A 64668-nucleotide genomic window follows, 5' to 3' on the forward strand; every position below is an offset into this window, starting at 1 on the left:
ACCCAGCGCAGATCTGAACGCACCAGGTAAACAACGGGAAAGGCCACAATTGAAGTTCACACCAACCAGTTTGCAATTCACCTGGCCCTCTCTCGACGGCGAGTTCTGGATCTCACCCAAAAATGACGAGAATATCATTAACCCTCATTTTCATTCATTTCAATCTCATTACCAAGATTGAAGTCGAATGCAGGGGACTCCCGGGAATTCCCCGACTCCGCAGTGAGAAATCAAAAACGTGAAGTTAGCCCAATGACAGCTGAGGGGAAGTGAGTAGCCATTTCCATCTTCCGGCATGCAGCTCAAGGGCACCGGTGCTGCTGCCCCAGTGCTCAGGGAAAGGGTAGTGGGGGAGTGCTAGAATGGCACTTAGAAATGTTTCAGTTGAACAAAGACCCTTGATACTGATGTTTAATATAGGCAACCATCAAGGTCCCAGGTTCGATCCCGGCTCTGGGTCACGGACCGTGTGGAGTTTGCACAATCTCCCCGTGTTTGCATGTGTTTCCCAAAGATGTGCAGGCTAGGTAGATTGGCCACACTAAATTGCCCCTTAATTGGAAAAAATGAATCGGGTACTCTAAATTTATAAAAAAAGAAAACAAATATCAAGTCCTAATATCTTATCTTAACTCAACAAAAGAAGTGATTCCCTTGCAAGACTAACATGAATAGTGTCCTTGGGTTCAAATGTTTATTGACTTGCAATGCAGTATTTAACCTCTCTTCAGTTCAGTTGCAAAGACATCGAAGGACAAACCTTTTGAAGCAGCTGAACAAGGAGGTATGTGAATTGAAATCTGAAAAATAAGTTTTAAATAGTTTCAACATTTGGTAACAGCTTTCATTTTAAATTGTGAACAGTTTAAATACTTTGCAAAGTCTAAACTTGGTATATTCTTGGCCCTTGCAGGCAGAACTCTGAGGGCTGGTAAAGTAGTGGAAAGCCCTGTCAGGACAGTTCCCAATGCTCTCCCACCTCCAGGGAAGTTTCAGGGTTGGACTGCCATGTAGACAAGTAGTGAAGCAAAGCAATTAAGTGTAATTTTCCCATATCAATGGAACTTTCCCAGCGTCTGAGGGACACCCACTTAGTCCAGAGCCTGGCAACAATTTAGAGATGGCCTGAAGGCAGGAGATTATTATTTTATTAAATATACTTTATTCGGACTTCCGGTGGCACCGATGGTGTGAGTTGTCGTGCATTTGGTGGCTCAAGGTGCGTTTTTTAGTCTTTTCCCACCTGAAGGGTGAAGTATTTGAGAGCAAAAGGTGCTGGGATGCCCGGAGAAGGTAACACTCCTCTGGTGTGGTTGGTGAATGGATCGGTGGATGAGGAGTACCACGAGAAAAAAAGAGCAGTTGGAGCAGGAGCGTTTTTGTGGTGCGCCACAAGGAGAAACATGGCGGAAGGCAAGGGGCATTGCCCGCCGAGTGGTTGACCAAGCAGCTGGTGCAGTTCTTGAATAACAGGTTTCAGCGGCAGAGGAAAGTCGTGAGTTAGGTGATCTCCATGATATACTTTGGAGTTCTCTAAACCCTGGCCCATTACAGGGAAAAGAAAATATCCTACGATGGGTGAGGTAGAAGAAGAAGCGTACCTGGAAAGGGAGTGCGCTGCAGGTCTACTAAGTCCAGGGTGCAGAGTTGGCAATGAGGAGGGCTGGGTTCGACCGGATAAAGGCTGCCCTCTTTGAGAAGGTGGTGAAGTTTGGAGTATTATACCCAGCCTGCCTGTGGGTGACTTTCCAGAAACAGGAGCTTTATTTCGACACACCAGAGGAGGTGACGGACTTTATGAGGGACAATGGATGTGGAGGAGTGGGAGGTCATTAAAATTTGAGGTGTTTTGTGTGCTTTTTACAGTGTTTGGGGGTGGGTATTCTGTGCAGGTCTTGGCGGGGAACAGTGATGGTGAGTGTGCCTTTTGTTACTCTTTGTATGTTGGCGATTGGGAAGATCAGGGTGGTTACTGGAGGGAAGAGGAGAAGTTGGAGGCCTTGAACGGGGCCCACCATACTAGCTGGGCAGGCTAGTGGCAGGTGGAGGGGGAGAATTGCTTTTTTGTTTGAGGAAAGGTGGGAGAGGTGCTTGCATCGCGGATTGAGGGCTATGTGCTGGGAAAGTAGGCAAGGATCAGACAGGATTTGTGAAGGGAAGACAGTTGTTGGCCAATGTGCGGAGGCTACTCAATGTAATCATGATGCCTTTGGAGGGGCAGGAGGTGGAGGTAGTGGTGGCATTGGACATGGAGAAGGCTTTAGATTAGGTGGAATGGGCGTATTTTCTGGAGGTGCTGGGGCAGTTTGCTTTCGGACAGTAGCAGATTTGGCCCTGCAGCTATATAAGCCGGCGGTTGTGAGCGAGCGTACGAACCAAGTGAGTTTGGGGTACTTTAGGCTACACCGGGGGACGAGGCAGGAGTGCCCAATTTCCCCATTGCAATTTGCCTTGGCGATAGAGCCATTGGCAATGGTGTTGAGAGGTTGGAGAAGGATTGACCAGGTGTGGGTGCGGAGCATAGGGTCTCACTGTACGCGGTCGACCTATTATTGTATATTTCGGACCCAGTGGGCAGCATTGGAGGTATTATGGAGATTTTTGGGGAATTCAGGGATATAAATTGAACACTGGAAAGAGTGAGATGTTCCCGATTAATGTCAGAGGGCAGGAAAGGAGGCTGGGGGAGTTGCTGTTTAGGGTGGTGGAGGCTAGTTTCAGGTATTTGCGGATCCAGGTGGCACGGCGCTTGGCGCAGCCACATAAACGGAACTGGCTCGACTAGTGGAGCAGATGAAGGTGGATTTTAAGAGGTGTGATGTGCTGTCCCTGACAGGGCAGGTGCAGACAGTGAAAATGACGGTTTGACCCCGTCCAGCCATGTTCTGCCCCCTCGGAAGTAATCGCATTATGTGCCACCTGCTGTTGCAATGGCGTTAGCGTGTCATCAACAGGCCCTCCTGCGATGCTCCGCTGCCGATGGGTTGAGTTCCCAACCATGCAGGTGACTTGTGGCTTGAGCAGTCGGGAACCCAACGTGGCTGCTGCGGACTATGTCTAGCGGTGCCACACTCAGCCGGGATCCTTGCCACTAGCACTAGAGCTGGGGGAACTGGTGAGGGGCTGCAGGGGATGACCTGTGGGGTTACGGATGGCGGGTTGGGGCCGTGTATGGCTGACGCTCTGTTGTACGGTGCAACCGCTGCAGGTCGTCGCTGTGCGCATGCACAGCCAGAGACCCGGCCATTCTCAGGCTGTTTTCAGCGGGGGAGCCGGGGGTTTCACCCAGCTCTACTGCTAGCCCCTCACCGATTCTGGAATAGGTGAGAGTTCGGCACCAATTTTGACGTCATAAAACGCCCACAAATTCTCCATTTGTGCCGGCAGTTAGCGCTGAAATGGAGAATCCAGCTCCATGTTGCGCTCTGAGGATGTTCCATACAATTGTGAAACATGAATTGGTGAGTTTCTCCGTCCCACCAGGCCCATTTTCTGGCATGGCGCGTCCCCGCCGGCAGCTGGATCCTCTGTCCTAGCCACCGACCAATGGAGTTTCCCCATTCCATCCCCATGCCATTGGGAAGTTCGCGGGCGTGAGTGCGCTGCCGGCGAAGCAGAGGGTCCTGCCAACAGAGAATCCTGTCCATAATATTCACTGTATACATTCAATGTGAGTCATGCAGCCAAGGAGGTTCTATACAGTTCCACTCCCATCATTTCAATATGGCTGAAAGGTCTTGGACAGCAACCTTCCCCCATTGTGCCTCTGCGGCAGCTGCCCAAAGTTTTGGTGCATCCCTCAGCTTGTAGTCCTGACCTTTGGAATGAGCCAGTCTGCAGCACCCGGTCAGGGACAACTCCTTGTGCTGGGAAACCAACAGGTTTTGGCAGAACAAGAAGTGTCTTTGAATTGATGACCCTCCAACAACAGCTGATGTTTGTCCCAATGTGCATCCTTGGGAACAGCCCGTAGACCATAGAGTCCTTTTCGCGAGTTGCTCAGAATGAACTACGACAAAAACCACCTCATCTCTCCAGACCGTCTTTGCAAAGGCACATTCCACAAGGAGGTGGACAACTGTTGTATCTTTGGACTAACTGTGCAAAATAAATAGATTGCTGATGCATGTGGGTGAAAAGCAACATCAACAGAGGTTTATTGGATAGGTCTTCGCTGTACAAGAGTTGGTACAATAATAATAATCTTTATTGGTGTCACAAGTAGGCTTCCATTAACACTGCAATGAAGTTACTGTGAAAATCCCCTAGTCGCCACATTCCGGCGTCTGTTCGGGTACAACTAAGGGAGAATTCAGAAGGTCCAATTCACCTAACAAGCACATTTTTGGGGACTTGTGGGAGGAAACCAGAGCGCCATGGAAACCTACGCAGTCACGGGGAGAACGTACAGACTCCGCACAGATAGTGACCCAAGCTGGGAATCGAACGCTGTGAAGCAACAGTGCTAACCGATGTGCTACCACGCAAATGCCCTCAAAGTAGCCAATGACGTCACACATGTCGTGTGACTCTCTTCTTAAAGAGAAATTTCACACAACTACAAAAACCCACATATATAACAGACAATGCTCCCTTCACCACCACACTTAGCTCGAGGGCAATGTGCGAATGGGGTAAGACTGCAAGTACTTGGGAAGGATCTGACAGGAAGGGCAGGAGATCAGATCCTGCTTTCCATGCCCCTGAAACACAAGGCTGAAATGGCTATTTTTATGCAAAGGTTCCCCCTTCAGACCATGGTGCCCTACAGTTCTGGACTTTCTTTGTTCTGGAGCCTTCTGCAACCTTTGCATTTTGAGGTGCCCCTATCCTCAGCTCTGTCTCTGTAGCACCCACCTCTTCCAGTGGGGCTGTTGAACAGCATCCCCCTCATTGAGCCTCCAGTGTCCCTATTCCCCCCACCTTCCTTAATGGGTGACAAAAGCAGACGTGGTCCATTAGGAGGCTACCTCACATAACGTTGCATTGGTGGACGCGCTGCTAGGATGCACATGTTTGGGATCCTCCTGAATTCCTTCTACCTACTGGAAAATGCAGACCTATATTTAGTGAACCTGCTTTTCATTCCTAATTGTAATTTTGTAGCTCCATATGTTGCTTTTCTTTTTCTTTCTCCCGCTCTCTTCTCTTTTTCTGTCCCAATCTTTGTTCCCTACTTTCTTTATGTTTTTAGACCTTTTGCGTTTTGTTATAACCTGCACGGGACTCATCCAGCTGGAGGTGATCATTCCCTAGTGATGATTGGACTATTAGTTAACCTAATATATTTTTTTGTTCTTTCTCAGGGGATATAGGGAAGTGGAAGGGGAGAGGGAAAAAATGAGAAGGAGAGGGGTGAGGGGGAAATAAGACTAGCATGAGGAAGATGATAGGGACATAAGTGAACAAAGTGGTAGCAGAATGGGAGAGGATTGGGAAAGGGAGGGAGGGGAAGGGGAGAAGCAGGGGCTTTTCTGCATTTCTCCTTCAATCATTTTGTTCTACCTTTTATCTGCTAAAAGCTCTTAAGAAGCCAGAATCCTCGAAATAGGATGAGCATTGACGTGGTTGACTTTGGCACATTTGGCCTGGGAAAAGCTGAGCCCTCAGCCATTGAAATGGAACGTTTAAGCACAGAGGTCATAAGAGCCTTCAGTGACATTGGGTTTGTGTACCTCAAAAACACTGGGATCAAAGATCAAAAGGTGTGTAATTATCTTAAAGTTTCAATATGTTTACTAACAGTGCTCGTTAACTATATGAATGCACATTTAATGAACTTGTGTATGTGCTTTCTTTCTTTTGTGTCATAATGGCAATGTAAAGGGTGACATTACAACTACTCAATAATAAACCATATCAATGTTATAAGATCATTGATGCCTTAGAGGTTTGATAACATCATCAACTGAAGGAACAATTTGAGAGCAGCTATAAGCGATATCTGAATCTTGTGAGCACTTTTCCAATATTTGGGATTATCTGTTCGCCCGGTGCCCGGAGAACCCAGCCAGAGATCAATAGATGTTTCCATTGTTGGTGTCTCGCCCATGGCGTTCTTGTGGTGGGCAGAAGAATCCAGACCATAATCTCTGTTTTTTCCATTAAAATTCTTTATATGGAGATAAACCTGTTGGATATTGTAAATTATTCAGTCTGTAACCTTAGATTTCACAAGACATTGTGCTAACCCTTCTGTTGACCCTCACAATTATTAATTCAATGTCTCGATTTTACTCAAATCCTCCCATAGACAATCCCAGCATCTCTTTGTCATCATTTCCTTTCAAGGGCCAATTCCAACATCTTCTGAGGGAAATCCATAAGTTCCCATCCCATCAAAATATCTTCAGATAAAATATTACTGTAAACAGCTTGCACAGTGGCGGCGGGGCTGGTTTGCACAGTAGCGGCGGGGCTGATTTAGCTCACAAGGCTAAATCGCTGGCTTTTAAAGCAGACCAAGCAGGCCAGCAGCACGGTTCGATTCCCGTACCAGCCTCCCCGGACAGGCGCCGGAATGTGGCGACTAGGGGCTTTTCACAGTAACTTCATTGAAGCCTACTCGTGACAATAAGCGATTTTCATTTCATTTTCATTTCATTTCATTTCATTTCACATTATCATTGTCCCGGTGCTCTTTGCTGCTTCTAATTGGTACCCAATATTCTCACCGTACAATATGTTTGAAACCTTTCTGTTTCTCTGTTTTCCAAAGGATCCTACTTGAAGCATCATAAAGAATCAACTGCACATGCCGAAAAACATTCTCCTTTTCATTTTCCATCTTTCCTACTCCAGAAAAAGGGTTAGGGACAGCAATGCAGAAAAAGTAGAAAAGAAAGAAACTGATGATAAAAATCGAGTGAGATGCTAATGTTACCAGATAAAAGATGCAAAACATATTTCATCGTGTTAAAAATATAATTGCTTCTTAGGTAACTGAAGTGATGGATATCTGCAAAAAATTCTTCGCACTTCCAAGTGACATTAAAGACCAGTATGCTCGTGCCCGTTCAGAGGTTCTGAATCATGGCTGGGTTGCAGCAGAGATAGAAAGGTATAAAAACTTAAGAATAACTCCAGCAGAATTATTTTACGTCACGGTGAGTAGGTGAAGACAAATTTAGATCCGTTACAGTCAGAAATTGGGAAATTTATCATGGGGGACAAATAAATGGCTGAGCAACTAAACACATACCTTGGTTCTGTCTTCACAAATAAGGACACAAAAAAATCAGACAGCAGAAATGTTGCGGAATGCAGTGTTTAGTGAGAGGGAGAAGCTGAAAGAGATCAATATTAGTAGAGAAATTTTGTTGGGCAAATTGATGAGATTGAAGACTGATAAATCCCCAGCACCTGATAATCTATAATGTGGTGTACTTGGTGGTCATCTTCCAAGATTCTATCTTGAACAGTTTCTACAGATTTGAGGGTAGCTATTGTAACCCCACTATTTAAAAAGGGAGTTAGAGAGCAGACAGGGAATTATAGACCAGTCAGCCTGATGTCGGTAGTTGGAAAAATTCTAGAATCCATTATCAAAGATTTTATAGCAGAGCATTTTGAAAATAGTGGCAGGATCGGACCGAGTCAGCATGGAAATCGTGCGTGACAAATCTACTGGAATTCTTCGAGAATGTAACTAGTAGAGTTGATGAGGGGGAGCCAGTGGATGTGGTTTATTTGGACTTTCAGAAGGCTTTCGATAAAGTCCCACATAAGAGATTGGCGTGTAAGATTGAAGCACATGGGATTCGGGGTACTGTATTGAGATGGATCGAAAACTGATTGGCAGACAGGAAACAAAGTGTAGGACTAAATGGGTCTTTTTCCAAATGACAGGCAGTGAGTAGCAGGCATCAATGCTGGGTCCCCAGCTATTCACAGCATATATCAATGATTTGGAAGAGGGAACGAAATGTAATATTTCCAAATTTGCAAATGACACAACGTTGGGTGGTGGGGGGGGGGGGGGGGTGGGGGGGGGGGGGGGCGGGGGGGGGGGGGTGAGTTGTGTGAAGGAGGCGGTGATCCTTTAGTATGATTTGGACAAGTTGAGTGAGTGGGCAAACGAATGGCAAATGCAGAATAATTTGGATAAATGCAAGGTTATCCAGTTTGGTAGCAAAAACGGGAAGGCAGACTATTATCTGAATGATTATAAAGTAGGAGGGGGGGATGTGCAATGAGATGTCGTGCACTAGTCACTGAAGGTAAGCATGCAGGTACAGCAGGCAGTAAAGAAGGCAAATGGTATGTTGGCCTTCATAGCGAGAGGATTTGAGTACAGGAGCTGGGATGTCTTGCTATATTTATACAGGGCCTTCGTGAGGCCGTACCTGGAATAATGTGTACAGTTTTGGTTTCCATATCTGAGGAAGGATGTTCTTGCTCTAGAGGGAGTGCAGCGAAGGTTTACGAGACTGATTCCTGGGATGGCAGAATGATCATTTGAGGAAAGATTGAGTCAGCTAGGATTGTATTCACTGGAGTTCAGAAGAATGAGGGGGAATCTCATAGAAACCAATAAAGATCTAACTAGACAGGATAGATGCAAAAAGGGTGTTCATGATGGTGGGGGTGACCAGAACCTGGGATTGCAGTCGGAGGATACCGGGTAGACCATTTAGGACAAGAAAGAGGAGAAATTTCTTCACTCAGAGAGTAGTGAGACTGTGGAATTCATTACCACAGGAAGCAGTTGGGGCCAAAACATAGGACTACATTCTTCCACCCCATCCGCCGCAAGATCTCCACAGGCAAGACGTGGATCATGCAAAGGTCCGTCGACCTCGGGCGGGAATTTCCAGTCGCCAGGCAGGCACAGCCGGAGAATCCCACCCATTGTATGTTTTCAAGAAGCAGTTAGATATTGCACTTGGGGCGAAGCGCATAAAAAGGATACGGGGGGATGGCGGGATTAGGCTATTGAGTTGGATCATCAGCCATGATTATAATGAATGGTGGAGCAGGCTCAAAGGGCCAAATAGCCTCCTCCTGCTATTATTTTCTATATTTCTATGTCCCTGAAGGACAGAAATAGGAGTGTAGAGTAGGGCAAGTTCAAAGGGCCTCCTCCTGCTCCTATTTTCTATATTTCGATGTGCCTGAAGGACAGAAATAGAAGTGTTGAGTACAAAAACAAGGTTGCTAACTTTATAAGTCGTTGGTTAGGTCACAACAATGAGAAGAGCTTTTACTATAATGGTAATATAAGAGTATCTTTACTTTAAAGGTAAAACTAAAGCAAAATACTGTGGATGCTGCTAGACCTGCTAAATTTTTCTGGCATTTTTATTTCCGGTTTCCAGCATCCACATTTTTGCTTTAGTTTTACCTTTAAAGTAAAGATCCTCTTATTTTTGAGAAGACAGTGTAGAAATTGAAAAGGACATAGACAATTGGTGGAGTGGGCAGATAGGCGGCAGGTGAAGTTCAATGCAGAGATGTGTGAGGTGAAGCAAATTGGTACAAAGTACATGGAGAGACAATATAAAATAAGGGGCAAAATTCTTAAGGGTTTCAGGAGCAGAACGGCCTGGGTATATATGTGAATAGATCATTGAAGGTGGTAAGGCAGATGGAGAGCAGTTAATAAATCATATAGTACACTGTGCTGTATTATTAGGGGCATAGAGTACAAGAGCAAAGAGGTTCTGATGACCTAGTATAGACACCATTTAGACCTCAGCTGGAATATTACGGACTGTTCTGGCACCACACTATAGGCTTGATGTGACTGCATTGGAGAGCATGCATAAGAAGCTTACAAAAATGGTTCAAATCATAAGATACTTCAGTTGTGAAGATAGATTGAAGAGGTTGGGACTGTTCCCCTTGGAAATAAGACGTCTAAGAGGAGATTTGATAGACATATTCAAAATTGAGGAGGCTGGACAGAGAAGATGGGGAGAAATTGTTCCCATTCATAGGATCAAGAAAAAGAGGGCATAAATTGTTATGCAAAGGAAAGCTTGTGAAAATAAAACCATCGTATCCAGATTGTTGATGTGTCTGGTGCTCTCTGTATTGAGTTGAGCCACAGATAAGAACCCCACATAAAAGCTGACTCAATACACAGGTCTTGAAAACGCTCCTACACTCAGTGGTTAGCACTGTCGCTTCACAGTGCCAGGGTCCTGGCTTAGGTCACTGTTGGTGCAGAGTCTGCACGTTCTCCCAGTGTCTCTGTGCGTTTCCTCCGGGTGCTCCGGTTTCCTCCCAAAAGTCTCGAAAGATGTGCTGTTAGATGAATTGGACATTCTGAATTCTCCCTCAGTGTACTCGAACGGGCGCCGGAGTGTGGTGACTAGGGGATTTTCACAGTAACTTCTTTGCAGTGTTAATGTGAGCCACTTGTGACAATAATAAAGCTTATTATTATTATGATTATTTGAAGGAAAAGTACAGGGAAAAGACAGGGAAATGGCACAAAGTCAAGTTGCTCGTTGGAGAGCGAGTGCAGAAATAATGGGCCATAAGGCCTCCTTCTGCATGGCAACGATTCTGTGATAAACCTCTCCTTAACCCTCTATGCTGTAAGGAGAAAAATTCCAACTTCTTCAGTTTTTCCATGTTATTAAAAACTCTCATCTCTGAAATCGTTATGGTAAATAAAAACAGAAAAGTGGAAGTGTCAACATTCTGGCAGCACTTATGGAGAGAGAAGCAGGGTTAACATTTCAGGAAATCGAGAGATAAAGACAAACATACACCTGAGGCAGAGTAAACGCTAGATTTATTGTCCATGGCACAGCCTGTGATTGAGAGTTGGTATTCAGGACAAGACAAAGATAGAAAGAGGAAAAACAACTCGAAGGTTTATTTAGCTGTAAATCTAGTAATCCTCTCAGAGAAAGGAGGGCGAACAAGGTACAGGAATACACATTGAACGGTAGGGCACTAGGAAGTAGAGGGGACCAGAGGGACTTTAGGGTGCATGTCCATAGCTCCATGAAGGCAGCAGGAAAGATAGATAAGGTGGTTAAGAAGGCATATGGGATACTTGCCTTTATTAGCCGAGGCATTGATTATATGATGGAGCTGTATAAAACTCTTATTAGGCCACAGCTAGAGTACTGGCCACCACATTAAAGGAAGAATGTGATTGCATTAAAAAAGGTGCAGAGGCGATTCACCAGGAGGTTGCCTGCGCTGGAACATTTCAGCTATGAATAGAGGCTGTACAGTCTGGGATTGTTTTCCAGAGCGCAGCCAAGGCTGAGGATGGATAGAAGGTGTGCAAAATGTGGATATAGATAGGAAAAAATATTTCCCCTTCGTAGAGGCATTAATAACTAGGGCACATAAATCTATGCTAAGTGAAGCCGCCATAGTCCCAGATGACCACAGGCTGCTTTCCCCTTTGAGGGGCAGAGCTGACTGCTGATGATTTAATCTGAGGACTGGTGATGATTTAACTGAGGATCACCTGACAGGGACCTGGGCGCAATCTAACAGAAAAGTATCTAAGTGTGGTAGCGAGCGGGAACTGCCACGAGCTTCCCGATGCTTGGCCCAGCAACGCTGTCACTGTGATAAAACATTAATTAATCCACATAACGCAGCCCCACAGGCTTCTTGCCGCAAATCATGGTACTGCCAGCTGACTTACCGGGACCACGCTCGCCATCCCCCTGCTTACAAAGGAGAGCAGCACTTAAACTGATCCTGCACAGCCGACCCCACTCAGCTCGCAGTTATGCTTCCAAGATGACCAACTGTACGATTCAGGGATGCCAGCCTGGGCACACTACTCAAAGTGGTTGAGGCCAGGTGGAATGCCCTGTTCCCCACGAGGGTCTCGGATGGTCAGCCACAGGGCAGCCAGTGCCACCTGGGAGGAAGTGGCAGCAGCAGTTGGCTCAGGCAGCGTGACCAGGAGAACTGACACCCAGTGCCGCAAGAAGATCAACGACAGGGGCAGCACGGTGGCGCAGTGGGTAGCACTGCTGCCTCACAGCGCCGAGGTCCCAGGTTCGATCCCGGCTCTGGGTCACTGTCCGTGTGGATTTGCACATTCTCCCCGTGTTTACGTGGGTTTCGTCCCCACAACCCAAAGATGTGCAGGGTAGGTGGATTGGCCACGCTAAATTGCCCCTCAATTGGAAAAATGAATTGGGTACTCTAAATTTTAAAAAATAGATCAACGGCCTCCATCAGGGAGCTCGGGTGAGTTTGCACCAGACCTCTGACCCGTACCTCTCCCATGCGAATGAGCCCAGCACCGTTCCGGGCCATGGCCCACCATTATGCAGCAGTGCCACCCATACTGCCCCATTCTTGTCCCCCCCACCCCCCCCTCCGCAGATGGCCCATCTCCCCAAGCCCCCTCCACCAACCTCGCGATGAACCACGTGTGCGGCAAATCGTTCCCCCTCTGTGTCCCTGCAGGAGAAGACTTTTTTAAAAATAATTTTTATTAAGATTTTTACAAAATATAAACATCACAACAATATTAACAAAACAACCGCGGTAAAAACCCAAGAACAACACCCACCCAACTTCAAAAGCAACTGTAAACAAAGGAAAAAACAAAAAAAACACCCAAACAACAAAAGGGAAAGAGATAACACCCGCCACATCCCACAAACCCATGTACACAATTCTCCCTCCCACCGAACCAAACCACCCCCCCCCCCCCCCCGCCCTCCCTCTCTCCCCCTCCCCCCCCCCCCCGGGTTGCTGCTGCTGCCGGCCTATTTCCCTACCGTTCCGCCAGGAAGTCCAGGAAAGGCTGCCACCGCCTAAAGAACCCTTGTACTAATCCCCTCACGGCAAATTTCACCTTCTCCAATTTAATGAACCCCGCCATATCATTGATCCAGGCCTCCACGCTTGGGGGCCTCGCATCCTTCCATTGGAGTAAGATCCTCCGCTGGGCTACTAGGGACGCAAAGGCCAGAGCACCGGCCTCTTTCACCTCCTGCACTCCCGGCTCCACTGCAACCCCAAAAATTGCGAATCCCCAGCCTGGCTTGACCCTGGATCCCACCACCCTCGACACCGTCCTTGTTACCCCCTTCCAAAACTCCCCCAGCGCTGGGCACACCCAAAACATATGGGCGTGGTTCGCTGGGCTCCCCGAGCACCTAGCACACCTGTCTTCGCGCCCAAAAAACCTACTCATCCTCGTCCCAGTCATGTGGGCCCTATTCAGCACCTTGAACTGTATGAGGCTAAGCCTCGCACAGGAAGAGGAGGAATTCACTCTCTCCAGGGCATCCGCCCATGTCCCCTCCTTAACCTCCTCACCCAGCTCCTCTTCCCATTTCCCCTTCAGTTCCTGGACGGACGTCTACCTCCTGCATTACCCGGTATGTGTCCGAAATCCTCCCTCCTCCAACACACACCCCCGAGAGCACCCTGTCCCGCACCCCACGTTGGGGCAGCAAGGGGAACCCCTCCACCTGCCGCCTGGCAAACGCCCTCACCTGCATGTACCTAAACATGTTCCCCGGGGGGAGCCCAAACTTCCCCTCTAACTCCCCCAAGCTCGCGAACCTCCCCTCCACAAACAGGTCCGTCAACCTCCTAACCCCTACCCTGTGCCAGCCCAGAAATCCGCCATCAATGCTCCCTGGGACAAACCGATGGTTCCCCCGTATTGGGGCCTCCATCGAGCCCCCCACCTCTCCCCTATGCCGTCTCCACTGCCCCCAAATCTTGAGGGTAGCCGCCACCACCGGGCTCGTGGTATACCTCATTGGAGGGAGCGGCAACGGCGCCGTTACCAGCGCCTCCAGGTTCGTGCCCACACATGACGCCTCCTCCATCCTCTTCCATGCTGCCCCTTCCTCGTCCATTACCCACTTACACACCATCGCTGCGTTGACAGCCCAATAATGCCCACAGAGGTTGGGCAACGCCAGCCCCCCCTATCCCTGCCCTGTTCCAGGAACACTCTTCTCACCCTCGGAGTCCCATGTGCCCACACAAATCCCGTAATACTCCTGTTGACCCTCCTAAAAAAGGCCTTCGGGATGAGGATGGGGAGGCACTGGAACAGGAACAAAAACCTCGGGAGCACCGTCACCTTAACGGACTGCACCCTCCCCGCCAGTGACAGCGGTAACATATCCCACCTCTTGAACTCCTCCTCCATCTGCTCCACCAACCTTGTGAGATTGAGCTTGTGCAGGGCCCCCCAACTCCCAGCCACCTGGACACCTAAGTACCTGAAGCTCTTCCCTGCCTGCTTCAGTGGGAGCCTTCCAATCCCCTCCTCCTGATCCCCCGGGTGCACCACGAACACCTCGCTCTTGCCCAGGTTCAGTTTATACCCAGAGAAACCCCCAAATTCACTAAGAATCCTCATCACCTCCGGCATCCCCTGGAGTCCGCCACATACAGCAACAGGTCGTCTGCATAAAGCGACACTCGATGCTCCTCCCCACCCCGCACCAGGCCCCTCCAGATCCCTGACTCCCTCAACACCATGGCCAGGGGCTCAATCGCCAACGCGAAGAGCAAGGGGGACAGGGGACACCCCTGTCTCATCTCCCGGTACAGCCGAAAGTACTCCAACCTCCTCCTATTCGTGGCTACACTCGCCATCGGGGCCTCATAGAGCAACCTCACCCAACGGATAAACCCCTCCCCAAACCCAAACCTCTCCAACACCTCCCACAGATACTCCCACTCAACCCTATCAACGGCCTTCTCCGCATCTAATGCCACCACTATCTCCGCCTCCCCTTCCACAGCCGGCATCATAATAACGTTGAAGAGCCTTCGTACGTTCGTATTCAACTGCCTTCCCTTCACAAACCCCGTCTGGTCCTCATGAATGACCCCCAGCACGCAATACTCTATTCTTGTGGCTAGGATCTTTGCCAGCAGCTTGGCGTCTACATTTAGCAGCGAGATCGGCCTATATGACCCACACTGCAGAGGGTCCTTGTCCCGCTTCAGGATCAAGGACATCAGCGCCCGTGACATAGTTGAGGGCAAAGCCCCCCCCTCCCTTGCCTCGTTAAAGGTCCGGACCAACCGGGGGCCCAACAGGTCCACATACCTTTTATAGAATTCCACCGGAAACCCATCCGGCCCTGGCGCCTTCCCCGACTGCAAGCTCCCTATCCCTTTAACCACCTCCTCCAGCTCGATCGGCGCCCCCAGTCCTTCCACCTGCTCCTCCTCCACCCTCGGAAATCGCAGCTTGTCCAAGAAGCGCCCCATTCCACCCCCCTCCACCGGGGGTTCCGACCGGTACAGTTCCCCATAGAAGTCCTTGAAGACCCCATTAACATCTACCCCCCTCCGCACCACCTTCCCAGCTCTATGCATCACTCCCCCAATCTCCCTGGCCACGTCCCGCTTTCGGAGCTGGTGTGCCAGCATCCTGCTCGCCTTCTCCCCATATTCATACACCGCCCCCTGTGCTTTCCTCCACTGAGCTTCCGCCTTTCTGGTAGTCAATAGGTCGAACCTGGCCTGAAGGCTACGCCTCTCCCCCAGCAATCCCTCCTCCGGTGCCTCCGCATATCTCCTATCCACCCTCACCATCTCTCCTATCAGTCTCTCCCTCTCCCTCTGCTCCCCCCTCTCCCTATGGGTTCGGACGGAAATCAATTCCCCTTTAGTCACCGCCTTCAATGCCTCCCAGACCGTCCCCACTCGGACCTCCCCGTTGTCGTTGGCCTCAAGGTACCTCTCGATACACACCCTCTCGGCCACCTCCTCATCTGCCAACAGCCCCACCTCCAAGCGCCAGAGCAGACGTTGGTCCCTCTCCTCCCCCAGCCCGAGGTCCACCCAGTGCGGGGCGTGATCTGTAATGGCAATGGCGGAGTATTCAACATCCTCCACCCTCGAAACCAGTCCCCTGCTCAGGACAAAAAAATCAATCTTCGAATAGGCCTTATGCACGTGGGAGAAAAACAAGTACTCCCCCAAATCTGGTCCAGAAATCCCCTCAACACCTTAGCCGCCGCAGGCCTCCTACCCGTCCGGGACTTGGATCGATCCAATGGGGGATCCAGTACCGTGTTGAAGTCCCCCCCCCATGATCAGGCCCCCCACCTCCAGGTCCGGAATCCGGCCCAACATGCGCCGTATAAACCCCGCATCGTCCCAATTTGGGGCGTAAACATTCACCAACACCACCCGCTCCCCCTGCAGCTTACCACTCACCATCACATACCTCCCGCCACTGTCAGCCACCACATTTAATGCCTCAAACGTCACCTTCTTCCCCACCAGGATCGCCACCCCCCGACTCTTCTCATCCAGTCCTGAGTGAAATACTTGGCCCACCCATCCCTTCCTCAGCCGAACCTGGTCCGCCACTTTCAGGTGTGTCCCCTGGAGCATGGCCACATCCGCCTTCAGCCCCTTCAAGTGCGCAAACACCCGGGCCCGTTTGACCGGCCCATTCAACCCCCTCACATTCCAGGTTATCAGCCGGATCAGAGGGCTCCCTGCCCCCTCCCCTACCGATTAGCCATAACCCATCCCTTGCCCACCACCGGCCAGCGTCCCCCGCTCTGCCAGTTCCCAACGGCAGCAACTCCCCCCCTCCAGCACCCCTTGCGTCCTCACTCTCTGCCTCTCTTCTGGGAGGTTTTGAGACAGGGGCCACATTTCCGAGGTTCTGTCGGGCGTTCTCCTTATTCAGGGTCTCTGGGGGAGTCTCTGGTGAGGGAGGCAGTGGTGGGGGTAGGATGGACAAGTCTTGCATTGTGGAGGGTATGGTGAGCCTCCGATGGACTTTGGGGGCAACTCCCTTAAAGAGACCCAGAAGAGCGGGGAATCAGACAGGCCCGAAGAATATGGTGCCCCATCTGCTATGTGGATGCAAATGGGTCATTCACACTACCACTGGGGCAGGGCACAAATCTCAATCCCAACACCAGCCAGGGTCCGGATCATCGGAAACAGATCAGCGCCCGATACCAATCCCGCTTTCTTCACAACGTTGAATTCTCTGCCTCATCAGTAACTCCACTACCAGCAGTGTGAGGTGGAAAATATTGCTGTTTCCATGCTGTTGTCCAGGATTCTCTGGTCATTGGGATTCCCTTTTCCCAGTTGCAGGGCATCCACTCCTGAGGTTTCCCCATGCCGTGGGTTGGCTACTATAAGAAATTCCATTGAAAAGTGGCGGGAAGAGAGAATCCAGCCGCCAGCGAATGCTGTGCCGCATGAGAAACATGTGGCTGGGGAACCGAAGAATCCCACTCAGCGTGTTATTTTAGTGGTGATTTAATTTGTCTTTCTACAGTTCATTTTTTTGCTTTAAAGTGACATTTTGCATTGTAATTCTGTCAGTTAACTGCTGGGTGGTCGGATTTCTTCTTTGAACAGCACAGGGCAGCACGGTAGCATTGTGAATAGCACAATTGCTTCACAGCTCCAGGGTCCCAGGTTCGATTCCGGCTTGGGTCACTGTCTGTGCGGAGTCTGCACATCCTCCCCGTGTGTGCGTGGGTTTCCTCCGGGTGCTCCGGTTTCCTCCCACAGTCCAAAGATGTGCAGGTTAAGTGGATTGGCCATGATAAATTGCCCTTAGTGTTGGGTGGGGTTACTGGGTTATGGGGATAGGGTGGAGGTGTTGACCTTGGGTAGGGTGCTCTTTCCAAGAGCTGGTGCAGACTTGATGGGCCGAATGGCCTCCTTCCTACTGTAAATTCTATGATCTATTAAAGGCCCCTGACAGGATTGTAACAAGCTGAAGATCATTAATAACTATTTGGTCATGTTATTAATCACTTAGGTAAGTCTACAGCTGGTAATGTTCTCCTTCGAGCAATTAGTGGGGATGATAGTCAGACAGATGTGTGAAGTGGAATGTCAATACAGTGGAATGTCAAAAGATGCGCAGGTTACGTATCAAAAGGTTAGGTCAGGTTACGGAGATAGGGCGGGGCAGTGGGCCTAGGTAGAGTGCTCTTTCAGTGAGTCAGTGCAGACCCGATGGGCCGAATGGCCTACTTCTGTATTGTAGGGATTCTACAATTCTAAAAGATTAAAGAAGATTTTTCATTCAGATAATTCCCTAGATGGGGTCGATTCCATGCTCGGATGGATTACATCGGAATTGTGGAAGAGACAGGCTTAACAGAGCAGATGATTTATTCTTGCTCCAAATTTCTCATGCCTTCTAATCATATTAATCAGATGCTAAGTTATGAGTATAAATTTGCATTAGCTTTGTGTAATATAACTGAAAAAATATGCTTGTTCTTTACAGGTAAAGTCCTGCACGGCCTGGGGACCTGAAGGAAGCGTTTAATGTATCAACATTATCTTCACTTGTTGTAAGATCTAAGAATTTCCAACGATAAACTGTATATTGTAAATTGGATCTGATAAAATAGTGAGCTTGAGGGGCTGTAATGATATGGATAAGCAATTCAGTATGTTAACATGCAGACCTCCAACCAGAAAATGGCAGTAGAGATGGTCCCACGTGATACTGCCACCTCTTGGGGTCTGGGTTTAGAAGTCATTGTGGATAGTCGTGTATAGAGTTAGCTCTCATATTACAGTTATTAACAATTCATAGTTTAGTTGTCTTGGTATTGCTTTCCTTCCCATGTTCCTGTAATTTAAAAAGTCCATTCGCCCATATTTTACGAGACTTTAATTCCACCTCTTGTAGCCGCAAAACCAAACTGCCTTAGAACATAGAACAGTACAGCACAGAACAGGCCCTTTGGCCCTTGATGTTGCAAACCAAGATTTTTTAAAACATTACTGCAGCAGTCATACACAGTCTAACACAGACTTTTAACCCTTACTGCACCAATTACATAACAATACAATATATCAGAAATTCCTACATTCACCACACTATCCTTCATTTTCTCCCATTTTCACAATCCCGATGTTCGCACTCTCTCTTTCCCAGTACCTGTTCTCTATTTTGTGTCCCCTTCCCGTTCTGCCAATTCTCTTTTCTTGATCCCTATCCTACCTTCCAACTCTTTCGCTCATCAGCTTTTACTTCTTCTTCTTCTCACCATCTTAATATCTTTCATACCCATCAGCTCCTCGCTGTTTCTGTTTTCCCTTCCCACCAGTCATTCACCTCGATATCCTGTTGCCTCTCCTCTTCCTCACTCCATCCTTTCATCTTAATTCCCCACCTATTTTCTCCTTCATAGACTGCTACCTCTCCTCCCCTTTCTTCCCTCACCTCCTTCCTGCTCACCATCAACATCACAGGTTCAATAGTCTTCCACTGCACATTCATTGCAAACATGGGGTGGAATTTGGTCGAACCCACAGTTTCTCCCAGGCCCATCTTTCTGGCATCACACAGCAAGGTAACTTCCTCATTCACATCACAGCACTTCAATCACTGGCATTGCCATCACTAGTTCTTTGATGTTAGTGAAAGCACCTGCTTGTTTTATTCCCCAATACCGCAGCAACTTCTTGGCAGTGAGTTTACATAATTGTTCACACACTGCTGCCAAATTAGGCAAAAACTTTGCTGAGCAGTTCATGAGTTAACAAAGCATTGCATTGCTTTCACATCCATTGGTCACTACATTGCTGCGACAACTCTCGCCTTGTCAGGATCTGGGTGAAGACATTTTGCTGTCAATACATGACCTTTGAACTTGATTTCTGGCATCTTCAGTTGCAATTTTGTTGCTGTCAGCTTCAGATTCATCTGGCGCGCTCTCTCCAGCAGTCGTATTAAATTCAGTCCAGAATGTAGTTAGAAAACTGTTGCTCTCATCCAGTTTCACTTGGCAGTAACTATCCTTTGCATTCAGAATAGTGAACACCTTTGCCTCAGCCAGTTGTGACAAAACTCCTTTGATGGTGGGTATGCGGTAGTGACATCTCTTCAGCATATTATTTTGATCTTTCGGGTCCACGCAAACTTGCGACCTTCCAGATTGTTACACTGCTTTCATGCTACTAATCCAATCTGGTTACTCCCCTCTTTTCCAGCGCTTCTATGTTGTTCTTTAGCCTCAACTCGTGAGCAGCTGGAACTCTTCTAGGTAGATGCTGAATTGGTCTAACACTCTGATCTACTTTAGATGGTATTCTCGTTTCAGACATCCTAACCCTGCGAAAATAGCGTTGTCCTCCTCTAGGACCTACCCTGCCATCAGTGGATTTGTGTGCTGTGACACATTGTAAGCCTTTGTTGGCACATTCAGAGATACTAGTCCAAGCTTTAAACTGGCTTCAGCCTGATGGAACAAACCTGTTTTATCATGTATAGGGTTCAATTCAACTTAATGGGAACAAAGTCCCATAATGAGTGTGTTTAGCCGCATGTTTCCCAGGGCTCGCAGTGCCGAGAAACACATGGCTATACAGCATGACTCGTGTTTCATAAGGGGCCTCAGCGAGGAGCGTGTGGTTGAGTCGCACATAACACGGGGGAACTCCATGTACAAAATAGACGTGAAAGCAATGCAATGCTTTGTTAATTCATGAACTGCTCAGCAAAGTTTTTGCCTAATTTGGCAGCAGTATGTGAACAATTATGTAAACTCACTGCCAAGAAGTTGCTCCGGTGTAGCAAGAGATCGAGACGCCATTTTTAGCATTATGGAAGGGTTCCTGAACCCTCCCCCCCTGAACCCCCCCCACAGCCTCCCAACACTGACGCAGGGCAATTCATTAGTTTCCTCTCTGTGCTATCTTCTGCATAATTTTCATCTTGTGTTTTGTCTGTGATTGTTTCTGACCTGTCTCTCAGTATAATGTATCTCCTAGGCTGTTGCGCCATACATACGTTCAAGCTGACATTTCATAACTTCTGCGTTTCGACACACGTCTGTCACTTTCTTCAGGATCAGTTTCTCATTTTTCAGTAGGCCTGTCCACACTGAGGCGTGTCTCATGCCGAAGACCAGCCTATCTTCAAACTTTAACTGTCCAAATTACATGATTCTGCAAGATGCATTACTTCCAACACACACCATTCAATGGGATCATGTTTACACTGAACTCAAGTGTTGAATACATAACATTCATATATAAAATTCATTCAGGGTTCAATGCGTACGTTCATGGCTTTCAAAATCACTGCCATCTTTTTTCTTTGCTCAGCTGTTAGATTTAGAGTGGACTGCACTTGTAGCAGTCATTCCCCAGCATGGCTAAAGGTGTGGTTACTCTTCTAATTTCAGGCTTGTTCATTAAGTCGGTTGCAATAATAAGACCATACGACCATAAGACATAGGAGCAGGATTAGGCCACTCGGCCCATCGAGACTGCTCCGCCATTCTATCATGGCTGATATTTTTCTCATCCCCATTCTCCTGCCTTCTCCCCATAACCCCTGATCCCCTTATTAATCAAGAACCTATCTACCTCCGTCTTAAAGACACTCAGTGATTTGGCCTCCACAGCCTTCTGCGGCAAAGGGTTCAACAGATTCACCACCCTCTGGCTGAAGAAATTCCTCCTCATCTCTGTTTTAAAGGATCGTCCCTTTAGTCTGAGATGGTGTCCTCTGGTTCTAGTTTTTCCTACAAGTGGAAACATCCTCTCCACGTCCACTCTATCCAAGCCTCGCAGTATCCTGTAAGTTTCAATAAGATACTCCCTCATCGTTCTAAACTCCAATGAGTACAGACCCAGAGTCCTCAACCATTCCTCATACGACAAATTCTTCATTCCAGGGATCATTCTTGTGAACCTCCTCTGACCCCTTTCCAAGGCCAGCACGTCATTCTTTAGATACGAGGCCCAAAATTGCTCACAATACGCCAAATGGGGTCTGACCTCACACTTTTCCACATTGTATTTCATTTGCCACTTCATTTCCCACTCTCCTAGCTTGTCCAAATCCTTCTCCAGCCCCCTTGCTTCCTCAATACTACCTGCCTCTACAGATCTTTGTATCATCTGCAAACTTAGCAACAGTGCCTTCAGTTCCTTCTTCCAGATCATTAATGTATATTGTGAAAAGTTGTGGTCCTAGCACAGAACCCTGAGGCACAGCACTAGCCATCCTGAAGAAAAGACCCCTTTATCGCCACTCACAATCTCAGTTTTGACATTCTAGGTCAAAAAACTGCCAGTTTTGCAGTCAAGTGTAGAAAAAAACTAACATTTTTGTTTTTCAGTGAAGAAAACATGATTAAAGCCCTGCTATTTCTACTTACATATTTTTTTAGAAATGGCCTTCTATCAATCATCAGCCTGAATTTAGGGAATGTGTGGAATCATTCTTCAAAACCTGCCAGCTATTAACCGTCCAAATTCTGAAAGTGATTGCACTGGGCCTGGGTCTTGAGGGTGATTTTTTTATCAACAAGCACAAATATATGGGCTGTAAGTACTCGTTTCATAAACACTGACATCTGGTTCTAGTTCCTGTAACCAAAAAAACTGGGAGCAATAGTTAATCCTTCACGTCAGCTGTGTTGTTGGATAGTGCCTAAAATAATATATGTCCAAATATAAACTTCAAATTATGGAAGTTCTTGTCATTATTTAAACACCTAGGCTGGAGTTGCTTATATTAGAATTATAATATAATTGTATACGTTTTATGTTAATTGTAATGGGTGCGCGATCTGCTGGCCACGTCACCCTCAGCCGGGAGCGCAACATGACCGTTAGATCGGCCGGGTGAAGCCTTGCGTTGGCTTCCCGGCAACACAATGACTCGTGGGATCTATCCAAGTCCCACAAGGCGGCGGCACCAGGCTGCGCATGCTTATAAACCGACTGAAGCACACTTACCCATGAGCTACCGGCTTCCTGGGGTCTGAAGGCCTCAGCTGGGCACCATACAGTACTGGTCCACACAAACGTGGGTCTTCAAGGCCATCAGATCTCCTGGGTGGCCAGGGATAGTGGCCCTCTCCCTAGATCGTGGGCACCTGAGCACTGCCTGCCTGGCATCTAAGCACTGCCACCCTGGGTGGCACCACAAAGCCAGCAGGAGCACTCCTCGGGGGCTGGGTGGTAGTGCCAGGGTGGCATTGCCAAAAAGACTGAGGCTGGCCATGTCCATGAAAGGAGGGTGGAGGGTGGGGTTTGGAGGATGGAGAGGTAGGGCAGGTAAGTAGGGGCCTCAGGGAGGTTGGGGTGTGAAAGGGGGGCCTGAAGAGGGGAGCGCTCAGGGATCCCGTAATGGGGAGTCCTCACTTGGGGTTGTGGCGTAATGCCCATGTGTGTGGGGGATGACATTGCCCATGGGTGGGGGGCCCACAAGCTCACTTAGAGATCAGGGCACCCTTTCAAAATGGCAGGCCGATCTGAGTTCAGCTCCCCAGTGATGAGCCCTATTTACCCAGCATCTACCAGCCTCCCTGGATTTACCGGCCTCCCCAGCCAGGTAAGTATTGGTCCGCACAATTGTGGACCAAGCGGAATGACTCCCGGGAGCTCCCTCAGGACATCATAGTCTCTGGGAAGCCAGGGATAGTGCAGGGTGGCTCCCTGCCCTCCCCCTGGAATGCGGGCACATTGGCACTGCCACCCTGACATTGCCAATGTGCCCAGGTGGCACTTCCAAGCTGGCAGGAGCACTGTCAATGTGCCAGGATGGCAGTGCAAGGGTGCTAGGGTGACACTGCCAATGGTCAAGGCTAAAGGGGGGCCATGCCCACGAAAGGAGGGTGGAGGGGGTATGAAGAGTGGGAGGGTGCAGGGCCGGTAAGAAGTGGTACTCTGTGAGGTTGGATGTTGATGGGTGGGGGTCCTGGAAGGCGGGGCCTGGAAGTAGGTGTGTGGGGGGTGGGGGGGGGGGCCTGAAGAGGAGGCTTACATTGATCCCATAGCAGGGTGTCCTCACTTCGGGGGGGTGGACCCACACACTCACTTGGAGATTGGCACGTCCTTTCCAGATGACGGCCCAGTCTCTGAGTTCAGCTCCCCAGTGCTGAAAAAGTGGGCTGGGTGCTGCAAAAATGGGGTTAAGTGTTGACGCTGTCATGAAAACCGTGGAGTTTCACGACGGCGTCATTAGGACCCCAGGTCGAGCTATTCAACAACCCACAAGGGGCTAGCACGGGCACAACATGAAGCGCCCGAGGGAGCGGCCACCAACCCGCCACCGATACGCGGGCTGCGTCATTGACGCGATGCCGCGGCTGCTGAAAAGCATTCTCCTCCCACACACAGCCGTCGCAGGCAAGGTGGCCGCCAGACGAGCAGCCACAAGATTTAATTTGGTGTGTTGGACACCCTCCTGGATGCCGTGGAGGAGAGGAGGCTGGTGTTAGATCCCGGGCCGGGCAGCAGGACAGCAGGCGCCATCGTTCGCCGTGCCTGGGCGGAGGTGGTCGAGTCCGTCGGGCCGGTGGCTAGGACCGCAGACCAGTGCCGGAAGGAGCTGCACAACCTCCTCAGGGCAGCCAGGGTGAGTACCCAGCACTGTGCCCCTGGCATCAACCACCCTACCTCCCATGCACATGTGACCCACCCCCCTCCACCACCCCCACCCCGTCCAGGGGGTGGTCTCATCCCCGCCCTGACCCACATGGCTGCACCCACCCATGCTAGCCGCAATGGCCGTGTGCACTGATGCCATCAGAGACCCAACCCCTGGGCTGCATGCGTCTGACTGTCTAACACGGTTTCTGTTCCCCCCCCCCCCCCCCCCCCCCCCGCCCCCAGGAGAAGTCCGCGCATAACCGCCAGGAGTGGGAGAATACCGGAGGGGGACCATCAGAACTGCGTCCCCTCACCGTGCCCGAGCAGAGGGCACTGGACATTTTTGGCAGACCGGAGTTGCGGGAGGTTGCTGATGCGGAGATCAGAGGTGCGCCACTAAGTGAAAACCCCTGCCTGTATGTGGCTCTCACAACACATGTGTGCCCACCACCACCCTCTCACCCCATCCCATCACCGCCCCTCACCCCACCCCCTCACGCCACCCGCTACCATCTCCCCCCCCCCACCCCAACCCCCCTAGGTGACGGAAACACAGGGGTCAGACACACAGGAAACCAACACGGGGACAGATACACAGCACACCACGACCCAGGGGAGCAACTCACAGGGGACAGACACACAGCACACAACGACACAGGGGACAAATGTGGTAGTCACCACTGTTGTATTATATTGTATATATGGGTATTACGGTAAGGCCCCTGTACTACGGGTATGGGGGTAGATCCCTGCCTGCTGGCTCCACCCAGTAGGCAGAGTATAAATGTTTGTACTCTCCGAACAGCAGCCATTTTATCAGCTGCTGTAGGAGGCCACACATCTCTGTGTAATAAAGCCTCGATTACATTCTACTCTCGTTTCGTCGTAATTGATAGTGCATCAATTTATTACACACGGAATTTCAGAGATGGACCTCCGCATCAAGCCGGATCACCTGCAGCTGCATCCTCAAGCAGACAACGCCAAAAAGGACTTTGCATGTTGGCTAGCTTGCTTTGAAGCATACATCAGGTCTGCACCAGACCCAATCTCAGAAGCACAGAAGCTCCAGATTCTGTACATGCGGCTGAACTCCAACGTCTTTCCCCTCGTCCAAGACGTGCCTACCTATGCAGAGTCCATGGCGCTACTGAAGGAGAATTATGCTCAGCAGACCAACAAGATCTACGCCAGGCACATCCTGTCCATGCAGCACCAACCTCCTGGTGAGCCTGTGTAAGATTTCTGGCGTGCCCTGCTCGCCCAGGTGAGAGACTGTGATTGCCAGGTTGCTTCGGCCACTGAACATTCGGACCTGCTAATGAGAGACGGGTTCATTACGGGCATAGGGTCTGACTACATCCGCCAGCGCCTCTTAGAAGGGGCCACGCTTGACCTCGCGGCGACCAAGAAACTAGCGCTCTCACTCACGGTCGCCTCACGCAACGTACAGGCTTATGCCCCCGACCGCGTGGCCCACCTCCCTGTGCATCGTGGACCCCGCTGGCGGCCACACCATCGTGGACCCCATCAGCGACCACCCTCAGCCAACCCCACGCCTGCGCCCCACGGCAGCCAACCAACCCTGGGGGACCCAAATGCTACTTCTGCGGACAGACAAAACACCCCCGGCAGCTCTGCCCAGCGCGGAGCGCTCTCTGCAAGGCCTGTGGCAAGAAGGGAAATTTTGCTGCAGTGCCAGGCCCACTCAATCACCGCTATTGTCTCGGCACCCCCTACATGTGGCCAGTGGGCGCCGCCATCTTCCTCTCCCCAGACCACGTGCGGCCCGTGGTTGCCGCCATCTTGCTCCACTCACAACACGTGCGGCCCGTGGCTGCCGCCATCTTGATTGCCTCAGAACCATTGGGCGCTGCCATCTTGCCTGCCTCAGGACACGTGCGGCCCGTGGGCGCCGCCATCTTACCCGCTTCAGGACCACTGCCCGTTGGGCACCTCATCGGGCCATTCATCGCCTCCAACCGCCGACTACCAGCCGCGTCTTGCCTTGGTCACAATCGACCAGTCTCGACCGCACAACCTCGCGACCGCTTCGACAAAGGTGAAGGTTGACGAGCACGAGTTATCCTGCCTTCTGGTCTCCGGGAGCACTGAGAGCTTCATCCACCCCGATATGGTAAGGGGATGCTCCCTCGCAGTACACCCCGCTAACCAAAAAGTCTCCCTGGCCTCCGGATCTCACTCCGTGGCGATCCGGGGTTACTGTATCACCACCCTTACCGGTAGAGTTCAGCGGCTTCCCTAACCTCTGTGCTGCCTTGCTACGCGGCCTGGACTTCCAGTGCAACCTCCAGAGCCTAACCCTGAAATTTGGCAGGCCCCTACCACCCTTTACTGTTTGCGGCCTCGCAACCCTTAAGGTCGACCCGCTTTCCCTTTTGGCAGACCTAACCCCGGATTGCACAATGGGCCTCATTGTAGCGGTTCTACGCGTCGCTTTGTGGCCTCCGTACAGGCGTCATCAGCCATGACCACAACGGGTAACCCCTGTTGCCCAGCAACCAGCCCCGTAGCCAGGGGAGGGGAGGGGCGTCCCGCGAACATGCCGGGGATCAATGATTGCACCAAGATAAACGAGTCATGCACACTGCCCAGGTACAGGGTGCAGACGTGCAGGATCTTCATCTGGTGGTCACAGACCACCTGAACGTTCATAGAGTGGTACGCCTTCCTGTTCGTGAACATGAGCCTGTTATCCTCCGGTGCCCGTTGGGCGACGTGCACCCCATTGATGACCCCCTGGACCATGAGCATCCTGGCGATGGCAGTGAACCCTGCTGCCTGGGCATCCTGGTGGGCGCGGGGAACAGGGAGCTGTATGTACTGGTCTGCAAGGGCATACAGGGTGTCCATGACGGCGCGGATGCACCGATGCACCGATGCCTGTGCCTGGAACGACCCCGTGGCGTAGAGGTTCAGGGCGACTGTCACCTTGACGGCCACGGGTGGTGGGTGTTGCCCCCCTAATCCCACGCAGTGCCAGGTGTGCCATCATGTGGCAGATGTGAGTGACAGTTTCCAGGCTCATCCACAGTCTCCTCCTGCATGCCCAGTCCAGGAGGTCATCAAAGGACATGCAGTGCCGGTACACGCAGGGCCTCATCGGGCACCTCCTTGGCACCACCACCACCCTCCTTCTCCTTGTCCGCTTCCTCGACTTGTTCCTCCTCCTCCTCCTCGGCCTGCTGGGTGGGTGGCCCTCCAACCTGAGCGGCTGGCACCTGCCCCTCTGCGGCCCGCTCCTCACGCCCATTGCGTGAACACCGCCCTGTCATGTCAGGGGCGCTCCAACTGCTTGACCTGTACCCCACTTTCCCCAACCCTGGCAGGGCCCACTCCCTCCCTGCGGAAAGCAGGGCCTGTGTCCGTTACGTCGGCCTGCGGTCCCCCCACACGATCCCCTATCTCACCCCGCCACCGCATCAGCCAGCACGCCGGCATCACGATTTTTTATAGGTGGTTAAAACCATGCCGTCGGGTCTTCGACCCATTCGGGCCGTAGAATCGCTCAGGCCTCGGAGAATCGGTCATCGGGGCAGCTAATGCGATTCTCCGGGCCACGCGGCGAGCGTCATGATTCCGTCGTGTTGGGGGGTCCGGAGAATCGTAAATCGGCGCGAAACCGGCATCAAAGGCGATTTCGGCACGGAGTCGATTCTCCGGCCGATCCCGTTTCGCGATTTTGGCGCGGAGCTGCGGAGAATCCAGCCCAATATCTATGGGCTAAACCGGAGAGAAACTCCCCAGGGTCCAAAAAAGTGACTGTGGCACAATTCTCCGGAAAAAGTTCAAAGTGTGGTAGCGAGCGGGAATTGCTGCGAGCTTCCTGGTCCATCCCAGTGAGGCCGACAATGCTATTCAGCGTTAATTGATCCACTTAACGAGGCCTCACGGGCTTCTTGCCACAAATGAAAGCTCAGCAGCTGATTTGCCGGGACGGCACTCGCCGGCTCCCGCTAACAAGGCCGGGCGGCACTTAAGCTGCACTTGTTCAGCCAACCCCAGCCAGCTCGCAACAATGGCTCTGAGGAGACCAGCTCCAAGATTTGGCATGTCCAGGAGGATGTCCTGTTCCCCCGAGATTCAGCCACAAAGCAGCTGTGAGCTCGGGGAATACGATCAGGAGGACTGGCCTCCAGTGCCGTAAGAAGATCAATGACCTAAACCGGGTAGCATGAGTGAGTAGACACCAACGCTCACGCACCACTGCCCATCCCCAAGGGAGTGTCCACCCCCTAACTCTCCATGTGACGCCCAGCCCTCCCTCAACCCCTCCCCCGGAAACCCTCCCTTCATACCCCCCACTCCCACCACTCTGAACCACGCGTGTGGCCAACGATGCCCCCTCTGTGTCTCCTCAGGAAAAGCTCTCCCATAACCGCCAGGAGAGGGCCTTGACTGGCGGAGGGGTGCAGGCTTAAGAATCCTCACCTCCTTCGAGGAGCATGCCCTGGAGGTGACTGGTGTGGCTGAGGATAGATCGGTCACCAAGGCAGAGACTGGCGGACGCCATACAAGTGAGGAATCATTGGGCTCCACCTGGAGGACCTGTCAAACGTGATCCGTGATTGCATTACTGACCGGCCCATCCCTCCTACTGACCACATGTTCATTTTCCCGCAGGTCTTCCACCGACGGCCCATCTCGGGCGGCAACCTCTTCTACCTCTGAGATGATCACCTCGGAGGAGAGCTCTGAGTACACAACCATTATAGTCGCGACACAGCTGTCATCCTCACCAGCGTAGATGCACGCACCTCGGTGTGACATGTTAGTGAACAGGCTTCTGAGGCACAATCTAGTGAGCACCACACTGCTGAATATGCAGATCAGGTGGAGGTAGGAACCTCCAGGAGAACCAGCAGTCAGAGGGCTGCTGGATCCAAGAACTCAGCTGGGTCCCAGCCTGATGCTGAGCCTGTGGTACAGAGGGAGTAGCAGCTGGTTGGGATGATAGGGAGCAGCCAGGACGTTCAGAAGGAGATGTCAGCATCACTCCAGCAGATCCATAATCCCACTTGGGGGAGTCCCAGAGGCTATGGGTGCAGGAGATGGCACCCGTAATGCGTGCACCGAAGCCAACACTGTTAGGGTGGCGACCACATTGGAGAGCCTGGTGCACGCTGCCAGCAGCATGAGTGAAGGTGTCCAAGGCATCGCACAGTCGGTGTCAGCCATGGCTGAGAGTCTCGGCAGAATGTCCGACTCGCTGGGGGATGGCACCCAGTACCAGGCTGACCTTGATGGGGTTCTGCAGGACATGTTCCATTCTCAGATGAGAATGACCGAGGCTCAGCAGAGCTTGTCCCAGTCGCAGGTGGGCATTGCCGAGGTGCTGCAAAGCATGTTCCAGTCACTGAGAAGCATCACCGAGGGTGTGGACACGATGGTGCGGACCATGGGAAACTGCCAGGGCTGGCAGAGCCAGATGATGCAGGGGCAGCCAGGGCTAGAACCAGCTGCCCCTCTGTCACAAGGTGAACCCAGGGCCTTATGAGCGCCGACCGGGAGAAGGGGGCACTGGGTACCAACCCGGAACCGTCCCATGGAGTGGCGACTGTGGCCACCAGCACCCCCGGGTCCACCACTCTGATGATGCTGCATCACGAAGTCAGGACATGGGACAAGGCGGCATCGCTGTGCATGTGCCACCGAAAAGTGCACTGGGGCCCTCCGGTCTCAGAACCCCCAGAGGACACCCACCAGGGAGATCGAAGGCATGGGACGAGGTAAGCAGCTGGCTGGCTCCAGCTCAGATGTGCATCCAAGGAAACACCTAGACGTAGTGGTACAGCTAGGAGGGCCAAGCACGTTGAGGATCACTGAGGGCACCGGGAGAGGGGTTTGGGGGCTAGGTAGGGAGGGAGGGTGGGGGTTGGGGGTAGGGATTGGAAGGGCAGCAGGGCAGCACCATCGGGAGAGTGGGGGATTGTAAAACACATTAAACACTTTTGTGCACAACCATTATGATGCCTCTGTCACTTTCTTCCGCAATGCAGGCTGACCTCCAAACTCTTGCTACGACGAGATCCCAATTTCGCCTACCAGAGCAGGCTGATGCGTCGCAAACCTGGCGCGGTTCTCATTTTTGGCCTCTCCCGCTATTCACCAGCCTCGTTTTGCTTGAGCCAGAGCGTAATGAGGCCGGACGATTGCACCCCTTGTGCCGTTTGATAGCAGAACCAGCGGGAAACGCGCTGAAAAACCCGCCACAAATGAACTTAGAAATGTTTCTGTTTGATCACGCCCAATATAAATTAACTTAAGGGAGATGTGCGTGGAAAATTTTTTACACAGAGGGTGGTGGGTGCCTGGAACGCTTTGCCAGCGGATGTGGCAGAGGTGGGCACGATAGCATCATTTAAGATGCATCTAGACAGATATATGAACGGGCGGGGAACAGAGGGAAGTAGATCCTTGGAAAATAGGCGACAGGTTTAGATAAAGGATCTGATTCGGCGCAGGCTGGGAGGGCCGAAGGGCCTGTTCCTGTGCTGTAATGTTCTTTGTTCTTTGTACTTCCTTTTTTTTAGTTTTCTCTTCAAGTTATGCCATAGAAAATACATTAGTATTTATAAAAAACAGCTTGGAGATTGTTAGTCAGATACACTAATTCATCTATTCAGAAATAGAAATAAATAAAACCATTAGTTCATTATATTCATTCTAAGTTATTTGCAATCTTTTAAAGGTAATCAAAATCAATCAATGTTTCGATCTCTGTATTATCCATCAATACATAAATCCTCCGTGAAGAGTCAGCAGATCCGTTGTGGAGAGCATTCTGATTATGGAACCATCACTTTACTTTTCCAAGATGAATGTGGAGGGTTAGAGGTAAATGTACATTTCAGATTTAGTTGTTTTTTAATATTGTTGTAAGGTATTATCACAGCACCTCAACCATCAAACTACGTCTTTTGATTTAAATTGGATCATGTATTATATTTTTGATCTTCACTGCCGCATATATATTTACAGTACTGCCCACATGTTTCTAAAGTTCTGGATTCTATTTTCTATAAATGGTACTTTGACCTCATTTTCTCTTTCATCAGACATTTATGTCGTAATGATCTTCTGCTTGCACTGAATTTGTTCACTATGAACAGATATTAATGTGACATCAGCAAGTTCTAAACCTTGTGGTTCCTAGATGTATCATGTAGGGCGATTCAACTGGACAAAAACAGAGGGCGGGATTCTCCGGCCGCCCCTGTCCAGCGACCAGAGAATCCCACCCGAGGTCAATGGAGTTCCAGGCCGTGATTCTCCGAACCTCTGCGTCGAAATTGCGCTCGGCGCGAGGGTGGAGAATGAGCTGTCGGACCCATGATTGGGTCCAACGCCGGGACGCGAACCTCTAGCGACTGGAGAATCGGCGGCAGTCACGCGCGCAGAGTCGACGCGGCGCCGGTCAGGGGCCGTTGAAAGAGGCCCCCACGCCGATTCTCTGCGGTCCACTGTCCGAGTTCCCGCCGGCGTGGTTCACCTAAGGTTCCACCTGGCGGGAGCTCGGCGTTCCGGCTGCGGTGGCCGCCCTGGTGGGGAGCAGGGGGAGGTCCTCCACGGCGGCCAGGCCCGTGATCGACGCCACCGATTGGTGGGTGCACGCGATCTGGGGGGGCCTACTCCCTTCTGCGCTGGACTGTGGGTCCGCTGTGTCGCGCGGTGCGGCACGGAAGCGGCCGCCGCGCACATGCGCGATCCTGCGGCCACATATTGGCGGCTGGAGCAGTGCAAAACACTCTGGCGGCATGCTGGCCCCCTGTGGGTCACGGAATCGCTGGGCAAAGAGGCCCATTGACGACGGCATGAAACGCTCCGCTGTTTACGTCGGCATCAACACTTAGCCGCATTTTTGGAGAATCCCGGCCCCAATGCGGCTTGTCAATGATGTTCTTGCGGCGAGCGGAGCGGGAGAATCCAGCCCAGAGTCCTGTTTAGGGTGTGTTGAGTTGGATGTTTGTTTATCAGTGCTGCAAAGACCACATCTTACAACGACACCTTGTCATTTATTTTGGCCTCGGTGGGGAACGACCAGCTCAGCTCGCCAGTGCAGGAAGTGTACTCATGGTTCGAGCGCCAGCTTTTAAAGGCAGTTTGGATATTTCAACCCCCCTCAGCCTCTGGACCTCCACCCTGCACCCAATTGACGGTTTAGCTCAGTGGGCTAGACAGCTGATTTGTAATGCAGAGCAAGGCCAGCAGTGCGGGTTCAATTCCAGTACCGGCTTACCCGAACAAGCGCCGGAATGTGGCAACTAGGGGCTTTTCACAGTAACCTCATACCTATGATAATTAAAGATTATTAGTATTATTTAATCTACCTCTTTCTGGGGCGACAAGGGTGGTAAATTGCACCCGTTAATAGTAGCAGCAAAATTTAGTGCTGCTTCCCAGTGAGTAGATGTTTTACCTTTTACTTTTTCAGGAAGGGATGAGAAAATCTCAGATTCAGGTCTATGCTGAGCTAACTAATTGAGGGTGATAAGTTTTTATTATTCATTTACGGGATGTGGGCATCACAGATTGGGCCAGCATTCATTGCCCATCCCTAGTTACCCGTCAGAAGGTGGTGGAGTGCTGCCTTCTTAACCACTACAGTACCTGATGTGTAGGTACACTTCTGGGCTGTTAGGGAGGGAGTTCAGGGAGGGAGTTCCAGGATTGTGCCCCAGTGACAGTGAAGGAGCGGTGATATATAATAATAATATTATATTATAATATATATTTCCAAGTCAGGGTGATGAATGACCTGGAGGGGAATTTCCAGATGGTGGGGTTCCCAGATATCTGCTGCTCTTGTCCTTCTAGATGGTAAGGCTCATGGGTTTGGAAGGTGTTGTCTAAGGAACCTTGGCGAGTTACTGCAGTGCATCTTGTAGATGGTACACGTGGCTGTCACTGTTCGTTGGGGTGGAGGGTTTGAATGTTTGTGGAAGACGGAGCAGTCAAGCGTGCTGCTTTATCCTGGATGGTGTCAAGCTTCTTAAGTGTTGTTTGAGCTGCTCATCCAGACAAGGGGAGAGTATTCCATTACACTCCTGGCTTGTAGATGGTGGACAGGCTTTGGGGGTCAGGTGTTGAGTTACTCGTCGTAGGATTCCTGGCCATGACCTGCCTTGTAGCCGCAGTATTAATGTCCAGATCAGTTCAATTTCTGATCAGGATGTTGATTGTGAGATTCAGCGATGGTAATGCCATGGAAGTTCAAGGGTCAATGGTTAGATCCTCTCTTGTAGGAGATGGTCAAAGCCTGGCTCTTGTGTTGGGCGAATGCTACTTGCCTCTTGTCAGCCCAAGCCTGGATATTGTCCAGTCTTGCTGCATTTGGACATGGACTGCTTCATTATCTGAGCAGTCCCGAATGGTGCTGATCATTGTGCAGTCATCCGCAAACATCCCCACTTCTGACCTTATGATGGAAGGAAGGTCATTGAGCAAGCAGCTGAAGATGGTTAGGCCTAGGACACTACCCTAAAAAAGTCCTGCAGTGATGTCTGGAGCTGAGTTGATTGACCTTCAACCATCACAACCATCTTCCTTTGTACCAGGTATGATTCCAACCAACGGAGAATTTTCCCCCTGATTCCCATTGACTACAGTTTAGCTAAGGGCTCCTTGATGCCATACTTGGTCAAATGCTGCCTTGATATCAAGGGCAGCCACTGTCATCTTACCAGGTGTGTGTAGAACTGATAAGATAGAAAGCATGGATTAAAAATTGCAGCATAATTCGCTGCCCTTGATCATAATCAGTGGCCTCTGCAGAAAAATACAAGCATGTTCATGTTAGGTCAAGAATTAGACTCGCACAAAATTAGTCAACTCATGTGTCAACATTATTAACGCTTAAGTTGGAGTGCACGAAAAGTGGCCACTTTGGGCAAATTAGTAGCAAGCTGCCAGTGAATTGGTACCTTCCAGCAAAGTGATAAATGTGGAGGAAAAAACATAATGGGTGGGATGGGATGAAGAGATGGTAAATGTGGCAGCTGGTGGTATTTCAACAATTTACAATATCTTTACTTCAGGTTATGCACAAGACTGGTCAGTTCGTGGCTGCTCCCCACATCCCAAATGCTGTTCTTCTCAACATAGGTGACATGCTGCAGAGGTGGACATCTGACAGATTGATATCCACGGTAAGATACCACTTGTTTTGGGAAAGTATGATATTAAAATAATCATATTTTTTATTTTTTACTTTCATGCAGATGAAATCTTTGAGAACTGAAATTCTTCCACAGATAACGTTTGCATGAAAGTTCACAGTTTTTCCAAATGTTCAATTAAAATTGTTCCACACTGTATTTACAATGCTTTAATTAATAGATGTGTGTAGAATTTTACCCTTTATTATTTCAATGATATCGTTCAATGATCTAAACTGTGCAGGTTTAATTTAATTCATTCAGTGATGTTTTATGAATATGGCAAGGGACAATGCAAACACATTAACTTCTGGATTGGATAGTGAATTATTTCACAGGCCCCAATGAATAATAGTAACAAAAGACATTGCATATTATGCACAGTTATACTTATATTATGTCAGCAATATTCCCACATGTGAAATACATTTTTTAAATTTCAACTAAAGGTCCAACAATTGGTTTGTTCCAAAACAGTTAACTCTCATCTCTTTCTGCATGTGAAAAGCAAGTGTATTTTCCATAGACAGGTATTCCTACCAACACATTTGGAAATAAATATTTAAAATAACACATCACAACAGCAGCAATTCCCCTTTTTACTGATATTTTACACCAGAGGTTGTGAAGGACTTGCTATTCCTTACATTGCCAAAAAATCAGAACCCGATACCCAGTCAGGCTAAAATTAATTACTGAATATGTTTATATGTTATGCAATTTCATTGAAAATAAACATATGCAAGAATCGTTAATAATGTAGTTCTTAATTTTATTTAACCTTAACCTGTTTGTGAAACCAAAATGATACCAGTATGAAAATTTACAGTCAATTTAAAAATGTTTTAACTAAGTTACATTTTACGACAGCATCTTGGGAGTGTCACTATAGCAGGGGGACTTGAAATGAAAATCACTTATTGTCACGAGTAGGCTTCAATGAAGTTACTGTGAAAAGCTCCTAGTCGCCACATTCCGGCACCAGTTCGGGGAGGCTGGTACGGGAATCAAACTGTGTTGCTGGCCTGCTTGGTCTGCTTTAAAAGCCAGCGATTTACCAGCCCCTTGGAATTAATGAAAATCCTCACCGTTATGCAATTCCTTCTGTCTCCAAGGCTGAATAAATCATAGCAATTCAAAAACCCAATCGGCAATAACTACATTATCAATCAATATTTGTCATTTAGTACAGAAAGTATGAAGGACAGATTTTTAACCATTCTGGTGAGCTTCAATTGTTTCTGGCAATTCTTTTGCACGTCAAATCATTTTTATTTCAGTTCTCATGTGGCAAACTGGCATTGCATTGGCATCTTAAAAATGTGAAAACATTTTAAAATAAAATATTTGTTAATATATACAATCATAAAACATCATGGAGAAGTGAGGGATTGTCTCCCCTAAAAATCAATAAGATCTTTTTAGTCAGATTTGTGCATTGTACATTTTCATAGGTTGGTTTTATATTCATGTGGATAGATGTTCAACTATTCCGCAAACATCAGAGCAGTATTGTGGACTGGTTGACCATTATAGAACTCATTTGATTTTAATTTCCTCTCTGAATTGGTAGTTTTACATGCAGATGGTTCTGTAATTTGAAAATCTATCCCACAGTACGCTGGTTTATCTAGAGCTTCACAAACAATATACATTGTGGGCGGGATTCTCCGCCCCCCCCCCCCCCCCCCCCCCCCCTCTCCCCGCTGGGTCGGAGAATCGCCGGGGTGGGGCGCAGTAAATCCCGCCCCCGCCGGCCGCCGAATTCTCTGGCACCGGAGATTCGGCGGAGGCGGGAATCGTGCCGCGCTGGTTGGCGGGCCCCCACCGTCGATCCTCCGGCCCGCGATGGGTCGAAGTCCCGCTGCTTCTATGCCGGTCCCGCCAGCGTAGATTGAACCAGGTCCCTTACCGGCAGGACCTGGCATCGCGGGCGGGCTCCGGGGTCCTGGGGGGGGGGACAATCTGGCCCCGGGGGGTGCCCCCACGGTGGCTTGACCCGCGATCGGGGCCTACCGATCCGCGAGCGGGCCTGTGCCGTGGGAGCACTCTTTTCCTGCGCGCCGACCATCATCTTCCGCCATGGCCGATGCGTAGGTGAACCCCCCCCCCCCCCCCGGTGCATGCGCGGGGATGATGTCAGCAGTCCCTTCGGCCCCGGCTGGCATGGCGCCAAAGGCCTTCCATGCCAGCTGGCGGGGCGCCAACCACTCCGGGGCGGGCCTAGCCCCTAAAGATGCAGGCCTAGCCCCTAAAGGTGCGGAGGATTCCGCACCTTTGGGGCGGCTTGACGTCGGAGTGGTTCCTTTTCCTTTTAATTTGCCAGGGGGTATAAAATCTCTTGTTTACTGGGCTGAGATCAATATTGCAAAATGTTTTAAACAATTACTTTTTCACAGTAATTGTTGTTGAAATGTTTTAAAATCCAAGTAAGCAGGACTCAGCCTCAAGCCACCTGATTGCACTTCAGGAAGATCATTAACTTAGTAGAGGACTCAGTCTTATTGCTGGGGCTACTGGCAGTAAGTTGTGATGGGGCTCCTTTGTTAGACTTGCTGCAGCATTTGGCATGTTCCTGATTCAGCTAATCTTCATACTATTGGGCCTTTGAGACAATTAGCAGCAAAAAACTGAGAAAATGGCAGAGGTGAGAGTGCGGCAAAGGGAGAACAGGAGGAGTCGAATTGTTTAATTCATTTCATTTTAATTAAAATGTTTCCCAGTGTTTTCTTATGGAAGAGGTTTAATAATACAGTATTGGGATGGCTCCTTATTTTTGACTCATGTTATTTGGACACAACAGATGTTGTTTCAGCTTTACAGTATATATGGTAACAGTGACCAACTCAAATAGCCCAGAATTTCCAAAACTTGTCAGTTTTTAAAGGCTGAATTTTCAAACGTTATGAAAATATACTCGGCGGGATTCTCCGTTTCTGAGACTAAGTGTTGACGCCAACGCAGAATCCATGGACTTTCATGATAGCAAAACTGGCACTACACCACTGTTAAGGGGCTAGCACCGCAGCCACATGGAACCCAATTGATTCTAATGAGAAATGGGGCTGGATTTGCGATTGACACTCAGGAGGCTGACAAGCTGCATTTACACACTGCACTCACCACACACAGCATCCCAGCCAACCAGATGGCAGGAAAAGACACAGCCCCACGTTTCACGGAGGCTGAGCTGGAGACCCTCTTGAATGTCGTGGAGAGGAGGGTGACACTATACCCTGGCCCAGGAAGGAGGCTGCCAGCCGCCTCCGCTCATTGTGCCTGTGCACAGGGGTTAGAGGCTATAAGCTCCATGGGCAATGTAGTCTGGACTGGCCAGCAGTACAGAAGAAAACTGCACAACCTCCTCAGGGCAGCCAAGGTGAGTAGGCAGCACTGTGCCCCTGGCACCAAGCCTCGTCCCACAGACCCATACCCCTACCCAGCCCCCAACCCGGAAGGAGTCCCAACCCCCACCCTGCACCATATGCCAGTTCCCATACCGGCCGCAATGACCGGGAGTTCTGTCCACTGAGGCCACCAGCAACCCACCCCCTGGGCTGCATTAGCTGGACTGTCTAACACTGTTGTCTTCTGCCCCTCCCCCACCTCCAGGAGAAGGCTGCGCACAAGCGCTGGGATGGGGAGAAGACAGGAGTGGGACTGTTGGATCTCCAGCCCCTCAGTATGTCAGAGCAGAGGGCCGCGGACGTGGTCAGTGGACCGGAGGAAAGGGAGGTAGCCGAGGTAGAGTTCAGCCGCGGACGAGGAAGTGAAACCCCGTTTAGTTGCGGTTCCCCATAACATGTGTTAACTCACCCCCAACACCACCCCCACATCATCCACACACCACCCTCACCCCCACACCACCCTCACCAGGGACTAGCTGCCTCCCAGATGGGCCTCGGGCCACTGGAACATTCAGTCCCATCTAATAATAATGATGATAATAATCTTTATTATCGTCATAAGAAGGCTTACATGAACATTGCAATGAAGTTACTGTGAGAATCCCCTACTTGCCACACCGCGGCGCCTGTTCGGGTTCACTGGGGGAGAATTCAGAATGCCCAAATTCCCTGATAGCACGTCTTTCTGAAGTGGGAAAAAACTGGAGCACCCAGAGGACACCCACGCAGACACGGGGAGAACGTGCAGATACCACACAGACAGTGACCCAAGCCAGGAATCAAATCAGGGACTCTGGCACTGTGAAACAACAGTACTAATTACTGTGTTACCGTGCCGCCCTATAGTGGAGATGCAGTTGCAGAGCCAGGGACTGCAAGAAGGGTTGTCGGCGAGCATCCAGCATCTGCAAGTGCAGTTAGAGTAGTCTAACCACGCGCGGGAGCAGGAGATAGTGCCGTCAATGTGTGCCACCCAGGGCAACATCGCACAGGTGGCATCCCCGGTGGAGGCATTGGGGGCGACTGTTGTGGCCAATATATAGATGGAGATGGTCCACTCCCTGTGCTCCATGGCCACGAGCTTGCGGACCTTGGTTAAGACCAGAGCGGGCCTCCAGGACTGGCAGTGCCAGGTGGCGGGGGAGCCCCAGGGAATAGCCCCAGAGGGAGGAGGAGGTGATAGGGCCCATGCCAGTGGCACCCACAGGGGTGGTGCCGGAACATCAGACTCCCTTCCTGCCCTCCCCCTTCCTGTCCCTGATGCATCAGGTGGACAGCGGGCAGAACGGGCCGGCACCACGCCACCAGGACACCTGAGCAACAGCCGAGCCCATCCAGGCCCAGTCGCCCAGAGGAGGGTTGCCAACAGGGACCCATGGCGCAGGGAAGGAATCACAGCAGGCCGCTTCCACACTGCTGCTGTACAATCTGGGGAACCACCTAGGTGTAGCATTGGGGCCCGTAAGGCCAGGAAGACAGAGTTGAGTTATAGGGGCTAGGGATAAATCTGTTCACACTGTCGTGGGTTGTCTTCATCCTCCATTCCATGGACCAGACCTGCTATTAATGTCAACCTAGGGCCCCCACCCCGTAGTGCGACAGGTATGTATCACAGAGAGGGTTGCAGTCAGGGGGTGGCTAGGGGCAGGAGTGAGGGGGTGTGGGGGTGGGATGCGGTGTCCGTGCATCTGGCCAGTTCACTAGTTGGTGAACCTGGAGGCGATCAGAGCGTCCCGTGCATGTTGGCCCTGGTGCACATGTCGTGAAGCCTACCGTGTCTGCCTGGGCCCTATGTCCTGCCCATCCTCGCCCGCCTTCACATCCTCCTTGTCGGACGAGGCCTGCCGTTCCTCCTCCTCCAGCATGTCAAATCACTGCTGCGAGATGTTGTAGAGAATGCAGCAGGCTGCCACAATGTGGATGACCCTCTCTGTGTCATACAGGAGGGCCTCTCCAGAACAGTCAAGGCACCTGAACCACATCTTCAGGAGGCTGAAGCAGCGCTCGATCACACTCCTGGGGCGAAATTCTCCGACACCCCACAGGGTCGGAGAATCGCCCGGGGCCGGCGTAAATCCCGCCCCTGCCATGACCGGAATTCTCCGCCACCCGGGAATTGGCAGGGGCGGGAATCGCGCCGTGCCGATCGGCTTGCCCCCCCCGCGCCGATCGGCGGTCCCCCTGCGGCGATTCTCCGGCCCGCGATGGGCCGAAGTCCCGCCGCTGAGAGGCCAATCCCGCCGACGTCGTTACAACCACCTCTGGTGGCGGCGGGATTGGCGGCGGGAGCGGGCCCCCGAAGCCCTGGGGGGGGGGGGGGGCGCGGGCCGATCGGACCCCGGGGGTGCCCCCACGGTGGCCTGGCCCGCGATCGGGGCACTCTTTTTCTTCCGCCGCCGCCACGGCCTCCACCATGGCGGAGACGGAAGGGAACCTATGCGCCGGTGCGTCAGTGGCCGAAGACCTTTTGGCCAGCCCCGACGCCGGGCGGCGGGCGTCAAAGGCCGTTGGCACCGGTTTTGGCGCCAGTCGGCATGGCGCCAACCACTCCCGCGCGTGCCTAGCCCCCAAAGGTGCGGAGAATTCCGCACCTTTGGGGAGGCCCGACGGCGGCGTGGTTGGTGCCACTCCGCTACGCCGGGACCCCCCGCCCTGCCGGGTAGGGGAGAATCCCAGCCCTGGTCACTACATGGGCGTCGTTGTAGCAGGTCTCCACGGTGATCTGTGGCCTCTGGGTAGGTATCATCAACCACGACCGCAGTGGATAACCACAGTCACACAGGAGCCAATCACCAGCCGGGGCGGGGGGCATCTCGAACATGTTGGGAATCGTTGAGTGTGCCAGGATGAAGTAGTTGTGCACACTGCCCAGGTATCGGGTGCAGACTATTATGATGCACAGCTGATAGTCACATACCCCTTTTGGTTTGTGCAGAGCAGCCTGTCATCTGCAGGTGCTCGTAGGGGGACGTGCATCTCTTCGATCACCCCCTGGACGCAGGGCATCCCGGCGATGGCAGCAAACCCCGCCACCCGGGCAGCCTGGTGGGCTCGGTCCACATTGTAGTGGATGTATTGAGCTGCCTGGGCAAATAGGGCATCTGTGATGGCGCGGTTGTGAGATGCCAGACAGGTCCCCAGTCGGCGCCTGGAAGGACCCCGTTGCATAGAGGTTCAGGGCAACATTCACCTTGATGGCCACCGGGAGAGGATGTCCTCCCCCATACCCCTGTGGTGCCATCATCTGGCAGATCATCTGCTCAGCTGGTGTCTTCCAGGGTACCAGAGATCAAAGTCCTCACACCTTATGAGAAATGGGCCCTGGAGATCGCGGGGTTGACCAAAGCGAGCGCAGTCACTGACGGCGAGGTTGGCCTGCGCTGCAGAGATGAGGATCCACTGCCCCTTCACCCAGTGACCTGTCTCAAGTGAGTTATTCATGTCAGACAAAATAATTCTTCCCTCTCACTGATCTCATGTCCATTCTCTCACAGTATCTCCATCTGATGGGGCTCGGCCTTCCAGAGACGTTGCCTCCCCCCCCCCCCCCCCCCCCCCCCCCCCCACCCCAGCCGAGCCCAAGAGTCCACCTCGGGGGAGAGCTCCAAGGATACCACAATCGAGTCGCCACCGCATTCACCCACACCTTCCACCAGCGCAGAAACACACACCTTTGTAGCCGACAGCAGTGGACAGGACAATCCGGTGAACACCACACAAATGCAGGAACATGCAAGGGAGTCAGCAGTCGGTGATCTGCTGGATCCCAGGACATAACTGGGTCCCAGTCGGATGCCGAGCCTCTGGACAAGGTTATCCCAGAGCTTATGCAGATGCTAGGATACGGCGGTGAGATTCAGGAGGAGATGTCAGCGACACTCCAGTGGGGGCATAGTTGATTGGAGGAGTCCCGATGTCGACGGATGCAGGAGATGATGTCAGCATTGCCTCGCACGAAGGCCAACACTGCTAGAGTGGCAACTGCAGTGGAAAGCCTACATCACAAGGTTAGTGTCTTGAGAGCTGATGTCTAAGGCATGGCTCAGTCTGTGATGGCCATGGCTGAGGGCCTCGACATCCTGTCCTAGTTGACGAAGGACATGTCCCAGATACAGCCGGACACTGCCGAAGCACTGCAGACCATGGTTGAGTAGCTGAGGAGCCTCACTGAGGGCAACAATACCATGGTGTAGAGGGCGTCGACACCATGGTGCAGACAATGGAGAGACACTAGGACCGGCAGAGCCAGATAATGCAGAGGCCTCTGCAGCTCACGAAAGCTGTCTCTCTGTCCCATGGAGACACCCAGGGTCATATTGGTACCATCAGGGAGGAGGAAGCATTTGATGCCATCCTGGAGCTGCCACCAAGGAGACAGCAGGGGTCTCCAGTTCTCTCAAATCCCTACTCCTGACACCGGTGCATTTCAAGGACAATAGACAGAACAGCGTGGCACAGTGCCGCCAGTGACATCAGTAGATCGGCCTGATTCCTACGTCCCCAGACCCTCCAGAGGACGCCACCAAGGCCATCAAGGGGCACAGGGCATGAAAACAGCAGACTGCCTCCACCTCTGATGTATATCCTAGGGATACACCTAGACGTCGCAGTAGAACACGTAAGATAAAGGTGATTGAGGATCACCTGATTCCCCGGTGCGCACAAGGCGACATGTGTACCATCTATTACCCCCCTGTACCTGGGGCAACCCTGCAATGGTGGAGAATCCTGCAGCTTGGGCATCCTGATGGGCTTGGTCCAGCTCAACGTTAATATAGTCTGATGTCTGGGCATACTGTAAGACGTAGGACCACACGGATGCACTTGAGGGCTGTAGCTTGGGAAATTCCGAACATGTCCCCACTCGAACCCTGGAATGAACCAATGGCAAAGAGGTTTAGGGTGCGGTGACCTTCAAGCCCACTGGAAGCGAGTGTCCTCCTCCTCCATGAGGTGCCAAGTCCGCAAGGCCATGGCATAGCTGCCGCACTGTATCTTTGTTGAGATGGAGTCTCCTGTGGCACATGTTGTCTGTCATTTCCTTGAATGACCAGCAATACCTGTATACCTTGGGCTGTCACTGGCGACCCCTCTGTGTCCCTTCTCAGCCTGACAGGGGGCCGGTTCTTCAGGATGTGTGGCGGCCCACTGCACATGGGTTCCTCCTTCAACCTGTGGCATCGCTGCTGCCTTCTCAGGCATTTGGCCGTCTGGGCTGCCACTTGGGAGAGGCAGTGGCAAAGTGGTTTTGGCACTGGACTAGTAATGCAGAGACCCAGGGTAATGCTCTGGGGTCTCGAGTTTGAATCCAACCATGGCAGATAATGAAATATGAATTCAATAAAAATCTGGAATTTAAATTTGGGGCAGCACGGTAGCATGGTGGTTAGCATAAATGCTTCACAGCTCCAGGGTCCCAGGTTCGATTCCCGGCTGGGTCACTGTCTGTGCGGAGTCTGCACGTCCTCCCCATGTGTGTGCGGGTTTCCTCTGGGTGCTCCGGTTTCCTCCCACAGTCCAAAGATATGCGGGTTAGGTGGATTGGCCATGCTAAATTGCCCGTAGTGTCCTAAAAATTAAGGTTGGGGGGGTTGTTGGGTTATGGATATAGGGTGGATACATGGGTTTGAGTAGGGTGATCATTGCTCGGCACAACATCGAGGGCCGAAGGGCCTGTTCACTGCTGTACTTTTCTATGTTCTATGTTCTAAAAGTCTAATGATGACCATGAAACCATTGCAGATTGTCATAATAATCCATCTGCAGGGAAGAAAATCTGCCATCCTAACCCAGTCTGGCCTACATGTGACTCTAAACAGTTGACGCTTAACTGCCCCCCCCCCCCCCCCCGTCTCTCCCCCCCCCCCCCCCCCCCCCAACTAAAATGGCCCAGAAAGCCACTCAGTTCAAAGGCAATTAAGGATGGGCAACAAATGCTGGCCCAGCCAGAGACGGCCACATCCCAATAATTTTTTTTTAAAGCAGAGCGAGAGCATACTCTGCAGGATCAACTATAACAGCCATTCTGGTCTCTGCAAGGAATTGGAGAAGGAGAGAGAGCAACAATCAGTTTGGACTTCCACCCCTGGACCCTCGGATCGCCCAAGCCTCCCCCACCCTTACGAGTCCTGCCTTCTCTCAGAGTGCCATCCAGCAATCCAGTTGTGCTGGATAAGCTCGCTCTGCACACTGACCCTCGGCGACATTAAGAGCCCCTAGACCCCAAACTCCAGATTCCTGCCAGCAACATTAAGGAGACCAGCTCAGATACCACCCACTGATCCACACACTCACCCTTTGGTCACTCACCCCTAGGTTGCGAGGACATCCCCAATGCTGAGACTCTGCTCTTGAGTGTTCGATTGTTGCTGGCTGTTTCTAGTGCTGACGCTACTGGACTCAGGCAAACTGTTCCAGCTTCAAGGTTTGATTGAAATGCGATGCAAAATCGGCACGGTAGCATAGTGGTTAACACAGTTGCTTCACAGCTCCATGGTCCAGATTCGATTCCCAGTTTGGGTCACTATCTGTGCGGAGCCTGCACGTTCTCCCCGTGTCTGCGTGGGTTTCCTCCGGGTGCTCCGGTTTCCTCCCACAGTCCAAAGATGTGCAGGTTAGGTGGATTGGCCATGATAAATTGCCCTTAGTGTCCAAAACAGTTAGGTGGGGGAACAGGGTTATGGGATAGGGTGGAGGTGTGGGCTTAAGTAGGATGCTCCTTCCAAAGGCCGGTGCAGACACAATGGGCCGAAAGGCCTCCTTCTGCACTGTAAATTCTATGATTCTATGAAAATCATCATATGAGACGGATATGCACGGGAATGCCCGTGAGTAGTATTTTGTTGGCAAAACGGACAACATTAACAAGGATTTTAAATCAACTACATAACATTCCACATATCAAACTAACCATTACTCAACAAGGAAACATCACCATTCCATATTGGTACCAATATTAGCTCATTGTTACAAAGAACCCAACATACGGTGTCACCCATCGCAGGTTCTGCAACTGAAATGGAGGATAAGCCTGAGAATGTGTTATCATGTCCAGAACTTTGTTGTTGAAATTATCTGTTCAGCAACGTGTTACTTGTCACTTATTCCACTTACGAGTGCTATTCTCCATCCATGAACCACTGCTGGACAGCCCCTCCGACATGGCCTAATCTCATTGGAGCCAAATTCTGGCATCCACATATTCCACTGGCGCTCAAGGTGCAGTTGAACATACTTGACTTCCAGCATGTTTTCCCACGGTGATATGTTGTTACATGGACCACTCACCACACCTGCATCAAAGGCATTGGCAATCTGCAAAAGCATTTCTTTAACATCTTCATGAGATTGCTCTTTTGGATGCTGCGGTACCAGGTCCCGCAGCATCCATCTTCTTTCTTCAAACTTGATTGCCTTCTGGACTCATAGGTTGCCCTGAGCCCGCTGTTCCAGGTTCCAGGTGTCTTAGAAAAAATTGTCCTTCTTTCAGGCTACAAAAAAAAAGAAAACAGCAGCCGCAGCCTCCAGGCATTTGCAGCCAGAAGCAGCAGCAAGGAGCAAACGATTTGATGGCAAATCGCAATTCTCCATCAACTCGACAGAGGCAGGAATGCGTACCGGAATCCACGTACAGTAGACATCGTTTGCATATCATTAGCAGGCCCGACCTGGTATTGTCCGGGGCCTGCGCGACGCTCTGCCTCTGATGGGCTGAATTTCTGATGGCACGATTCCCATGTGCTTTAAAAATCATGAAACCGGTGTCGTGGCTGCTGAAGGAGAGGATGTAGGAGCGGCTGTGGGCTGCCAGACCGGACACTGGCTGGGCTGGCTGAGGTGAGAGCCCTGTCAGGACTAGTGGACGGAGGGGTGGGGGTGGGGAACATGCCGAGCGGCTGGGTTAACCCCCCCCCCATGGGCCATGGCCATGTTGCTGCCCACCCACTGACCACCCACTTTGGCCCCTTGTTCTTCAGAGTGACACTGGCCGCATGGGGTGCAGCTCCCCACCCATCCCCACCCACCGGCTGCCCACCCAGGGCAACAAAGTCATTCAAGGATGCCGTCAAAGATGCCAGCTGAACAGAGAGACAGTGCAACGTATCTACCAGATGATGGCACGGCTAGCACCGTGGTGGTATGGGGCAGGACACCCGCTTTCGGTGGCCGTCAGGTGACGAGCGCCCTGAACGTTTACGTGACGGGGTCTTTCCAGGCATTGAGTGGGAACCTGTCCAGGATGTCACAGACGTCGGTACACAGGAGCATCCACGCCATCACGGAAGCCCTATATGCTCAGGCGGCTCAATACATCCACTTCAATGTGGATCAAACCCACCAGGCTGCTCCAAAGCGATTTGTGCTGCTATCGACATGGTGTAATAATAATAATAGCTTATTGTCACTAGTAGGCTTCAATGAAGTTACTGTGAAAAGCCCCTAGTCGCCACATTCCGGCGCCTGTTCGGGGAGGCCGGTACAGGTATTGAACCCGGGCTGCTGACATTTTTCTGCATTGCAAGCCAGTTATTTAGCCCACTGTGCTATGTATGTGCCCCTACGAAGAGCTGCAGATGACAAGCCACTCTACACCAATTGAAAAGGGTACCACTCGATGAACGTGCAGCTGATATGTGACCATCAGCTCTGCATCATTCGCCTCTGTGCCCAATACCTGGGCAGTGAGCACGACGCCTTCATCCTGGCACACTTGATGATTCCTGACATGTTCGAGATACCCCCCCGGTCTGCAAAGTTGGCTCTGGGTGACAGGGGTTAACCACAGCGGTTGCGGCTGCTGATGCCTATCCGGAGGCCACAGACCTATGCGGAGAACGGCTACAAAGATGGCCATACAGCAACCAGGTCCGTGATTGAGCAGTGCTTCAGCCTCCTGAAGATACAGTTCAGGGGCGGCATTCTCCCCTACCCGGCGTGACGGAGGGTGCCGGAGTAGGGGAGTGGCGCCAATCACTCAGGGGTCGCGCCTCCCCAAAAGTGGGGAATTCTCCCCACCTTTGGGGGCCAGCCCCGCGCCGGAGCGGTTGCCACCAGAAAACAGGCGCAAAAAAACTCGCCCCCGGCAGCGGGGCTGGCCGAAAGGCTTTCGCCGGTCCGCGCATGCACCGGCAGTGACGTCAATGGCAGCTGGCCGCTGACATCACTGCCGGCGCATGCGCGATGTGGGGTTCTCTTCCGCTTCCGCCATGGCGGAGGCCGTGGCGGACGCGGAAGAAACTAATGCAGCCAGGGCACTGGCCCGGACTCTGAGGGGGGGGGCCCCGATCGCGGGCCAGGCCACCGTGGGGGCACCCCCCGGGGTTCGATCGCCCCCCGCCCCCCCAGGACCCCAGGGGCCTGCTCGCGCTGCTGAACCCGCCGTTCCAGAGGTGGTTTAAACCTCGGCGACGGGAGAGGCCTCCCAGCGGTGGGACTTCGGCCCATCCGGGGCAGCACGGTAGCATGGTGGTTAGCATAAATGCTTCACAGCTCCAGGGTTCCAGGTTCGATTCCCGGCTGGGTCACTGTCTGTGCGGAGTCTGCACGTCCTCCCCGTGTGTGCTGAGACTCTGCTCTTGAGTGTTCGATTGTTGCTGGCTGTTTCTAGTGCTGACGCTACTGGACTCAGGCAAACTGTTCCAGCTTCAAGGTTTGATTGAAATGCGATGCAAAATCGCCACGGTAGCATAGTGGTTAACACAGTTGCTTCACAGCTCCAGGGTCCAGATTCGATTCCCGGTTTGGGTCACTATCTGTGCGGAGTCTGCACGTCCTCCCCGTGTGTGCGTGGGTTTCCTCCGGGTGCTCCGGTTTCCTCCCACAGTCCAAAGATGTGCGGGTTAGGTGGATTAGCCAGGCTAAATTGCCCTTAGTGTCCTAAAAAATAAGGTTAATGTGGGTTGTTGGGTTACTGGTATAGGGTGGATACGTGGGCTTGAGTAGGGTGATCATGGCTCGGCACAGCGTCGAGGCCGCAGGGCCTGTTCTGTGCTGTACTGTTCTAAAAGTTCTAAAATCGCCGCAGGGGCCTCTCCGATCGGAGTGACGAGATTCCTGCCCCCGCCACTTCCCGGGTGACGGGGAATCTCTGCCACGGCGGGGGCGGGATTTTAGTCGCCCCCAGGCGATTCTCCGACCCTGCTGGGGGTCGGAGAATTTCGCCCCAGGTGCCTGGACTGCACTGGAGGGGCCCTCCAGTATGAGGGTTGCCCACATGATGGCGGCCTGCTGCATCCTCCACAACATCGCACAGCAGAGGTGCGATATCCTGGAGGAGGAGGATGAACAGCAGGCTTTATCCGATGAGGAGGATGCAGGAGGGCAAGGGTGGGCAGGACATGGATATCCACGGGTAAGGTGGTAGGGCAGATGAAGAGTGTTAAAGGGGCGGTCTATGAATACGGGGAAAAGGTGAGTAGGATATGGGCACATCAATTGTGGAAGCAGGAGGCAGTGAGGGAGATTGGAAAGGTGAATGATAGGGGAGGGAATGTGATCTTGGATCTGGTGGGGGTGAATGGGGCGTTTGGGGATTTTTATAAGAGACTGTATGGGCCGGAACCCCCAGCCGGGCTGGAGGAAATGAGGCGTTATTTGAATGGGTGAAAGGTCCCTCGGGTGGAGGAGTACCTGGTGGAGGGATTAGTAGCCCCCATTGAGGTGGTGGAGGTGTTGGAGTGTATGGGGACGATGGAGGTGGGGAGGACCCGGGCCCGGACGGGTTTCTGGTGGAATTTTACAAAATGTTTTCAGGTGACCTGGGGCCTCTGCTGGTAAGAGCATTTAAAAAGGCAAGGGGGCAGGGGTGCTCTCTCCAACATTTATCGCAGGCCTCGATCTTCTTAATTTTAAAGAGGGATGGGGGGATTCGGGGGTGGCCATGGGCAGGGATTGAGCGGTTTGGGGATCTATTTGTTGGGGGCAGCTTTCCGAGCTTGGAGGGAGAGTTTGATTTGCCAGCCGGGAATGGGTTCCGGTATTTGCAGGTGAGGGATCTTGCCCGGAAGCAGGTAAGGTCCTTTCCTCATCTGCTGCCCCAAGGTCTGCAAGACAAGGAGGTGTGAAGAACAGGGGTAGGGGAGGGTAAAGTGTCAGAAATTTATAAGGAGTTGATGGATTGGGAGGGGACCCGATAGGAGTAGTGAAGCGTAAGTGGGAGTAAGAGTTGGGAGGGAGGTAGAAACTGGGGTGTGGCAGGAGGCTCCGAGGAAGGTGAATGCGTCCTCGTCATGTGCTAGATTTCACTTCATTCAGTTTAAAGTGGTCCACAGGGCGCATATGACTCTGGCCAGGATGGGAAGGTTTTTCAAAAGGGTGGAGAATAGGTGTGGGCGCTGTGCGGGTCGGCCTGCAAATCATGTCCACGTGTTTTGGGCTTGTCCGAAGATTGGGGGACTCGGACAGATGTTTGCCGATGTTATGTCGGAAGTTTTGAAGGTGAAGGTGGTCCCGAGTCCAGAGGTGTCGATCTTTGGGGTGTCAGAAAATTTGTGAGTCCAGGGGGCGAGAGAGGCCGATGCCTTGGCCTTTGCCCCCCTGGTAGCCCGGAGACGGGTATTGTTAGAATGAAGGGACTCTGGTGCCCCGGATCCAGGGGGTGTGGGTGAGTGACCTGGCAGAGTTTCTTAGGCTGAAAAAGATTGCCTTGAGAGTGTCTGTGGAGGGGTTTGCCTGGAGATGGCAGGCATTCATCAACTTCTTTGAGAACAGTTAAAATGTCAGCAGTGTTGGGGGGGGGGGGGGGGCATAAAAATGGGAAGGCATGGGAGCTGGGGAGTTGGGACGCGCAATGGTGGGGTGTTAGGTATATAGTTGATTTTGTTATATGCAGCCCTATTGGCTTGCTTCGTTTGTGGTTGTGTTTAATATGTATATATCTAAATGGCTCAATAAAATATTTTTCAAATAAAAGAAATGATGGATTCTACAGATGCATGTTGGTGGGGTACCATGCTTTCTGCACTGTACACCCGCTTACTGAGCCCAAGCGTTTCATACTCTTTCACTCCTATGAGCGATTTGCGCTCTGTGTCCACTATGGAAAATTTAATCATACAAGTTCTGTCTTTGACAGTTACTGCGAACTCACATGTTCCTAACGTTGTGATCTGATGACCATTATGGTCCTTCAGTAGTTGTATTTGATTGGTGTGCCATTAACCATTAACGGAAACGTACATCTATCTATGGTATTCGCATCCGCATCACTATGGCTGCAAATGGTGCATTTTGGATGTTCGGACTATTCATGCCCACCCAGGTTGTCTCATTAACTAAGTTAACTGGTCCTGTTTGGTCAACTGTTGGACGTGAGAGACATTGCCTCGCAAAGTGATTTGTTCTCCCACACTTGTAACACACCTTTCCAAATGCGGGACATCACTGTGGCAAATGTCGATTGCCGCATTGCTGGCACAAAATGGTGGATCGGGCTGGCTGCTCAAAATGGCCGCCTGCACTGAGACCACATTTCTTTTTTGACTGCGTCACAGTACTTATGGTGCAGGCGTCTTCTTCCAGATTGGCACCAAAATGTTTCAGGTTGAGCATACTAATCTGGTGTACAGCTCGCTCGCTTGCATGACAAATCTTCATAGCGTTTTCTAATTTATGCTCTTCTTCCCTCAATAACCTCTCATGTAACTTATCATTCGATACCCGAACACTATCTGATCGCGGATCATCAACGACTTTAGAGGACTAAAATTGTACGAATGCACCTTCGATCACAAGTCGATTAAAAAGCTATCAAAAGATTTGCTTGCTTTCTGGGTACGGTACGAAATATGTAACGTTCAAACATTTCAGTTTTCTTCGGGGAGCAATGCCAATCAAAGTACTTTATTACTTTTAGAAGCTCTTGCTGTCCTCTTTGCAGTCTGATGAGTCCATCAATTCACGCGACACGTGGTTAGAAGCGAAAAGTAGTTTTAATTGTCTTACAACAGAGCCTGCCTGTGACAAGATGAACTCTAGATGAACTGGCAGGCAGGCTCCGACTGCCAAGCTTTAAACCACCAGTGGGGGGGAGGAGTCATGGGCAGAGCCAAGGGTGGAGCCCAGTACAAACTTCCGTACATTCCCAGTACACCTCCCCCTAGGGGCAGAGCCGCGCAACTGCTCGTGTGCCGAGCTTACAAAGGCATGTTACAACATGTGTGATAACAGTGTGAATTATGCTATTATGATTCACCACACAGTCAAAGGCAAAGGTATTGTATATTTCTATTGCTTGAGGACCTGCTACCGTGAACAGCAATGCAATATGTCTCTCGTCAGGCTGAGCCTGCAGACAAAGTGCTGTAACATAGTGTCTGAATAGCTGCTCGAAAACACGGCAATTCTCATCTACATTACCGGTGACATTAAGCTGGGTGCCTTCAAATCTTCCATCTCTAACTTCACAGTCTTTCCGTGCATTGAGTTCCAGTTGCCCGTAGCTCACCCAGTAACTGGCACGTCTGGCTCAACTGCACCTTGAGTGCCAGTAGAATATGTGGATGCACGGATTTTTTCCCAGTGAGATTGGACCTTGTGGGAGGGCCTGCAGCTCCGAGATGGAAAATGGCACTGATACGTGCAACAAGTCACACATTGATGGACAGAAAATTTCTACAACAAAGTTCTGGAAATGATATCACATTCTCAGGCTTATCCTCCATTTCTGTTGAGGAACTTACGCGGCATGATACTATGGGCGGGATCCTCCGTGTCTGAATTTCTGGACTTTCACGACAGCAAAACTGGCGCCACACCTGGACCAATTCTGCTACTGTTGAGGGGCTAGCACTGGCGCCACTTAGAACACAATCGATTCCAATGTGAAACGGTGCCGGATTGACCAGTTCCGCGATTGACACTTAGGAGGCTGACAAGCTGCAGCCTCATATACACACAGACACACGCCATCTCAGACAACAAGATGGTAAGCGAGGAGAGCAGGTTTACTAATGCCGAGCTGCAGACTCTCTTGGACGTGGTGGAGGAGAGGCGGATGACCCTGTATCCCGGCCTGGGAAGGAGGCTGCCAGTTGCTGCCATGCCTGGGCACAGGTGGCAGAGGCTGTCAACGCAGTGGGCAACACTATGGACTGGCCAGCAGTGTCGTAAAAAACTGCACGATCTCCTCAGGTTGGCCAGGATGAGTAGGCAGCACCGTGCCCCTGGCACTAACCCCCTTAACCCGACCCCCCCCCCCCCCCCCCCACCCGAGATTGGCCGAACTCTCACCCTGCACCACACGTTGGCACACATACACGCCGCCATGGCCGGGTGCCTTGGCCACCAGCTACCCACCCTGGGCTGTATGCGTTGGACTGTCTAACGCTGTTGTTTTCTGTTTGACACCCCCCCCCCCCCCCCCCACCCACTCGCAAGTAGAAGGCCGCGCATAACCGCCGGGAGTGGAAGAAGTCAGGAGGGGGTTCGCCAGACCTGCGGCCCCTCACTGTGGCAGAGCAGAGGGTCCTGGGCATGGTCGGTGGACCGGAAGAAAGGGAGGTTGCCGAGCTGGAATTCGGCCATGGGCGAGGAAGTGAGATCCTGCTTAGTTGCGGTTCCCCATGACACGTGTCAACACCCCTCCCCAACATCATCCCCACACCACTCACAGCCCCACAAGACCCGCACCCTACACCACCCTCACACCACCCTCACCACTACACCACCCCAACCCACCACCCCCCCACCCCCAATCACATGCCCACACTTACCACCTCCCGGCCTGTGGTCTAATCATGCGTCTTGCCTTGTGTCTTGCAGGACCCATCAGACAGAACACCGAGGCAGGCTGTAACAGTGGCTGTAAATGTGAACAAATATTTACAGGTTTGAGCCCCAGCCCCGATAAAGAAACTGTGCCCTGCACCCGTGCCAACTTACCTGGTGCCTAACTTTCTGGTCTTACTGGCCATAACGCGATGTCTAGTTGGTTCCCCAGATGGTACAGCAGGAGTGGAGGCGGCCTACTGTGCTTCCTGGCATGGTATCTGGGTTCCCGTTGGCGTATGTCTCCTGGGGCAACCCGGCCTGGATGAGTGCGGCCGCTGCTCGGGTGTCCCAAGCCGCATGGTGCCGCCTCGTTCTGTCCGCTGCCCACCAGATGCACAAGGGACAGGACAGGGGTAGTCTGAGGTTCTGCAGTGTTCTGGCACCTCCCCTGCGGGAGTCACTGGCATGGACCCCATCACCTCCTCCTCCCTCGGGGTGCCCGATGGCTCCCGGGCTACTCCATGGGACGGGGGTGCGAGCGGAGCAATCCCCTGAGGCGCCCCCCATCACCTAGCGCTGCCAGTCCTAGAGGCTTGCTCTGGTGTCGACCAGGGTCTGCATGCTTGCGGCCATGGAGCACAGGGAATGGACCATCTCCATCTGGGACTGTGCCAGAGATATTTCAAGTTCTGCCTTTTACATACTGCATCCAATTGAAGGAGAATGCAAAGCCAGTCGTACACGCGCCGAGACATGTACCTGCTCCACTGAAGGACTACTTGAAGACTAAGTTAGACAGAATGACGGCTCTAGGAGTCATCAGACGCATAGAGGAACATAGAGGAGACTGGGTTAACTCTATGGTGTGCGTTAAAAAAAAGGAATAATGACTTGCGGATATGCATGGACCCCGAAGACCGAATTCCGAAGAGCGAGGAAATAACATGCAAGATGGCTGAAGCAACATGATTCAGCAAGTTGGATGTGTCACAGGGCTTCTGGCAGCTTAAGCTGGACAAAGCGAGCATAAAGCTGTGCCTTTGTGCACTCTTGCTTCCTGAGGATGCCATTCGGCATAATTGCAGCGTCTGAAATTTTCCATCATACCCTGAAGCACATAGTTGAAGGGTTACCAGGCATCTGAGTTTATGTAGATGACATAATAATCGGAGGGTCCACACGTGACAAAAGGCTTCTCAGAATCCTACAGCGGATAAAGAAAAATAGCCTGAAGCTTAATAAAGCAAAATGTCAAATCGAGGTTGACAGCATCACCTTCTTGGGGTACAGGCTCTTGGCACAAGGTGTGCAGCGGATAATGAGAAGATAAAGGCCATTTTGACGATGCCAGGACCCACAGATAAAAAAGGCATCCTATGGATACTAGGGATGATTGACTTTGTTGGCAAATTTATTCCCAACCTGGCATCTAAAACCTTTCAACTCTGAGATTAGATAAAAAAGGATGCAGAGTTCCAATGGTCTACCAGACATGAGCAGGAGTGGCAAGAATTGCGTGTCTCGTTGACTACAGTGTCACTTCTAGCGTTTTTGACCCTGTGAAAAAGACCAAAATCTCAACCGATGCAACTAAGGATGGCCTGGGAGCAGTGTTATTGCAACAGGGTGCCGTCGACAGCTGGCTGGCTATGGCATACGCATCCAGAGCAATGTCCGAGACGGAGTGCAGGTATGCGCAAATTGAAAAAGAATACCCCGGGTTCGTCAATGGTTTGGACAAGTTCCATGATTATGTCTATAATTTTCCAACGTTTCTTCTGAAGACTAACCACAAACCTCTCAGATCGTGTTTTCGGGATCCTTAAGGGGGAGGGGGGGAGCCCCAAGTCGTGGTCCACATAGGTACCAACGACATAGATAGGAAAAGGGATAGGGATGTAAGGCAGGAATTCAGGAAGCTAGGGTGGAAACTTAGAGCTAGAACAGACAGAGTTATTATCTCTGGGTTGTTACCCGTGCCACGTGCTAGCGAGTCGAATAATAGGGAGAGAGAGCAGTTGAACACGTGGCTGCAGGGATGGTGCAGGAGGGAGGGTTTCAGATTCCTGGATAATTGGGGCTCATTCTGGGGTAGCTGGGACCTCTACAAACGGGATGGTCTACACCTGGACCAGAGGGGTACTAATATCCTTGGGGGGGGGAGGTTTCCTAATGCTCTTCGGGATGGTTTAAACCAGTTCAGCAGGGGATTGGGAACCTGAATTGTAGCTCCAGTACACAAGAAGCTGAGAGTAGTGAGGTCATGAGTAAGGTTTCAAAGTTGCAGGAGTGTACCGGCAGGAAGGAAGGTGGTCTAAAGTGTGTCTACTTCAATGCCAGGAGCATCCGGAATAAGGTGGGTGAGCTTGCGGCATGGGTTAGTACCTGGGACTTCGATGTTGTGGCCATTTCGGAGACATGGATAGAGCAGGGCGAGGAATGGTTGTTGCATGTGCCGGGGTTTAGATATTTCAGTAAGTTCAGGGAAGGTGGTAAGAGAGGGGGAGGGGTGGCATTGTTAGTCAAGGACAGTACTACGGTGGCTGAGAGGACATTTGATGAGGACTCGAATACTGAGGTAGTATGGGCTGAGTTAAGAAACAGGAAAGGAGAGGTCACCCTGTTAGGGCTTTTCTATAGGCCTCCGAAAAGTTCCAGAGATGTAGAGGAAAGGATTGCAAATATGATTCTGGATAGGAGTGAAAATAACAGGGTAGTTGTTATGGAGGACTTTAACTTTCCAAATATTTACTGGAAACACTATAGTTCGAGTACTTTATATGGATCCGTTTTTGTCCAATGTGTGCAGGAGGGTTTCCTGACGCAGTATGTAGATAGGCCAACAAAAGGCGAGGCCGTATTGGATTTGGTACTGGGTAATGAACCAGGACAGGTGTTAGATTTGGAGGTAGGTGAGCATTTTGGTGACAGTGACCACAATTTGATTATGTTTACTCTAGCGATGGAAAGGGATAGGTATAAACCGCAGGGCAAGAGTTATTGCTGGGGAAAAGGCAATTATGATGCGATGAGGCAAGACTTAGGATGCATCGCCTGGAGAGGAAAACTGCAGGGGTTGGACACAATAGAAATGTGCAGCATGTTCAAGGAACAGCTACTGCGTGTCTTTGATAAGTATGTACCTGTTAGGCAGGGAGGAAGTGGTCGAGTGAGGGAACCATGGGTTACTAAAGCAGTTGAATCATTTGTCAAGAGGAAGAAGGAGGCTTATGTGAAGATGAGACGTGATGGTTCAGTCGGGTCGCTTGAGAGTTACAAGTTAGCTAGGAAGGCTCTAAAGAGAGAGCTAAGAAGAGCCAAGCGAGGACATGAGAAGTCTTTGGCAGATAGGATCAAGGATAACCTTAAGCTTTCTATAGGTATGTCAGGAATAAAAGAATGACTAAGGTAAGAGTAGGGCCAGTCAAGGACAGTAGTGGGAAGTTGTGCCTAGAGTCCGAGGAGATAGGATAGATGCTAAATGAGTATTTTTCGTCAGTATTCACACAGGAAAAAGGAGGAGGTGTTAGCGATTCTGGAAAGTGTGAAAATAGATAAGTCCCCTGGGCCGGATGGGATTTATCCTAGGATTCTCTGGGAAGCTAGGGAGGAGATTGCTGAGCCTTTGGCTTTGATCTTTAAGTCATCTTTGTCTACAGGAATAGTACCAGAGGACTGGAGGATAGCAAATGTTGTCCCCTTGTACAAGAAGGGGAGTGGAGATAACCCCGGTAACTATAGACCAGTGAGCCTTACTTCTGTTGTGGGAAAAGTCTTGGAAAGGTTTATAAGAGATGGGATGTATAATCATCTGGAAAGGAATAATTTGATTAGAGATAGTCAACATGGTTTTGTAAAGGGTAGGTCGTGCCTCAGAAACCTCATTGAGTTCTTCGAGTAGGTGACCAAACAGGTGGATGAGGGTAAAGCAGTTGATGTGGTGCATATGGATTTCAGTAAAGCATTTGATAAGGTTCCCCACGGTAGGCTATTGAGAAAATACAGAGGCATGGGATTCAGGGTGATTTAGCAGTTTGGATCAGAAATTGGCTAGCTGATAGAAGACAAAGAGTGGTGGTTGATGGGAAATGCTCTGACTAGTGTCCAGTTACTAGTGGTGTGCCACAAGGATCTGTTTTAGGGGCCGTTGCTGTTTGTCATTTTTATAAATGACCTGGAGGAGGATGTAGAAGGATGGGTGAGTAAATTTGCAGATGACACTAAAGTTGGTGGAGTTGTGGACAGTGCAGAAGGATGTTACAAGTTACAGAGGGACATAGATACGTTGCAGAGCTGGGCTGACAGGTGGCAAATGGAGTTTAATGCAGAAAAGTGTGAGGTGATTCATTTTGGAAGGAATAACAGAAAGGCAGAGTACTGGGCTAATGGTAAGATTCTTGGTAGTGTGGACGAGCAGAGAGATCTCGGTGTCCACGTCCATAGATCCCTGAAAGTTGCCACCCAGGTTGAGAGGGTTGTTAAGAAGGCGTACAGTGTGTTAGCTTTTATTGGTAGAGGAATTGAGTTTCGGAGCCATGAGGTCATGTTGCATTTGTACAAAACTCTGGTGCGGCCGCATTTGGAGTATTGTGTCCAGTTCTGGTCGCCACATTATAGGATGTGGAAGCATTGGAAAGGGTACAGAGGAAATTTACAAGAATGTTGCCTGGTATGGAGGGAAGATCATATGAGGAAAGGCTGAAGGACTTGAGGCTGTTTTCATTAGAGAGAAGAAGGTTAAGAGGGGACTTAATTGAGGCATAAAGGATGATCAGAGGATTAGATAGGGTGGACATCGAGAGCCTTTTTCCTCGGATGGTGATGTCCAGCACGAGGGGACATAGCTTTAAATTGAGGGGAGATAGATATAGGACAGATGTCAGAGGTAGGTTCTTTACTCAGAGAGTAGTAAGGGCGTGGAATGCCCTGCCTGCAACAGTAGTGGACTCGCCAACACAAAACGCATTGAAATGGTCATTGGATAGGCATATGGACGATAAGGGAATAGTGTAGAGGGACTTTAGAAGGGTTTCACAGGACGGTGCAACATCGTGGGCCGAAGGGCCTGTACTGTGTTGTAATGTTCTATGTTCTATGTTCTATGTTCTCTCATCTCCATTGTGTAGAAGAATTTCTGCGAAATGTCCCCGATGATCCAGCGCATGATGATGAAGCTTCAACGCTATGATTTTGTCCTAATCTACACACCAGGCAAACACCTCATTGTTACTGACACGCTTTCCGAGCCACAGGTACCAAAGAGGTACACCTGGTTAATGAGGATGCGAAACTCCATCTCAATCTCGTCACTGGATCTTTTCCAGTCTCTGATGAGAAGTCCCACCTAATAAAGGAAGAAATAGCCAAGGATATAGTCCTACAAAAAGTAATCAAGTGTCTCCACGAGGGATGGCATAAGAGTTCCTGCTAGTTACTACAATGTGCGGGCAGAGTTGAGTGAGGCAAATGGATTTCTCCAGCTGCAGCACAGGATTGTGATTCCACATTCCTTGAGGCCACTCATGCTCAAGAAGCTTGATGAAGGGCACCTGGGCATTGAGAAGTGCAAGTGCAGGGCCAGGGACACAGTTTATTGGCCGGGCATCACCCAAGACATGGTCAACAACTGTGACATGTGTCAAAAGTTCCAGTGCATGCAGAGCAAAGAGTCGATGCACATGGGTAAAATCATAACAACTCCTTGGCAGAAGGTGGGCATGGATCTTTTTCACTTCAATGGAAAAGACTACCTTTTGATCATCGACTCTTCTCTAATTATCCAGAGGTAGCACAGTTAGAGAATTTGACTGCTCGGTGTGTTATCCAACATGCCAAAGAAATATTTGCCCGGCTTGGCATACCAAATACTATTATGTCTGACAATGGTCCCTGCTTCAAAAATTATTAGTGGACTGAATTTGGCCCATCACTATGATTTTAAACACATCACTTCGATCCTTTATATGCTCAGTCAAACAAAAGGTAGAAAATAGCATGCAGATTGTTAAACAGATGCTAAAAAAAGATATTGACAGCTGAGAAGGAAATCTATTTTGGACGCTTTTGAACTATCGTTCGGCACCACTTATTAATGGGCTGTCACCAGCACAGCTGCTAATGAATAGACAGCTGTGAATGATCCTGCCTTCCATTGCAACTCACCCTGTGGATCGAGGACTGGAGTAGGAACTGCTTCTTTAGAAGAGAAGGCAGAAAGGGTTCTACGATAGATCCACAAGAAAGCTCCAGCCACTCCATTCAGCTGACACGGTTAGACTGGAGGATGGCATTGGAAACGGATGGTCAAGACTTGCAAAGGTACTGCAAACAGCCAGTTTCTGGTCATTACTGAGGATGACTCAGTCTTGCGAAGAAACTGAAGAGCGCTGTTGAAAGTTAAACTTCATTTAGTTTTTAGTCCAGCAGAAGAGTTGATATGTTATTTCAAAACACTTGAAGGGGATACAGACCACCCAGCAGAGCCAGCTATCAGAGAAACATCCATAGCAATACAGAACAAGGAGGAACACCAATAACAAATGAAGGTGGACTGTGATCGTCTATTCAGCCATCGCTCAGGAGATCAACCAGAATACGTCATAAACGTGACAGACTGAACCTGAAGTGAATTGTGTCCAGTACATGTTAAAATTTATCATGCATCTCATGTTTTGTAAAGCAGTTACTTTTGTAAATGTTAACACTTCCAAAGGAAGGGGGATGTGGTGATATGCATCTGCACATCAATGTATATCGTTATCTTTCAATGTATATAGTTATCAGTATGACCTCCGACCAGCAGGTGGTGATAGAGATCCACTGCCGTAACACAGAACATAGCTTGCACTTTCCAGCTGTATTTAACTTGGAGCCTCACTCTTTCTGCCCTTTCTTTAACTTCCATTAACAAAACCTTGTTCAAATTTTAGTTGCTTTTGCTCCTTTGACTTCAATCTGCCTGGGACTTCTCTTTGAATTTCTTGGTTTCTTAAATTACCTGTTTCATAGTTTCTGGAATTGTTTTCTGGCCATTAATCCATCTTCCTGTATCTGTTTCTGGTTCTTGCAGAGGTGTGGGAGGTACTTTCACTCAGACACTGAGCTTCAACTCCCTTGGGTGCAGTTAAAACTAAACTCAAAAACCTTTCCTAACCTAAAAGCTCTGGTTGTTTTTCAAGTCGTACACTCTCTAATTACAATACAGACACAGTTTGCAATGAAATCAATGCATGCAAACACCTTTGTTTAACATGGATTTAACTAGAGTTTTAATCCTTTCTTACACAGAAACATAAATTAAACTCACTTAAGTCTATACCTTTCTAGTATTCAGCAATACATCATAGATTACTAAAAACTACCCCTGAATCCTGACATCATCCTTTTGGTTGGTTTGCAGCTGAAATCTTCCATTCTTGGTTTTATTAGAGTTCTTGATAAGACTGCAACTGGTTGATTCTGCCTTGTAGTATATAACAGTAATGTGGGTAAATGATTGTGTTTTTCACAGGTACATCGTGTGCTTCTGCCACATTCAGATGACAAGATGTGCAAATCCAGACAGTCATTGGCTTTCTTTGTTTATCCGGATAATGATGTAATGGTCACGTGCTGCGATGGGTCTGAGAAGTACCCGCCCACCAACTCGCTGTAGTACTTAATGGAACGTTTCGATGCCATATACAAAATGTAACATTATTCTGATCCAATGAATTAGTACAGCAGCAATTATGAGGAGAGACTTCATGATTACCCAGAGAAGTCACAAAAATAAAGAACATTAAAACAGATTTCTGGAAGCTACAATGTGATTATTTAAACTACAATGTCTGAAAGCTGATGGCAGAATATTTTGGGGAACATGTGTGTGATGTCACAGTGAAGGTTTGGTCTCTTATTTCACTAAATTCCCAGTTTCAGCCATGGGTGGCACGGTAGCACAGTGGTTAGCACTGTTGCTTCACAGCTCCAGGGTCCCAGGTTCAATTCCTAGCTTGGATTGCTGTCTGTGTGGAGTCTGCATGTTTTCCCTGTGTCTGTGCGGGTTTCCTCCGGGTGCTCTGAAGTCCTGAAAGACATGCTGTTAGGTAATTTGGACATTCTGAATTCTCCCTGTGTACCCGAACAGGCGCTGGAATATGGTGACTAGGGGCTTTTCACAGTAACTTCATTGCAGTGTTAATGCAAGCCTACTTGTGACAGTAAAGATTATTATTATTATTATGTTTCTGTGAGGAGGTACAATGGAAGGGCCAATAGGGTATTGCCAGAAGGGAAGGACGTTTGTCACTGCGCCTTTGTGGTTGTTGTCTGAGGCCTAGGGGAAGACTGACAGCTTGCCTGCAGGAAATGTTTCGACCAATAGAGAGGAGAAAATAGTGGAGAAAATTAGAAAGTAATGACCATTGAACCCAAAAAACAGCAAACTGCAGTTCTTCCATATTTAAGATGGGTAAATAAAAAGTAAATGCTCAGTTGTTTTATAATGTATCTTTTATAGGACTCGAATCAAACATGACTGTTAACTTTCCTTGAGATGACTTCCTCTCTTTATCATACCTGTGTCTGTTTTGCCTATTAACAATTTCAGTAGGAAGAACATCTCAGTCTTTTGTGATCAAAGTGACTTTTATTGGGGTTTCTCCAATGGTTTCCTGATTTTACCCAATCAGCAGCTGAGCTACAAAGGCCAATGGAGTTCCAAATTTGCCAAATTTAGCCACATCCCACCCCTAAAATAGAGACTGGAATATTGCCAATATTTGCTGCATCTGATCAACATGTAAGCATCCTGCTGGAGGTTGAAGTGAGGAACATCATGCTAGTACAGGATTGGGAATTATTATGATGCTTTCCTGTGCATGAATATTTATCAGGAAACTGTTAAAGGTGCTATTGGGGCAATGGTAATGGTGCCATTAGGTGATTCTTCCCTGTTAGAGCTAACATTTCTCATCAGTGTACAGTGACAAGTGTGGTATGTAGGGCTGAAATCTCCACTTTGCGTCGTCGGAAGTGCAAATCGTAATTGGGTGGGGAAATGTACAAAATTAAAAAATTTCTGGTGGCTATATCAAAGTTTGCACCCCACACCGGCGCTTCCATGCAAAACAATCATTTGCGTGGATTTCAATTTCATTAGCAGTTTGGACACAGTCTGCACCACCTTTCTGCTTCACTTCTCTTAGGTGGAAGTCATGCAAGGGCGACGAGGTGCAACAAGCGGGACCTGGGCGCTGTGGTGTTCTTTGTGTTGGTGATTTAGGATGGATTGCGAAGTGTTCCACAAAGACCACAGTATAACTTATACTTAAACAAAGCTATAATTTTATTTACATTACTAAACTGGGTTTCAAAACTTAGTCCTTTTAGAATACAGAATTGATCAATAATATCTAACTACACTCACCTACTGCTAATCTCACTCACTTGGTCTCACTATAATCTAACCTTCTCACATTAACTGCTCTGATGACCCTCAGCTGTCTCCTGCTTACTCCTCCCCTAAGGTCTAACATCACTGCTTTATATAGTGGTATCTGCAGCTCTCTCTAGTGGCTATTCATGTACTACATTAAACCATGTAATGCTGATAGTTATGATAATACCACATCCCCTTCCTTTGTGAAAGAAAATATTATTATAGTGGTTGTGATATTTTTTAAATCTCTATTCTAATAGTACTGCTATCTAAATGACTAGTAACTACCATTACCTTATTATCATACAATACAGTATTTGTTTGCATTATTACAGTTACATCACTTAGATGAGAATGATTAAATTACAATCACAAGTTCAGTCTCTCTGGAGGTTATCTTCTTCTGGTAGAACGTCTCAGTGGAATATTCAAGGCATTAGATGCTCTAGTCCATCCTCTAGCTGTGTTAATACTAAACTTGGATCTGGTGAGGCAATGTCCTTAAATATGTTGTCTCGTGGAACAACTTTTTCACGTTGAGCTTGAACCTTGTGCTTGACACGAAGTAACGCTCGTCTGTTCCTTCTGAACAGTGCTGCTCGTTCTGTTCGCACGAGGTAGGATCTGGTGCTACCTGTTTTAGAGCTGTGGCAAGATTTGGCCAACCACTTTCTGGATCTTGAATCCTCACAAAGCTCCCTTCGTGAAGCTCAGGTAAAGGCCTGGCATGTCTGTTGTATACCTCTTGTTGCTTCTTCTTTGCCTTAGTGATTCTTTCACTTATCTTCTTGCTCTCAGTTTCTGGACTGATGTTGTGTGGTAAAGTGGTTCATAGTCTTCTTCCCATCAGCATTTGTGGAGGTGAGAGGACCCGGACTGGTCACAATTTCCATTTGTTGCATGGATTCCTTGCTCTGTGCAGGTTGATGCATCTGACAAGTAGAACATGCTTGCACAAACTGATCGATCTCTCTGTTTATTCCTGGCCAATACACCGATTGTCTGGCTCGCCTACGACACTTCTCGATGCCATGATGGACCTCTTGAATCTGCTGCAGAATCCCTTGATGTAAACTGGCAGGTATCACTATTCTGTCTCCTTTTAGCAGGACACCATCAATCGTACTCAGATCATCTCTTATGCCATTAAAGAGTGATTTGCATCCAGCAAGCCATCCTTCTCTGAGGTATGGTTTTACCTTCTGGAGCGTCAAACCCTTTGCAGTTTCGGCTTTTATGGTCTGTAGTTTGCGATCAGATACTCCTCGTATCTCAGAAATTAAACAAGCTTACGATTCCACTATTCGGACTAACTCAGGTTCTGATGTTTCAGCATCAGTAGTTGCCCTAGAACATAGAACATTACAGCGCAGTACGGGCCCTTCGGCCCTCGATGTTGCGCAGACCCGTGAAACCATCTGATGCCTATCTGACCTACACTATTCCATTTTCATCCATATGTCTATCCAGTGACCACTTAAATGCCCTTAAATTTGGCGAGTCTACTACTGTTGCAGGCAGGGTGTTCCACACCCCTACTACTCTGAGTAAAGAAACTGCCTCTGACATCTGTCCTGTATCTACCACCCCTCAATTTAAAGCTATGTCCCCTCGTGTTGGTCATCACCATCCAAAGAAAAAGACTCTCACTGTCCACCCTATCTAACCCTCCGACTATCTTATGTCTCTATAAAGTCACCTCTCAGCCTTCTCCTCTCTAACGAAAACAACCTCAAGTCTCTGAGCCTTTCCTCGTAAGACCTTCCCTCCATACCAGGCCACATCCTAGTAAATCTCCTCTGAATCCTTTCCAAAGCTTCCACATCCTTCCTATAATGTGGTGACCAGAACTGCACGCAGTACTCCAGGTGCGTCCGCACCAGTTTTGTACAGCTGCAGCATGACCTCGTGGCTCCGAAACTCAATCCCACTACTGATAAAGGCTAGCACACCATATGCCTTCTTAACAGCCCTATTAACCTGGGATGGCAACTTTCAGGGATTTATGTGCCTGTATGCCGAGATCTCTCTGTTCATCTACACTACAAAGAATCTTGCCATTAGCCCAGTACTCTGCATTCCTGTTACTCCTTCCAAAGTGAACCACCTCACACTTTTCCGCATTAAACTCCACCTGCCACCTCTCAGCCCAGCTCTGCAGCTCATCTATGTCCCTCTGTAACCTATAACATCCTTCAGCACTATCCACAACTCCACCGACCTTCGTGTCATCTGCAAATTTACTAACCCATCCTTCTACACCCTCTTCATAGATTTCATAGAATTTACAGTGCAGAAGGAGGCCACTTGGCCCATCGAGTCTGCACCGGCTCTTGGAAAGAGCACCCTAACCAAGGTCAACACCTCCACCCTATCCCAATAACCCAGTAACACCCACCCAACACTAAGGGCAATTTTGGACACTAAGGGCAATTTATCATGGCCAATCCACCTAACCTGCACATCTTTAGACTGTGGGAGGAAACCGGAGCGCCCGGAGGAAACCCACGCACACACGGGGAGGATGTGCAGACTCCGCACAGATAGTGACCCAAGCCAGGAATCGAACCTGGGACCCTGGAGCTGTGAAGCGATTGTGCTATCCACAATGCTACCGTGCTGCCCAGGTCATTTATAA

General features: G+C 50.2%; 1 protein-coding gene across 1 annotated transcript; it reads left to right on the forward strand.

Annotated features, from left to right (window-relative positions):
• The first annotated feature begins 5552 nt into the window (after nucleotides 1-5552).
• Nucleotides 5553-60292, forward strand: LOC119971019 (2-oxoglutarate-dependent dioxygenase htyE-like). Its single transcript, XM_038806134.1, is given in 7 exon segments — nucleotides 5553-5705; nucleotides 6939-7060; nucleotides 18200-18266; nucleotides 22107-22263; nucleotides 31028-31173; nucleotides 34374-34484; nucleotides 60120-60292. Coding segments are annotated over 7 exon segments (900 nt in total). The 3' UTR covers nucleotides 60264-60292.
• Nucleotides 60293-64668: the final 4376 nt, after the last annotated feature.

The sequence above is a fragment of the Scyliorhinus canicula genome, chromosome 9, assembly GCF_902713615.1.
Source record: "Scyliorhinus canicula chromosome 9, sScyCan1.1, whole genome shotgun sequence".
NCBI lineage: Eukaryota > Metazoa > Chordata > Chondrichthyes > Carcharhiniformes > Scyliorhinidae > Scyliorhinus > Scyliorhinus canicula.